This window comes from Rhinoraja longicauda, chromosome 3, assembly GCF_053455715.1.
Source record: "Rhinoraja longicauda isolate Sanriku21f chromosome 3, sRhiLon1.1, whole genome shotgun sequence".
Taxonomy (NCBI): Eukaryota; Metazoa; Chordata; class Chondrichthyes; order Rajiformes; family Arhynchobatidae; genus Rhinoraja; species Rhinoraja longicauda.
Genome location: NC_135955.1, coordinates 12,115,097 through 12,186,775, shown reverse-complemented (window position 1 = coordinate 12,186,775; position 71,679 = coordinate 12,115,097). Strand labels below are relative to the sequence as shown.

At 46.4% G+C, this 71,679-nt stretch overlaps 3 protein-coding genes across 3 annotated transcripts; all 3 read right to left on the bottom strand.

Annotated features, from left to right (window-relative positions):
- Nucleotides 1-3,134: 3,134 nt before the first annotated feature.
- LOC144611584 (sialic acid-binding Ig-like lectin 15) lies at nt 3,135-5,939 on the bottom strand. Its single transcript, XM_078430768.1, has 3 exons — nt 5,675-5,939; nt 4,225-4,575; nt 3,135-3,583 (listed from the first exon to the last, which is right to left on the bottom strand). The coding sequence occupies exons 1-3, from the start codon at nt 5,937-5,939 to the stop codon at nt 3,135-3,137; spliced, it is 1,065 nt and encodes a 354-aa protein (XP_078286894.1).
- Nucleotides 5,940-24,309: 18,370 nt separating this feature from the next.
- On the bottom strand, nt 24,310-31,358 carry LOC144611579 (sialic acid-binding Ig-like lectin 15). Its single transcript, XM_078430753.1, has 5 exons — nt 31,334-31,358; nt 30,895-31,245; nt 29,887-30,252; nt 25,850-25,942; nt 24,310-24,485 (listed from the first exon to the last, which is right to left on the bottom strand). Exons 1-5 carry the CDS (start codon nt 31,356-31,358, stop codon nt 24,310-24,312), a joined length of 1,011 nt encoding a protein of 336 aa, XP_078286879.1.
- Nucleotides 31,359-36,435: 5,077 nt separating this feature from the next.
- LOC144592323 (uncharacterized) lies at nt 36,436-50,817 on the bottom strand. The gene is made up of 6 exons (XM_078396850.1): nt 50,752-50,817; nt 43,028-43,099; nt 41,305-41,421; nt 41,029-41,106; nt 40,232-40,306; nt 36,436-36,759 (listed from the first exon to the last, which is right to left on the bottom strand). The coding sequence occupies exons 1-6, from the start codon at nt 50,780-50,782 to the stop codon at nt 36,698-36,700; spliced, it is 435 nt and encodes a 144-aa protein (XP_078252976.1). The 5' UTR covers nt 50,783-50,817; the 3' UTR covers nt 36,436-36,697.
- Nucleotides 50,818-71,679: the final 20,862 nt, after the last annotated feature.

The window sequence follows — 71,679 nt, the reverse complement described above, 5'->3', positions numbered from 1 at the left end:
TTACCCCACCAGCCTTCACATCCACGATAACATTCTATGACATTTCCACCAACTTCAACACGATGCCCACCCCAGGTCTTATCTTCATCTCGCCTCCCATTTCTGAATTGACAAGAGACCATTTGGCCCCTGCACCCAGGTGCACTCATCCCTCCACACTCACGTCTCCCTTTCCACTGCCACTTTCCCCTGAAACCGTAAAATGCACTGGACGCAATTGCCCCAAATGTCTCATCTTCTGCAACGTTTCCTGAAGATTGGCATGTGTCAAATGCAACAAATGGTGTTTGAGAGAAATAAACAAACTATACACCAGTTAGTCTCACACAATTAGCATTTATTTTGCTGGAATCTGTACATGTGATAACAGCACACTTTGAAAGTTTCAAGGGATTAGATGAGATCAATTCATATTATACTGAACATAGAACAGTACAGCTGAGGAACAGGCCCTTCGGCCCATCATGTCCCTACCAAAATTGATGGCAAGGTAAACTAATCTGCCTGCATGTGATCCACATTCCCCCCATCCCTGCATATCCACGTGCCTATCTAATTGCCTCTTAGATGCCCTGTTGTATCTGATTCCACAAAACCTGGCAGGGCATTCCAGGCCCCATCACTCTATGTAGAAAAAAACCTGTCCCTCGTATTAAAACTATACCCTCTAGTCTTAGTCATTTCTACCTGGGGAAAAGGTTTTGACTGTCCACCTGATCTCTGCCTCTCATAGCATTTCTATACTTCTATCAGATTTTCCCTCAATCTCCGAGTCTCCAGAGAAAACAATCCAAGTATGTCCAACCTCACCTAATAGCTCATACTTTCTAATCCAGGTAAACCTTCTCTGCACCCTCTCCAAAGAGCTTCCACATGCTTCCTGTACTGGGGCTATCAGAATTGCACACATTTTTATTTATTCAAGGTTTGACAACCCTGCTGGGAGTTTTTTTCTAAGCATGTAATTGGTAGGAAAATATGAGCGGGTGCAGTGTATTTGGATGTTCAGATCTTTAATCAAATACAATATTGAGGTATGTAGGTTAATTGGCTGGGTAAATGTAAAAATTGTCCCTAGTGGGTGTAGGATAGTGTTAATGTACGGGGATCGCTGGGCGGCACGGACTTGGTGGGCCGAAAAGGCCTGTTTCTGGCTGTATATATATGATATGATTGAGGTAGGTATGCAAAAATCAAGCACTGATATTGGGGGAATTAAATCTAATAGGAACCAGTGGGACGTAGAATGAGGGTGATGGTGTTAAGGTTTGTGGAAGACAGTTAGGAAAAGGCTTGCAGTCACATACCAATCAAACTTGCCGTTTCATTTTCCCCTAAAATTGGGTACGTGTACATGAAACACAAGAGACTTGCGTGCAGGTGTTGTAAGCAGTTGTAAAGACAAATGGAATGCTGTTTTTTATTGCACAAGATGAGTGTATAAAAGTAAGGATGTTTTAACGCAACATTACAGAGTACATTTCCTCCATCATACTAATTCAGCTAATGTTTTCCCCTCTCACTTAAACCATCTATATGTCTGTGCCGGCCCACTGTGCCTCATCACTTCCTAACCCACCTATCTTTGCATCATCAGATAGCGTCTCTGCAGGACCTTTGGTGCTTTCATCCATTGTTTGCTTTGGACACACTGTTCCTTTTATATACTTGCAGAAGCTTCTTGTATCTGTTTTATATTTACCAATTTTCTCCATTAATCGTGTTCTTGAAATTTTTTAAGATGTTTACTTCTGTCTTACAATTTCCCAATCCTCTTATAAATAATCTTCACAACATTACTGTAGACATTTACTTTCATTTTGAAACTACTTTAGCCAACTGCCATCTCACCATTGTATATGTCATTATTAAAGTTTAGCACACTGGCTTCAGACACAAGTGAACTGGGTACCAGATTCTTCAATGTAATCATCACTCTTTACCAGGAGATGTCATCTCGTGTCACAAGACGTGCCCAATCCTTGACTCCAACCACCAGTCCAATTTGGGTAAAGCCCATATTCCGGCTGTTCCGGTATTGGAAATTCTCCCTTGCAGAATTCACAAATCACCAGTGAAAAAATTGAGATGCACTTTTGGAATTAGTGTGAAAAAAATATGATGTGGTTTCAGCATACACGCAACGCTCCATAATGCAGGGAACACCTGTGATCTGTGAAGGAAAAGGGAATGTCTCTCCAGAGTGCAGAGGATACACAATGGGTCAGGCAGCATCTGTGCAGAGAGAAAGAGTTCATGCTTCTGATTGAATAGCTGTGACAATAAATAAAGATTGTTGGTGCAGAAAGAGTGAGATAGAGAGAGAGGGACAGCGATAAAAGAATGTCTTATGGGGCGAGGCCCGGGTTTCCATCGTAATAAGCGATTGACAAAGCTATCTGGGCATTTAGAAAGAGGACACAAAGGAACACGTAGAAGCTGCAAATACAAGCCAGAGCTACAGGAAATGGCCACAGACCAGGCCGTGCCCGCAGAGAGAAGAAAACGAGTTCATAATGCAGATGGATTATCTACAGCAGAGCTGACCAGCTTTGACACAAACAGAGAAAGTGAATAAACTGATATTGTTGATTGCAGAGTCTAGCCTGGAAAGCTACACCCATGCACAGTTCCGAGTAAATGGCGGAATGGCACGGAAGAACAGATCATGGAGTCGCAAAGGGAATGGTCCCCTCAGGATGCTGAAAGTGTAGGCAGGTGGAAGATGTATCTGTTGGTGTACCCGCACCGATGGTAACAGAAGAAAAAAAGGTTGATCCACTGAATGCAGAGACCAGTGGGTGGGAAATGAGGATCAGGGAAAATCTATTCTTGCTCTGCCCAGGGGAAGGAATTAGCAAAGATGTTCATGAAATAGATTCAAAGCTGCCAAGGCCTCTGTCGGCTAAGTTTGAGAATAAGCCATGGTTTAGGAAGAAGGAAGACAGCTAGGAGGCATGTGAAATTTGAGTTCTATGTGGATGCAGGAATCAGCAGCAATGCAGTTGCAAATGCATCGGACGCACTGCTGAGTCGGACTGACCCGAGGACAGCTCCACGTAACCCACAGACGCACGGTCATAGCTGTGGGATATAGCATCGCCTCGCCCCAAAGTTACATTGCCTGATTCACATCACCTGAACCTGACACTGCCACTGGGGGGCGCAGCATCGCTCCTGTTGACACCGGCATTGGAGCTCAGATGGTGACGTTCACCTCTCTTCAACCAGCAGAAAGTGAAGCCAATCATAAGAAAATAGACCGCGTAAATGGCAGCCCGAATGGCCAACGCTCTTAGTCCATGCTCGAATAGGTGGATCTCACGCATGTCTCTCTGGTGTTCATTCACAGCCACACACGTGTATTTCCCTGGCATCCTGGGGTGAAGCAGCTCTCCCACAGTCAGTAGTTTCTCTGGATCATGTGTGACCCTCATCTCACCACTGTTCACGGGCAGTGTGCTGTTCCCTGGGCCGATCCACGTGATGTTTGCAGGGGGCTTCCCTTCAGCCCTGCACACAAGGGTGTGTTCTCCAGTTCCATTGCCGCTCCCAACAAACAGCTCCAGGATGGTGGCTGGGACTTGGAGAAGGAAGAAATTCAATTAAAACTCATTGAATTAATCATTATTGATGCTGTGTGCGGATAGAGTCCATCTGAATGAGGATTGGAAGAAGACACGTAGGAGTCTGCAGTGAAATATTTGCAGATATGATAGTGTCTTGGAGAAGCACATGGATCTACGGGAAATGGAGGGATATGGATCATGTGTCGGCAGATGATATTAGTTTAACTTACCATTATGTTCTGCACAGACACTGTGGGCCAAAGTGCATGTTCCTGTGCTGCACTGTTCTATGCTCTAATATTCAGTGAGAGAACATACAGGATCCTGGAGTGGATGTGAATGAAAGAGACTGATGCAAATACCCCAGGACGGTCTGTGGATCTTTGCAACACAGACTCTGTCACAGATACAGGGCTGGATGTTCAGCAGGTGAATGTGGTTCTCAATCTCTGACCCTGCTGCAGGGAGCTCTGTGCATCCTGGCCGGAATCAGTACTGTCTTCCAACCACTAGGGGCGGTGCTGAGCGAGGGCAGCCCATAGCAAGGAATGGATTGGGCCGATCTCGGCTCCACCTGTCACTGATCTCATGTCCTCTTACAGTTGATCATGTGATTTTATCGTTCACAGCACAATACAGACAGATCTTTCCTTACCCACAACCTCCAGTTTCGTCTCATCCTGAGTCACCGTCTCCTGTGTGAAATTCCTGACCCAAACGTGACAGAAATAGTCACTGCTGTCGTTCAGTCTGAGCTCCTTCACTCTGATAGAGGCGTCTCCCTGGTCTAGTTTTCCCACCAGCTCATATCGACCTCCTCCCTTTATAGTGACATTGTAGGGAGGGTTCACAGAGTGATTAAAGACTGTGGACTCTTCCCGTGGACTCCCCTTCATCCAGCGGATCGTGATGGGGCTGGGATTCCTGATCGAGGGGCTGAAGGAGCAGGGCAGTGTGGCTGAATCACTTCTCTTCCCAATCACCAAGGATGTCTTCTTCTTTCCATCTTGTATAGAGAAAAGTTGTATTTAGCAATCTATTCCACATGGTTTATAAAAATACTTCATCCATGCCTGTGACTTTAATTCTCCATCCCACTCCCACTTTGATCTGCCTGTTTCAGACCTCCTGCACTGTTCTAACGAGGCCCAATCTCAAGCAACAGTACCTCATCTTCTGTCTGTACAACATGAAGTGCCTTTGTGTTAACATTTAAAACAACAATTTCAATAACTTGCTTACTGTTTGTATAAGAACTGGCCAGAACTGCCTCAGAAGTCAATATTACCTGACCCATACCACCATAATCATAGCCTGACGACAATATCACTGGAGATGCCACAAGACTCCCATCAACACCAACATTGGAGATGAGACAGTGACAATAGACAATAGACAATAGGTGCAGGAGGAGGCCATTCGGCCCTTCGAGCCAGCACCGCCATTCAATGTGATCATTGCTTAACTTCCTCAATCAGTACCACGTTCCTGCCTTCTCCCCATACCCCATGACTCCGCTATCCTTACGAGCTCTATCTAGCTCTCTCTTGAATGCATTCAGAGAATTGGCCTCCACTGCCTTCTGAGGCAGAGAATTCCACAGATTCACTCACACCCGAGTTACTCTCTCTCACCCCCTCCCCATTACCAGAACCAGAGGCTGACAATAATGTCACTGGTGGTCCCATGATTCTTCCATGAACACCAGCAATGGAGATTAGACATGATGTTCACCTATGTCCAACCACTAGAAAGTGAAGCCAATCACAAGAAAGTAGACCAGAAAAATGGCAGCTCCAATGATCAACCTGTCCATTCCCTCCGCACACACAGGTATCTCCCGATACATTATCACTCCCAACAGACAGCTCCAAGATGGTGCCTGAAGCCGAGAGAAGGATAAAAGTCAATTAAATTCACTGTTATTCATTCGCACATAGGGAGAAACTCCTTCCAGTAGCACCAGGAAGGGGTGAGGGGTTGTAAGTGACCCAGCAGGAGAATTGAGTGAAATATTCAGAGAGGGAACAGAACAAAGCTGATTCTTCTTACCGTTGTTCAATGTGATTTTATCATTTACTCCTCAACACTGACTGTTTCCTTACCCAAAACCTGTAGTCTCGTCTCATCCTGAGTCACCCAAATCAATTCCTTGCGAGGGGAATTCCAGGTTGTCCAAACATGACAGAAATAGTCGTTGGTGTCATTCAACACGAGTCCCCTCACTCTGATGGAGGCATCTCCCTTGTCTAGCTTTCCCACCAGCTCATATCGACCTCCTCTATTTACAATGTTAGTGCCGTGACCACTTATGGGGTAGGAACGGTTATGATTAAAGACAACGGACTCTTCCAATGGAGTCCCCTTCATCCAGAGGACAGTGATCACCCTGCGCTTGACGCTCGGGGGGCTGAAGGTGCAGGGCAGTGTGGCAGAACGTTCTCTCTTCCCGATCACCATGGATGCTCTGACATCACCTTGGGTAGAAAAAGATTTAAAACATGGACATTATTCATTGGTCGAATGCATTAACCACATTTTCTTTATCAATTTCTTCACCTGTGTCTGTGACCATGTTGATAGACACAAAATGCTGGAGTAACTTAGCGGATCAGGCAGCATCTCTGGAGAAAAGGAGTAGGTGATGTTTCAGGATGGAACCCTTCTTCAGACCTGAAGAAGAAACTAGTCAATTTCTGCATAGATGCTGCCTTGCACGTTGTGTTACTCCAGCATTTTGTGTCTATCCTCAGCATAAATCAGCATCTGCAGTTCATTCCTACACATCTGTGACCATGTTTCTCCATCCCACTCCCACTCTGACCCATCTGTCCCTGACCTTCCTGTGCTGCTCTGGAGCAGTGAAATGTAACTGTAAATATAACTTCACCTTCTTTATAAATAATATGCAGAATTCTCAAATCAAATAGAGTAATTGCAGGTGACCTGCTTGTATTTGTATATAACCTACAATGCTGCTAAATCACACCTACAACCCTGGAACATTGTGCTGTCAGTCCTGCCCCTCGCTCAACCAAAACTCTAATGGCCACAACATCATAGTTCCATGCACTAATCCAAACTTTACATTCATCTACCTTACACATAATACACATAGCATTGAAATAAACACACTTCAGTCCATCAGTTCCACTGTGTTCATTAACCTGGCCCTGCCAGCCCTTCTGATCAGTCTTAAGCTGAAGTCTACATCCCATTCAATACCTCCCCCTGCTCCAGTTCCCAACCTTCTGCCAAACTAGGTTAAACCCACCTGAGTAGCAGCAACACACCTTCCTACATGGATATTGTAGCCCCTCGAGTTGACTCTGCATTCAGACCTGATTAATTTTACAGCAATATTTGATTTAATTCTTGATGAAGGGGAAGTTCTGTTGACAATTTAAGTGGAGTTTAAGGTTAGGGTGGACAATATATTTAGCAGGAATGATAAGGGAGGTTCCAGTGGATGTAGAACACCACTACTACATTTTCTACTGCATGTTCTACTACATGTTCATTTTCCATTGAATTGTAAGAAGATTGCAAGTGGAATATGAAGAAGTGGAGAAAGTGTGTGAGATAAAAATTAACAGAGACACACACCGAGTGATAATACCTACACAGAAATGAGAGATAAGGTAGATTAAACAGAACAATGCTAAAGGGTGCCAAGGAACTGCTTACGAGACAGTTAAAAAAACCTAAATGTGACACATTGAGGGAATGGTTAGTGAAGTGTGAGGCGTGGGGCTCAATGACGAAAGCATGAGGTACAAGATTAGGACAGCTTCACTGCTATAAAACAGGAGAGATACAAATGATTGTCAGGTTGATGATCAGAACTGGGAAAAGTTACAACAAAACAAATGTCTTTTATGTTGCAGAGAAGCAGGAATCTATGATAGCTTAGGGACAGGATTGCCCTGGTGATCAGCTGTTGTGAAGTCACTTGATTGGTAAGTGAATAAGAGTAAATATAGGGGTGAAGGCTGTGTTGAACCTGTTCAACTGCAAGAGATTTGTTTCCAATTCCAGTCATCACTCTCCAGGATGTCAAGGATGAGAGAGGATGCATAAAAGTCTTACTTCACAGTCACCTCCAGGGTTAGACTGGAAAAGCTGATTCAATCTTCTTGGAAAGTCGAGACGAGATTCGATTGAAGTGGACACAGGAACAACTAGTTTCGAAGACAAGGAGACAGATTTAAATTGTCATGAACGTAAGCAAAAACGATGCAAAGTACATTTCATTAATCCAGGGCCCAGGCATTCACTGCCTGTGAGGTTGGTAGATTCAAAAAATGCTTCAGATAGAGAGACGATTCACTGCCGATACTGCTGTTGTTGAATGAATAAAAGATAATGATGAGTCAATGCACAGGAGGGAGATCAATGGTCTGGTTGAGTGCTGCCAAAACAATGATCTTGCTGTGAACTTTAGCCAAACCAAGGAGCTCATTGTTGACCTGGGGAAGGGAAAACCTAGATTCCATAAACCTGTTATCATTGGGGGCTTCAGGTTCCTGGACATGCACTTCACTGAGTTTTTCAGGGTCCAGTGCATTGATGTGATCACAAAGAAAGCTCATCAGCTCTTCCAATTCCTCAGATGTTTGAGGCACATCGCTGAATGCACTACAACTTCTACAGGACCATACTGACTGGTTACTTCACAGCCTCCTTTGGTAACCAGAATGCCCCAAAGCCAAGGAGGCTGCAGAAAAAACATTCCCCGGTCCATCATGGATTTCAACTTCCACAACATCAACAGGACTTACAGGTGTTGCCTCAAGAGTTCAGCCAATATCCCAGTTGCACAGAACACGACTTTGTATAAGGTTGCACTACTTACTTCAAATGTTATTCAAATGCTTGCACTATAATGGTCTGGTTTACCATGTATAACTGATACTTTAATGTATTAGTGTTTGTTGTATATTTATTATTATGTTGTATTAATGTGCCTGCAAAGTTGCAGCAATGTATAATTGTATTGTTCTAATCCCAGTGCATACGACTATTAAACACGCTTGACTGGAGTAATTTGGGGGATTGTATGGAAGGAATGGGGGAATGGGGCTGATGGATGTCGATGGACAGAGAGCTCTGGGGAATAGATAGATTTCCCAAGTACTTGTGGAAAGTTTCTTTCCTTCTGCTTATGATTCAAAAACCACTGGTCAGGGACTTGGAAAAAGCAGTCAGACATTCAGACCGAGGTCAAGAAATTCCCAGCAAGAATGTTTGTGAACCTTCTGAATTTTCCATCCCAGAGTTTAGTTTATTGTCACCTGTACCGAGGTACAGTGAAAAACTTTTATTGCATGCTAACCAGTCAACGAAAAGACTATACATGATTACAATCAATCAATCCACAGGGTGCAGAAGCTGTGGATAAAAAGTAGTTGAGTAAGTTCAAACCAAAGGTCCACAGTTTTTCTGCGTCTCATGGAGATCACTGTCTGGGGGATCTCTCAATGAATGAACAAGGCCCACAATTAGCCATGATTTAATGGATGAGAGAGAGTTGGTTTGAGCATCTGTGTGCCTGACTCCTCCCATTTCACGTAATAGTCTAAGCATTGTATTAAAAACCAGGGACCATCCCTGGCTGAACAAATGCTGTCTCTCCAATCTGCCAGGCTCACTTTTGATTCTGTGTTTCACCATTCTACACTTAATGCTGCCTCGGGAAAGTAACCAGTATTATCAAGGACCACTAAAACCCTGACATTCTCACACTCAGAAAATACAAAAAGTTGAAAGTAGGTATCACCAGATGGAAGAACAGCTTCTTACCTATTGCTGGAATCTTGAATGGGCTTCACACGGTTGAATGACCCGATCTTCCAATCTACCGCGTTAAACGCTTGCATTACTCTTTAGTTGCACTTTCACTCTAGCTGTCATTCTACATTCTCCACTTTGTTTATTTTCTCTTTTACAGTGCCTGATGCACACATCGAAGGTATGATTCTTCCAACCTCATCCCTTGCATTCTGTGTCCCCAATGTAATGAATACTTGTGTTCAGTCCGCCAAGGCCTGCTGGAGCTCCTGGTTACTAAGCTTTTTAACTCCTCTTTCTGTTCCCACACCGACCTGACAGTCGCTGGCTTTGTGGATTATCAGTGAGAGAGCACAAGCAAACTGGAAGAACAGCACCTCAGAGTCAGCTTGAGTAGCTTATAACCTAAACCGTATGAACACTGAACTCTCAAATTTCAAGTAATACCTCCCACCTTCCCCCCCCCCCCCACCCCCCACTACTGTGCACCCATTTCTCCCATCTCCCAGTCACACTGCTCCTTGTTTCTCCCTTGTTCATCTCGAATCCCATAATTCGTTCTGTCCCAAGTCTATCCCCAGCCCATCTCCCGCCTTTGTATTTTGTTTCCTTGTCTGACACCTTTTATGTCTCCTTTTCACCACTCGCCATTATCACTGTCTCCACCCATCTGATGAGCACCTCCTCCATGCCACCCCCCCCCTTCCCCCCACCTCTATCCACCTATCACTGGGCAACTGGAGGAAGACAGGCAAATTGTTTGTTTGCAGCACAATAATTCCTCACCTGATACTTTGATAGGCCCATGTGAACTTCCAATCTTTGCTTTTTCTCGTTCCGTGAGCTCAACACGGCAGTTGAAGTTCTTTCCTGTATCCTTCTTTTCCAGCTGATTAATGATTATGGAAGCATCATTCTTCCGAGGGTTCCCCATTGGTTTGTAGCGACCTCCTTCATTACTCAGGATCTTATTTCTATACTTGTCTCCTGATGGATAATTTGTGTATTTGAAAAACGGCAATTTGGCATTCTTCTCTCTCCAGATAATGCTGATGTTGCCTTTGTAACCATGGTGAGGGTAAATGAACTTGCAATACAGAACCATGGGCTTCCCCTCCCTCCCCATCACCAGGTCCGGTGTCTCCATGGTCCATTTACCGACAGTGTGGCCTGTGAAGACACAGAGATGTAACGTTAAGACTGAACTGAGGGCCACAGTCACTGTAGGAGGTTGCACCCACCCTGGATCCTTGCCCTTGTGGGAGGCATTTGATCTGTGATGTTGCCGTGCTGTGTGTCACCCTCACCACGTGGTGAGCACTGGGAAACGGGAAAGGTGGGACTGTGGCACCAGCAGTGGTTCCCCTCCTCCGTCCGGGCTGTGCCGGCTCTTCACTGGAGCCACATCTCTCTCTCACAGCTATAAGCTGATGACCAGGAGGGGCCTTGCATTTACATCACTTCCCTCACAGTCAGGGGGTGGTGGTCCACAGAGCTTCACAGGTTTGAAGTGTTGGTGGTGAAGTAGCGCTGGGAATGCAACAGGCAAGTAGTGCACAGAAAGATCCCACCAAGAAAGTACCCTACCACTGATCGAAGATGTACACAGCTGGCACAGTGGAGCAGCTAGTGGAGCTGCTAACTCACAACTCTATGGATTCAGAGTTTAATCCTGACCTCGGGTGCTGTGTGTAATTTGCACTTTCCACCGAAAACTGCATGGGTTTCTCTTTCTTAGGTTGTTTCCCACATCCCAAAATGCACATCATTAATTAGCAGACTACTCTAAGTTGCTTTCAGTGTATAGGTGAGTGGTACAAACTGGGGCTGGGGAGCCATTTATTGATTTTTGAGCTGAAATACTGCTCAATTCTTGTGATATTCTAGTTGCTGTGCTAATCCATGAGAATTCTGGTTACTGCTCCAATGCTCGGAACATTTTAATTACTGCACTAATTTTTGTGACTTTCTCATTTCTGCTCTAAATTCTAGGGACATTGGACCAGTTCTGCTTCAGGAAAGACCTCTCCAAGATCAATGGGTTGCACCTCAGCCACACTGGGACAATGTCGTAGCAGGGAGGTTTATTGGTGCACGAGGAAAAGTTTGAGCCAAACAGGCAAAGTAATGGACTAGTATCCATTAGTATCCATTACTAGTGTGTGGCAACAGAAAAGATAAATAAGGTGCACCAAGATTGTGAGTGGCAGATAGCACTAAAGTAGTAAACATGTGAGTGAGCCTGGTTATTCATAGGTAGAAATATCTATAGGGGAAAATGATGTTACGGAGATAACTACAATACAATACAATATATCTTTATTGTCATTGTACCCAGGGGTACAACGAGATTGGGAATGCGCCTCCCATACGATGCAATAATTTAAGTAATTAACAGCAACCCAACGAAACTAAACAATTGTAACAGTTTTTAGACAGGGTAAAGTGCAAGTTGATCTATGCGTTGTGGCCATCCGGCTCAGCAGGACCGGTTCATAGCAGCTATGGCCCTGGGGATGAAGCTGTTCCTGAGTCTGGAGGTGCGGGCGTAGAAGGCCTTGTATCGTCTGCCCGATGGAAGGAGTTCGAACAGACTGTTGCAGGGGTGTGAAGAGTCTTTGTGGATGCTGGTGGCTTTTCTGAGGCATCGTGTGTTGTAGATGCCCTCCAAGTCTGGTAGCTGTGTTCCGATGGCCCTCTGAGCTCTATGGACTACCCGCTGTAGAGCTTTCCTTTCTGCCTCCGTGCAGCTGAGGTACCACACAGGGATACCATGCGTTAGGATGCTCTCTATGGTGCAGCGGTAGAAGTCGGGGCAGGACCAGGCATTTAATGGTTCTGGCTACAAGATGATAATGGAGACGGGAGGGACATTTTAGATGGGGCGGTAATACTGATTGAGGAAAATTAGTATTGTTTTATTATTTTCATGTATACTGAGATAACCGACAAATTGTTTTGTGTGTTGTCCGGCTAAAGAGAGTAAAGAATATAGCATTACACATGCACAGGAAGTGTTGTTTAAAAATAATGATCGTGGCCACAACAAGGTATATTGGAAGATCGGGAATTCATTCCTAGCATATGAGATGTTATTTTGAGAAAGGTATTATCCCTTGTGCAGGTTTCCACTGTACCTCAGTACATGTGACAACAATAAACCAAAACCAATTTGATTAGAATCAGAATCAACAATGAGAGCAAAGACATTCAGAGCAACACAGGAAAACATTCGGCTGTTCAAGACTGGTCAACAGTCAATATGATTTTGGCTCTTAATCCCAAATCAATACAGAATTGAACTTTGTCCCCATTCCCCTTGATTTCTCCGGCCTGAGAAAATATTCAGCCCCTTGCTGAAGGCAAGAAGTGGCTTGGCTTGAACTACATTGAATTTGATAATTCTCTAGGTGCATTACTCTCAGAGAAGACATTTCGCATCATCTTAGCCTTCCTCACCTTTAAACTATGCCAAGGACACAGTGCCCCTCAGCCCCACTCACGGGCTAATATCTTCATCCAGAAACGTGGGGTCGACAACTAAACACATCCTCCCCAGCTGCTCTGACTCCAGCATTATAATCTGTTCTTTCTCAAACCAATCCTTTACTGTATTTTTAAAGTGTTTGTATTAAAGGTCTTCTCACATACACATATTCCCTTTCTGGAAGACTGCCTAACACATTAAGTACAGCATCAAGAGACTAACCCTGCTGCATTTTCAGGGACACACAAGTCTATCATATAATTAATCATTTCATTCACAGTGAAGCAGCCAGAAAACCAACTGCTGCCCCTTGTTAAAGGATACTTACGATCAGCGGAGACAGGCAGTGCAAAGGCACAAAGCAGAATGAACAGCATTCTCTTCCCTCGCTGAGCTTTCAAATGTCGTTCAGTCTTTCCACTGGCCGAGTAGAACCAAGACTCCTTGCTGTTTCCTGTAGTTTTCTGAATTTTACAGTTAACATTGAGTGTAAAAGGGCTCAGTTAACATTGATTGTAAAAGGGGTCAAGAGACTTTTCAAGAATCGTCAGACAGCTTCAAATGGAGATCCATTTTGAGACTTTGCATTTCAAAGTCCTTGTCTTTGCAGAATCTGAGTGGAACTGGCAGCAGCAACAAGGGCTTCACACTCTGGCTGCTGAACCATCTGTGGTGCATTGCAAAATACACCAGCAGCATTTCAAGTCCACACCGCACTTCACTTAAATCTTGATTAGAAAGAGTTTGCCGAATTCTGAGAAAGTAGACCAGGAACGAAGAAGCAAACCTGTACGTCTTTGGAGTGTGGGAGGAAACTGAAGATCTCGGGGAAAAACCACACGGTCACAAGGAGAACATACAAACTCCTTACAGACAGCACCCGTAGTCAGGATTGAACAAGGGGCCTCTGGTGCTGCAAGCACTGTAAGGCAGCATCTCTACTGCTGTGCCACCGTACCGCCCGCTTCATCTCAATCCATCACCGTATCCGTCCCTTTTCCCCTCCTTCCTTTGTTCATTCCGCTTCTAAAACACAGTTCCGTGTTTCAGCTCGGCTTCTCCCTGTTGCAGCCAGTTCCCACTGGAACAGGTCAGAAGATTCTCGAGTCACTGCCTTGACTTCCTGGGCCAGGCTGACATGATGACTGCTGAGATAATATTCAAGACTTTCATGTGTACGGCTCTCCGTGGCTTGATCCAGAATCCGATATGTGATTAAATGAAAGATGCAACATGGAAACAGGCCCTTCGGCTCACCGAGTTCATGCTGACCATCGATCATCAATTCACACAAGTTCTACGTTATCCCTCTTTCGTATCCACTCCCTACACAACGGAGGCAATTTACAGAGGACAATTCAACCCACAAACCCGCTTGTCTTTGGGATGTGGGAGGAAATCCACATGGTCGTAGAGAGAACGTGCAAACTCCTCACAGACAGAATCCGAGTTCAGGATTGAACCAGGTTCTCTCGTGCTGTGAAGCAGTAGCTCCACCAGATGCACCACTGTGCTGTCTTTCAAGAAGATATTTCTCATCCCTTTCCCCTGTTGAGAATAGAAGGAAGGAGAACAGTTTCATAAGTGGATTTGAGAATAGTGCAAGACAATGGAAGATCACCGATATTTTGATCAATGGTAGAGCAGGTTTGAGTCAGTAGTCTGGCTGTTAGTGTAACTCATAATTATTTTCTTATGTTTGTAATAGGAACGAAAAATTGGTGATGTGGAGAGATAAAGAACAATGAATGAACGATATGCAAAAAAGTAACGATGATAAAGCAACCAGGCCATTGTTAGCTGTTTGTGGGGTGAAAACGAGAAGCTACTGCAACTTGGGTGGGGGAGGGATAGAGAGAGAGGGAATGCCAGGGCTACCTGGAGTGAGAGAAATCAAATTCATACCACTGGGCTTTAAGCTACCCAAGCAAAATATGAGATGCTGTTCCTCCAATTTGCATTTAGCCTCACTCTGACAATGGAGGACACCGAGGACAGAAAGATATGTGTAGGAATGGGAAGGAGAATTAAAGTAACTGGCAACTGGGAAATCAGATAGGTTCAGGCTGGGTAAGCAAAGGTGTTCCATGAAACTTTCGCCCAGTCTCGCCGATGTATAAGAGTCCACATCTTGAACAACAAATACAGTAGATGAGGTTGAAGGAGGTGCAAGTGAACCTCTGCCTAACTTGAAAGGACGGTCGGGGTCCCTGGACAGAGTTGGAGGAGGAGGTAAAGGGACAGGTGTTACATCTTCTGCGGTTGCAGGGGAAGATATCTGGGGAGGGGGCAGTTTGGGTGGGAAGGGATGTGTTAACCAGGGAGCTGTGAAGGGAAGGTCTCTGCAGAAGGCGGAAATGAGTGGAGATAGGAAAATGTGGCTCATGGTGGGATCATGTTGGAGATGGCAGAAATTTCAGAGGATTACGTGTTGTCTAGGACGGCTAACATGACAAATCATGCAGGAACAAAATTCTGCAACATAGAGACCAAACACTGTGTGATGCTTGTTTTTGTTTTATTTTCTGTACTATGGAAGGAATGTTACACCTTTACTATGGAGAAACATTACACCGTTAATTGTATCGCAGTTTGGTTTGCGTACTGCTCTGGCCAAGTTTTCAAGAAATTCCAGAGTTGTGGATGAAGCCCAGTCCATCGCACAGACTACCTTTCTCACCATCGATTTCATCTGCACTTCACACTGCTTTGGGAAAGCAGTCAATATGTTCAAAGTCCAGTTTCACTCTGGTCATTCTCTTCCCTCTTCCATTGGGCATGAGATATAAAAGCTTGAAAGCATGGACCACCAGATTTGAAGAACAGCTTCTTCATTGCTGCCATCAGAACTAAATGGTCCTCCTATGATGTGAAGTCCCAATCTTCCAAACTACCTCAAATACAGACCTTGCACTTATTCTCCATAACTGTAACACTACAATGCCATAATACTATATTCAACACTCTGGTACTTTTGCCCTTTGCATTACATGTTACACTTGTGTATGGCTTGATTGTAATCGTGTATGGTATGATTTGATTGGACAGCCCCCTATTTCAGTACACACACAATAATACACTAATGTCAAAACCTAATACAATGACCAGAAATCAAACAATACTCCATTTTGACACCACCACCTTTTCTTTTGTCTAATGGAGTAGTCTGACTGTTTGTGACTCGTGACTACTTTCCATCATGAAGGGGTTTGAATTGCAGGATTTGGTTGATGTGCTTTGGGTGAAAGATTATATTAATCAATACTTGGAAGTGTTAGAATGTGAGTTGAACCTGAGTGAGAGTGGGAACAGCTCATTCTAACATATCTTGAACTTGATTTCTGCATTGTTTCAATTTCCCTTTTGAAATATTTTTTTCAGAATCTTTGCCCACCCCTAACTTCTCACAAGAAGGTGATGGTGAGAACCTTCTAGAACCACTGCAGTGAAGTTGCACCCACTGGGCTGTTGGCAAGTGAGTTGCAGGATACGGACCCAGTGAAGATGAAAGACAAAATAAATGGGAGTATCCACTCAGCCTCCCTTTCACTTTGATCATGGTCAATCTGCACCATGTCTCAAATCCTGTTCCATGGCAGTTCTCCATTCCCTGATCCTCTAAAGATTTATCAGTCTTCTCATTAAATATCTCTCATGGTCCAACCTCTGCAAAAGACGACTTCAGAAACTTGCAGATACTTCCAGATCAGGGTGGGGTGTGAATGATAAAATCTGCAGGTGATGTTCCCGTGCACCTGCTACCTTTGTCCTTCAAGGTGGAGGTCACAGGTATTGATGGAGCAGGGTGAACGAGTAACTGCACTATACTTTGGAGATGGGTACACACAGCAGCCAAGGCCCAACACTGGAGGAAATGGGTATTTTGTACACGGGTTGGCTGTTGACATCTCCCTCCCGTTTCTGGACCTCACCATCTCCATCACAGGAGAAAAACTAGTGACAGACATTTATTACAAGCCCACCGACTCGCACAGCTATCTGGACTACACTTCTTCCCACCCGGTCCCCTGCAAAAAGTCTATCCCCTACTCCCAATTCCTCCGTCTACGCCGCATCTGCGCCCGGGATGAGGTGTTTCACACTAGGGCTTCCGAGATGTCCTCGTTTTTCAGAAAACGGGGCTTCCCCTCCTCCATTATAGATGAGGCTCTCACTAGGGTCTCTTCTACATCCCGCAGCTCCGCTCTTGCTCCCCATCCCCACACTCGCAACAAGGACAGGATCCCCCTCGTTCTCACCTTCCACCCCACCAGCCAGCGGATCCAACATATTATCCACCAACATTTCCGTCACCTACAACAGGACCCCACCACTGGCCATATCTTCCCATCCCCTCCCCTCTCTGCGTTCCGCAGAGACCGTTCCCTCCGCAACTCCCTGGTCCACTCGTCCCTTCCTACCCAAACCACCCTAACCCCGGGCACTTTCCCTTGCAACCGCACGAGATGCAACACCTGTCCCTTTACCTCCCCCCTCAACTCCATCAAAGGACCCAAACATTTTTTCCAGGTGAGACAGAGGTTCACCTGCACCTCCTCCAACCTCATCTATTGCATCCGCTGCTCTAGATGTCAACTTATCTATATCGGCGAAACCAAGCGCAGGCTCGGCGATCGCTTCGCTGAACACCTGCGCTCGGTCCGCATTAACGCAACTGATCTCCCGGTGGCCCAGCACTTTAACTCCCCCTCCCATTCCCAGTCTGACCTCTCTGTCATGGGCCTCCTCCAGTGCCATAGTGAGGCCCGCCGGAAATTGGAGGAGCAGCACCTCATATTTCGCCTGGGCAGTTTGCGGCCCGGTGGTATGAACGTCGACTTCTCCAACTTCAGATAGCTCCTCTGTCCCTCCCTTCCCCTCCTCCTTCCCAGATCTCCCTCTATCTTCCTGTCTCCACCTATATCCTTCCTTTGTCCCGCCCCCGACATCAGTCTGAAGAAGGGTCTCGACCCGAAACGTCACCCATTCCTTCTCTCCCGAGATGCTGACTGACCTGCTGAGTTACTCCAGCATTTTGTGAATAAATCGATTTGTACCAGCATCTGCAGTTATTTTCTTATATTATAAGAGGTCCCAATCAAAGCAGCTGCTTTCTTCTTTTTAGTGTTGAGTTGTTGAACGCTGTGTTGTCGTCCAAGTAAATGAAAGTTCTTCATCACACTCCTGGCTTGTGCTGTGTAGATGGTGAGTGTCAGCAGGCGATAAGTTGACTCAGACTGACCTGCTCTAATAGGCCCAGTATTTGCATGGCAGTCTAATTAAATGATGGTACCTCCCCCGTCCCACCCTGCCCCCTGCCCGGCCCCCAGAAGATGATGCAGACCTCCTAACATTTGATTTTACAAATTCATAATTTTGATGTTCAAAATTCAGACTTTTACATGAAAATTCATAATATGGCGTGTAATGCAACTGTTCAGCACAAAAAAAGTATGCACGCCAAATGTGCTACATTCATGTGTGAAATGTAGCACATTTGCGTTGCGCTACATTCATGTGTGAAAAACAACTATTATTTCCAACAGTCAGTAGTTCATGGACTACATGTACAATGTCTGGCCTATCATGAGCATATTCTGCTATTTATAGAAAGGTTATTGAACAGAGATACTTTTTGCAACACAAAGACATTTGTTTTGTTTTGTTTTTCCTAGTTTGCTGTTTCCTTACCCATCCCAATTCTCTTGGTATTGAATAAAGGAACAATGGTCATAAAATGTATGACTAAGTTATGAAGAACGATTTGATATATGCGACTCGACTAAGCATACAAAAGTACTTGTTGAAGTAAATTTGCACATTAATTGATAATCAGCCCAAAAAGGTGGTAATTGGCTTTTCTGCTGAGTTTTATATTTTAACCACGTCTTAATTAATTAATATACTTATATATTCTTGTACTTAAATTTAATATTTACTCATTACAGTTCCACCACTGATTTTCTGGCACTCTTGGTTCCAGAGCTTTGCTGGTTAATACAGCCGGCCAAGGAAGTCAGCTTTGGGGATAGATGTGCTGGCTCCAGCTGGGCTAGAGTTCCAGAGCCTCGGCCGCAGGTGGCAAATTCAACCCACCGATCGGCCATGGAAGTTCCGATGATGTCGAGATTGGTTGCCTTGCCCAGCCTAGGTGCCACATTTTCAGGGAGACTTCCAGGGTGGGAGAATTTCTCGCGGAACCCCTAGCGACCTCTAGTGGCTGAATTGACAAATTGGCCATGGCAGTCCCGATGAGGTCGAGATTGGCTGCCTTTTTACACTTACAAAGTCAATTAACCTACATACCTGTACGTCTTTGGAGCGAAGAAGGAAACTGAAGATCTCGGAGGAAACCCACGCAGGTCACGGGGAGATCATACAAACTCCAGCACCCGTAGTCGGGTTATCGAACCCGGGTCTCCAGAGCTGCATTCACTGTAAGGCAGCAACTCTAACGCTGTGCCACCTTGCCGCCCTTGCCTGAATGTTATCCACATTTTGCTCTGTGCAGGCATGGGCTGTATTATTTGCCGAGGAATTACACATTGTGAAATCAATGATCATTTCCATGCGTGACCTGATGATGGAAAGAGGGTTAATGATAAAGCAACTTGATTGAGCCTAAGATATGGCAATATCTCAAGAATCACCACAACCTGGTTCGACATTTGAAGGTGAGTTCTCTGCAGTATGCCTCGCCAAGCATAGCCGAGGAGTCCTCCACCGCTGCTCCAACATGATAAGCCATGTCTGGTCCACGTACTCGGCCTCTTGGAGCGGCGCCCGGACCAGCCAAGCCACAGATAGCTGCAGGGCATCCAAAGGCCCACAACCTAGTCGAGCCCGTGCACTCCCTCCCGCAGCCAGTCTGCTTACCGGCCCTCCAGGAGGGTTCCAGTGGGTCCTCGAGCCAAGGCAATCGAGCCAGGCCTTCCGGGCGTGTTCCAGTATACAACGAGGGTTGCCATCCGTGAAAGGGCAAGTCCCCGGACTCCAGCGGGTGAGTTGGGCCTCCAGAGCGGTTTCCGTCCCCGGAGTGGGCCTTCAACGGGTGAGTGAGGCCCACCGGGCCGGTGAGTCCTCAGTCTACGGGCCGCGGCTCCCTGGGGTACTCCCCTCCGCTGGGCGGCAACTCGGGATATTCTCCCACTCCCTCTTCCCAGTAACTTCAAGTTTGATTCATCTGCAAGTTATTATTATATATCAAGAATTTAAAATGCATTTTACTTTTCGAAGATGCTTCCTTGGTAAAGACAATTTGAGAAAATTCTTATTTGATACCACAGCCACGTTTTTTGCTTCCACAGGAACTTGGTTTCCAAAGAGCTCCACTTCTCCTCTCAACCTTTCTCCCAGTCACAGTTTTGTGGAATATTTCTGGATTTGGGTGTAATCCCAATCTTTCAAACTATATCAAATGCAGACCTTTCAGTACACACAACAATAATAAACTAATGCCGTTACCTGACGCAACGACCAGAAATAGATATAGAGATAAAACGCGGAAACAGGCCCTTCTGCCCACCGGCTCCACGCCAACCAGCGATCCCCGAATATTAACACTATCCCCCACATACACGGGACATTTTTTACATTTACCAAGCCAATTAACCTACAGACCTGTACGTCTTTGGAGTGTGGGAGGAAACCGAAGATCCTGGAGTAAACCCAAGCAGGTCACAGGGAGAACGTACAAACTCCATACAGACAGCACCCGTAGTCGGGATCGAACCCGGGTCTCCGGCGCTGCATTCGCTGTAAAGGGCCTGTCCCACTTAGGCAAATTTTTAGGCGACTGCCGGCGACTGTCAAAGACAAGCTAAGACAACCTACCACATAGACGACGGCAAGCTGACGACAATCGGCGACTCAGTCTTCGCTACCTAGGACGTCCACTATGACAGGGACCACTGCAAGCAAGACAACCAACGAAAACCTGCACTTATGTGGAGGTGTCACAAGCACAACTCACACATAAACAAACCGACAGCAAGGTCCGACCAGTGACATTTCTAGGTATATTTTGCATTCGTGTGAAGTGTACGTATAAAATAACGATTTTGGCATGCAGTTATCCATCTTTCATAGGAATATATTGTTTTTGAATAAAGTTGTTTTTGGTGATTATTAAAAAAATAGGTGTCGAAATTTATTGAATTTGTAAGTACTTTATCATGACATCTCATTCAAAGATTCTAGTCGCATTCATTTTGACCATTAAAATCAAACGCTGACACACGCGCTGCGCTATGACAACACTTTTCATTCATTTATTTAGATCAATGAGGCAAACATATATGCAGGTATTTCACTACATTTATTAAAGGCCAAAGCTCACACAAAGTCAGACACTACTAACACAAATATAAACTGAGTTTTACTGCTATGCTGTTTGTATGGGGTATGCACACCTGACCATTTCAAACGTCACTGTCGCAGAGAAATTTCATACCGGACGATTTCTCAGCGACGCGCCGAGATCCACTACCATTCTTTGATGACTACTCAGGATCATGCCAGCAACACACCGGTGAACTGTCGGCGACAGCCTAGTCACTGGCAGTCGTCTTAAAATCACCTAAGTGGGACAGGCCCTTAAGGCAGCAACTCTACCGCTGCGCGACCATGCTGCCCTTGCCTGAATGTTATCCACATTTTGCTCTGTGCAGGCATGGGCTGCATTATTTGGCGAGGAATTACACATTGTGAAATCATGATCATTTCCATGCGTGACCTGATGATGGAAAGAGGGTTATTGATATAGCAACTTAAAGTGATTGAGCTTAAGATATGGCAATACCTCAAAAATCACCACAACCTGGTTGGAATGCAAAGGAGAGTCCTCTGCAATGTGCAATCCTTTGTATGGTATTTCCACGCCATTAAAATGCCACACAACATGACGATTAATCCGACATTCCCACATTCCATGAACTCCAGGCACATACGGACACACCTCTGTCCCCTCCTCTCACACCTATAATTAATGACTTTCCCTCATTGCACCATGAACCCATTTAGCTGGTGTATCAGAGAATCACAGTCCAGATTGAACAGCTTCAGTTTCTCCAGTCAATCCACATAACTGAACTTTCTCATCTCGAGAGGCATTTTAGATATATTGCTTTGCTCTACGTCCGATCTGTCATAAAATATTGGCCGGCAGACATTTATGGAAGGTTCATCAAGATTCCCTTATTCTGAAAAATAAGTCTGAAGAAGGGTCTCGACCCGAAACGTCACCCATTCCTTCTCTCCAGAGATGCTGCCTGTCCCGCTGTTACTCCAGCTTTTTGTATCTATCTCCCTTATTCTTGTCCCCTTTGCAGATGCATATGTAGCCCAGAAGCACATATGTTTAAAAAAAACTCTTGCTCAGACTGAGCGGCCACTTTCAAGGAACCATGTACAAGACTACCAAACGTAATTTCCTTTGTACTACTAGACAATGGTGTCCACTCGTTCAAATTTCAGCCTTCAAATGTATAATTGTTCAATATTAAATTCCACTTGGTGCCTGCTCATCCTTTCTAACCCTGCATTTATCAGTTTGGATACAATTATTATTATCCTCACTCTTTGCGGTACTTTAGTAGAGTTGCGGTAGAGTTGCTGCCTTACAGCGAATGCAGCGCCGGAGACTCAGGTTCGATCCTGACTACGGGCGCCGTCTGTACGGAGTTTGTACGTTCTCCCCGTGACCTGCGTGGGTTTTCTCCGAGACCTTCCGTTTCCTCCCACACTCCAAAGACGTGCAGGTATGTAGGTTAATTGGCTGGGCAAATGTAAAAATTGCCCCTAGTGGGTGTAGGATTGTGTTAGTGTGCGGGAATTGCTGGGCGGCGTGGACCTGGTGGGTCGAAGGGCCTGTTTCTGCGCTGTATCTCTAAATCTAAATCTAAAAAAAAATTTTTTGTCACATGCACCCAAGTACAGTGAAATTCATTTATGTACACAGTTCAGTACAAGTATCACTATACATAATCACTTAGATACGTACGCCATGTCTGGTCCATGTGCTCGGTCTCTTGGAGCGGTGCTTGGACCCAGGTAGATGCAGGGCATCCAAAGGCCCACACTCCCTCCAGTCCGTGCTCTCCCTCCCGCAGCCGGTCTGCTTACTGGTCCTCCAGGAGGGTTCTAGTGGGTCCTCGATCTGAGGCAATTGAGCCAGGCCTTCCGGGCGGGTTCCAGTCTACGCCAAGTGTTGCAGTTCCACCATCCGCGAAGGGCAAGTCCCCGGACTTTGGCAGGCAAATTGGGCCTACCGAGCGGTTTCCATCCCCGGCGTGGTCCTTCAGCGGGTGAGTCAGGCCCACCGGGCAGGGGAGTCCTCAGTCTACGGGCCGCGGCTCCCTGGGGTACTCCCACCGCCATGCAGCACCTCGGGAAATTATCCCCCACCACGTGCTCGTTCTTCCCTGCAACTTCAAGTTTAGTTCTTCTGTATGTTATTATTATATATTAAGAATTTCAAATGCATTTTCCTTTTCAAAGATGCTTCCATGGTAAAGACAATTTGAGAAGATTCTTATTTGATACCACAGCCACGCTTTCTGCTTCCACTGCTACTTGGTCTCCAATGAGCTCCACTTCTCCTCTCAACCTTTCTCCCAGTCACATTTTTGTGGAATATTTCCAGATTTCCTTTCGTTGGTTTTGATGTTCTGAATGGCATTTAATTCATGGGGCTCTTTTTAAATCTTCTTTCCCTCCGACTCACCTACTTCCAGCCAATACTCGCTCTCACTGCTTCTGGCTGCTGCTTCTCTCCAACCTTCACGGAAAACACTTAAACCGGGCTTTTGGCACTCTTTTTAAATCTCATTCTCGTTGCTTCTGGCTGCTTTTGCTATTCTATTTTGTCAAATTTTTAATTGAATCTTTTTTGTTTGTTATATTATCTGTTGAGTGCAGTGTTTGCAAACCTGTTATGCTACAAGTAAGAATGTAATTGTTCTTTTTCGGTACATATGACAATAAAACATTCTTAATCCTCTTGAATTGTCCATAAGGCGATGAATCTGGGGGAAATTCAATGGGAATGCACAAGGAACAGGATCAGTCAACATGGCTCACAGAGTGCTGGAGGAACTCAACGGGTCAGGCAGCATCTCTGGACAACATGGATAGCTGTTGGTTTGGGTCAAAACCCTTCTTCTGAAAACTGCAGTTTCTTCTTCTGAGTTGTCTCAATCCAAAAAGGACGCATATCCCTGTTCTCCAGAGATGCTGCCTGGATCTTTGGATACAATCCGAAGTCTCCCACTCCTGACCCACCTGGAACTGTAGATCGACGTTCCAGACCCGCAGCTCTGGGTCAATCAAATGGTTCCTGGCGTTGCGGACGAGTCTGACAAACTGTATGCACATCTTGAGGGAGCTTCGACGTTGTATCGCCGGCCATTTTGTGCAGTTCTTTACTTAGCAGCTCGGCCATCTTAGCACACTGCAGCACATTCTTCAATGAGGCGTCCGATTCCTTGAGAACCGCCTGCTGGATGAATGAGTGCCTGCAGCCCATGACCATACGGCGATGCATCGGCGGCCAGCGAGATCGGCTAAAAATGGGTCATAGTGGACCAAACGCATCTTCTGGGCGAGCATCTCCGTCAACCTGGTGAATGCATGGTCACACTCTGTGTACAGACAGAGATAACCATCCCTTTGTCCTGTGCAGCGCCACCTACTGCAAGGAGTGAGAGGAGGAGAGATCCTGAGGGAGAGGAAGAGATCCAAAGGGATAAGGAGAGATCCAGAGGGATAGGGAGTGATCCGGAGAAAACATACCCTGCTGGTCTGACCGTGTGGTGTGATGGAAGCTGAGTGTCCGTGGAAGTTTCTAGAATGCGAGTGAATCCACCCACCGCATCCCCTTCCCCTTCGTGGGCAAACTGCATGTAAGTAGGATCTGTACTGGAGGGCATTAGATGGTCAGAATGGACGTAATGGGCCTAGTGCCAGTTCCTGTGCTCTGTGTATTCCATGTCTATGAATTATTCAACAATTTCTGTTGGCAGTTTGATATTTGTACAATCTTCTCCACTCCAGTCTAAGCCCTTTCCTGAATGTTTCCCCAACAGAGAGAAATATCAGGAATCAGTGGCTGAACCTTGCACCTCTGCTCACAGCGCTCCCTTTTTTAATATCCACACCCTGGTCTTCTGCCCTTCCTCAACTTTACTCCCATTTGATTTACAGTCTTCTGTGTTGCTCTTTGTCGTTATTTGTCAAGGAGTCATGTTATTTTTCTGTCCTGGTACAAAAGGGCTGCCTTTTCGTCTGATTCTTTTGGTGAATCGTATTCCATAAAATCGTCCTGTAAAAGTCTGCAAAAGTTGGGGTGTGAATAGGGAAAAGGTAGAGATACAAAGTTTTATTGAGCAGCATGGGGGTAATTGTGAAATGTTCACAGTTCCATCAGCGCTTGTTCACACATTTCTCCCATAGATCAGATCCACCCTTGTTCTTGACATACCATCTGATAGATCTATTCCATTCACCCTTGATTTGTCCACGGGACAGCTCTTTGAACGCCTCTTCGTATAGTGACCCATGAACAGCCAGCAGACAGAGGTCTCCCATCCCATAACACATCTCATCACTTTCCACAAAAACCACCAACCTGACAATTCCTCAAACTCATGCTGCTTGTTTCTATCTCAGATCTCCTGGAGTGGAAAGCCTCTTCTTGAGATGATTTCAAGATGAAGGTATCAAAAAATGCTGGAGTAACTCAGCAGGTCAGGCAGCATCTCTGGAGAGAAGGAATGGGTGACGTTTCAGGTCGAGATACTTGTTCAGACTGGATTTCAAGATGGGTGATATCCACTCTAGGAGATCTGGGATGTCCTCCTTTTAGAGGAAACGTGGTTGCCCCCCACACTCCACAACACCGTACAGTTGTGGATGATAAACCTGTGTCTCCTTCATTCGTACAGCTCCTCCCCTTCCCCAGGCGGAACACATTTAGAGTTCCCCTGGCCCTTATCTTTTACCCCACCAGCCTCCACATCCACGATAACATTCTGTGACATTTCCACCAACTTCAACACAATGCCCACCCCAGGTCTTATCTTCATCTCGCCTCCCATTTCTGAATTGACAAGAGACCATTTGGCCCCTGCACCCAGGTGCGCTCATCCCTCCACAATCACGTCTCCCTTTCCACTGCCACTTTCCCCTGTAACCGTAAAATGCACTGGACGCAATTGCCCCAAATGTCTCATCTTCTGCAACGTTTCCTGAAGGTTGGCATGTGTCAAATGCAACAAATGGTGCTTGAGAGAAATAAACAAACTACACACCAGTTAGCCTCACACAATTAGCATTTATTTTGGTGGAATCTGTACATGTGATAACAGCACACTTTGAAAGTTTCAAGGGATTAGATAAAATCAATTCATATTATACTGAACATAGAACAGTACAGCCCAGGAGCAGGCCCTTCGGCCCATCATGTCCCTACCAAAATTGATGGCAAGGTAAACTAATCTGCCTGCATGTGATCCACATTCCCCCCTTCCCTGCATATCCACGTGCCTATCTAATTGCCCCTTAGATGCCCTGTTGTATCTGATTCCACAAAACCTGGCAGGGCATTCCAGGCCCCATCACTCTATGTAGAAAAAAACCTGCCCCTCGTATTAAAACTATACCCTCTAGTCTTAGCCATTTCTACCTGGGGAAAAGTTTTGACTGTCCACCTGATCTCTGCCTCTCATAGCTCTTCTATCAGATTTTCCCTCAATCTCCGAGTCTCCAAAGAAAACAATCCAAGTATGTCCAACCTCACCTCATAGCTCATACTTTCTAATCCAGGTAAATCTTCTCTGCACCCTCTCCAAAGAGCTTCCACATGCTTCCTGTACTGGGGCTATCAGAATTGCACACATTTTTATTTATTCAAGGTTTGACAACCCTGCTGGGAGTTTTTTTCTAAGCATGTAATTGGTAGGAAAATATGAGCGGGTGCAGTGTATTTGGATGTTCAGAAGATCTTTAATCAAATACCACATTCATGTAGGTATGCAAAAATCAAGCACTGATATTGGGGGAATGAAATCTAATTGGAACCAGTGGGCCGTAGAATGACGGTAATGGTGTTAAGATGTGTGGAAGACAGTTAGGAAAAGGCTTGCAGTCACATACTTGCCGTTTCATTTCCCCCTAAAATTGGGTACGTGTACATGAAACACAAGAGACTTGCGTGCAGGTATTGTAAGCAGTTGTAAAGACAAATGGAATGCTGTTTGTTATTGCACAAGATGAGTGTATAAAAGTAAGGATGTTTTAATGCAACATTACAGAGTACATTTCCCCCATCATACTAATTCAGCTAATGTTTTCCCCTCTCACTTAAACCATCTATATGTCTGTGCCGGCCCACTGTGCCTCATCACTTCCTAACCCACCTATCTTTGCATCATCAGATAGCGTCTCTGCAGGACCTTTGGTGCTTTCATCCATTGTTTGCTTTGGACACACTGTTCCTTTTATATACTTGCAGAAGCTCCTTGTATCTGTTTTATATTTACCAATTTTCTCCATTAATCCTGTTCTTATAATTTTTTAAGATGTTTACTTCTGTCTTACAATTTCCCAATCCTCTTATAAATAATCTTCACAACATTACTGTAGACATTTACTTTCATTTTGAAACTACTTTAGCCAACTGCCATCTCACTATTGTATATGTCATTATTAAAGTTTAGCACACTGGCTTCAGACACAAGTGAACTGGGTACCAGATTCTTCAATGTAATCATCACTCTTTACCAGGAGATGTCATCTCGTGTCACAAGACGTGCCCAATCCTTGAACCCAACCACCAGTCCAATTTGGGTAAAGCCCATATTCCGGCTGTTCCGTTATTGGAAATTCTCCCTTGCAGAATTCACAAATCACCAGTGAAAAAATTGAGATGAAGAATAAAATATGCACTTTTGGAATTAGTGTGAAAAAAATATTATATGGTTTCAGCATACACGCAACGCTCCATAATGCAGGGGACACCTGTGATCTGTGAAGGAAAAGGGAATGTCTCTCCAGAGTGCAGAGGATACTCAATGGGTCAGGCGGCATCTGTGCAGAGAGAAAGAGTTCATGCTTCTGATTGAATAGCTGTGACAATAAATAAAGATTGTTGGTGCAGAAAGAAACATAGAAACATAGAAAATAGGTGCAGGAGTAGGCCATTCGGCCCTTCGAGCCTGCACCGCCATTCAATATGATCATGGCTGATCATACAGCTCAGTAGCCTGTACCTGCCTTCTCTCCATACCCCCTGATCCCTTTAGCAAAAAGGGCCACATCTAACTCCCTCTTAAATATAGCCAATGAACTGGCCTCAACTACCTTCTGTGGCAGAGAATTCCACAGACTCACCACTCTCTGTGTGAAGAAATGTTTTCTCATCTCGGTCCTAAAAGACTTCCCCCTTATCCTTAAGCTGTGACCCCTGGTTCTGGACTCCCCCAACATCGGGAACAATCTTCCCGCATCTAGCCTCTCCAACCCCTTAAGAATTTTATATGTTTCTATAAGATCCCCCCTCAGTCTTCTAAATTCCAGCGAGTACAAGCCCAGTCTATCCAGTCTTTCCTCATATGAAAGTCCCGCCATCCCAGGGATCAATCTGGTGAACCTTCTCTGTACTCCCTCTAAGGCAAGAACGTCTTTCCTCAGGTTAGGAGACCAAAACTGCACACAATACTCCAGGTGCGGTCTCACCAAGGACCTGTACAACTGCAGCAGAACCTCCCTGCTCCTAAACTCAAATCCTCTTGCTATGAATGCCAACATACCATTCGCTTTCTTCACTGCCTGCTGCACCTGCATGCTTGCTTTCAATGACTGGTGCTCCATGACACCCAGGTCACGTTGCATCTCCCCTTCTCCCAATCGGTCACCATTCAGGTAATACTCTGCTTTCCTGTTCTTGCCGCCAAAGTGGATAACCTCACATTTATCCACATTATATTGCATCTGCCATGCATTTGCCCACTCGCCTAATCTATCCAATTCACTCTGCAGCCTCCTAGCATCCTCTTCGCAGCTAACACTGCCACCCAGCTTCGTGTCATCCGCAAACTTAGAGATGTTGCATTCAATTCCCTCATCCAAATCATTAAGAGTGAGATAGAGAGAGAGGGACAGCGATAAAAGAATGTCTTATGGGGCGAGGCCGGGTTTCCATCGTAATAAGCGATTGACAAAGCTATCTGGGCATTTAGAAAGAGAACACAAAGGAACACGTAGAAGCTGCAAATGCAAGCCAGAGATACAGGAAATGGCCACAGACCAGGCCGTGCCCGCAGAGAGAAGAAAACGAGTTCATAATGCAGATGGATTATCTACAGCAGAGCTGACCAGCTTTGACACAAACAGAGAAAGTGAGTAAACTGATATTGTTGATTGCAGAGTCTAGCCTGGAACACCTCACCCATGCACAGTTCCGAGTAAATGGCGGAATGGCACGGAAGAGCAGATCATGGAGTCGCAAAGGGAATGGTCCCCTCAGGATGCTGAAAGTGTAGGCAGGTGGAAGATGTGTCTGTTGGTGTACCCGCACCGATGGTAACAGAAGAAAAAAAGGTTGATCCACTGAATGCAGAGACCAGTGGGTGGGAAATGAGGATCAGGGAAAATCTATTCTTGCTCTGCCCAGGGGAAGGAATTAGCAAAGATGTTCATGAAATAGATTCAAAGCTCCAAGGCCTCTGTCAGCTAAGTTTGAGAATAAGCCATGGTTTAGGAAGAAGGAAGACAGCTAGGAGGCATGTGAAATTTGAGTTCTATGTGGATGCAGGAATCAGCAGCAATGCAGTTGCAAATGCATTGGACGCACTGCTGAGTCGGACTGACCCGAGGACAGCTCCACGTAACCCACAGACGCACGGTCATAGCTGTGGGATATAGCATCGCCTCGCCCCAAAGTTACATTGCCTGATTCACATCACCTGAACCTGAAACTGCCACTGGGGGGAGCAGCATCGCTCCTGTTGACACCGGCATTGGAGCTCAGATGGTGACGTTCACCTCTCTTCAACCAGCAGAAAGTGAAGCCAATCATAAGAAAATAGACCGCATAAATGGCAGCCCAAATGGCCAACGCTCTTAGTCCATCCTCGAATAGGTGGATCTCACGCATGTCTCTCTGGTGTTCATTCACAGCCACACACGTGTATTTCCCTGGCATCCTGGGGTGAAGCAGCTCTCCCACAGTCAGTAGTTTCTCTGGATCATGTGTGACCCTCATCTCACTACTGTTCACGGGCAGTGTGCTGTTCCCTGGGCCGATCCACATGATGTTTGCAGGGGGCTTCCTTTCAGCCCTGCACACAAGGGTTTTTTCTCCAGTTACATTGCCGCTCCCAACAAACAGCTCCAGGGTGGTGGCTGGGACTTGGAGAAGGAAGAAATTCAATTTAAACTCATTGAATTAATCATTATTGATGCTGTGTGCGGATAGAGTCCATCTGAATGAGGATTGGAAGAAGACACGTAGGAGTCTGCAGTGAAATATTTGCAGATATGATAGTGTCTTTGAGAAGCACATGGATCTACGGGAAATGGAGGGATATGGATCATGTGTCGGCAGATAATATTAGTTTAACTTACCATTATGTTCTGCACAGACACTGTGGGCCAAAGGGGCTGTCCCTGTGCTGCACTGTTCTATGCTCTAATATTCAGTGAGAGAACATACAGGATCCTGGAGTGGATGTGAATGAAAGAGACTGATGCAAATACCCCAGGACGGTCTGTGGATCTTTGCAACACAGACCCTGTCACAGATACAGGGTCTGGAGGTTCAGCAGGTGAATGTGGTTCTGAATCTCTGACCCTGCTGCAGGGAGCTCTGTGCATCCTGGCCGGAATCAGTACTGTCTTCCAACCACTAGGGGCGGTGCTGAGCGAGGGCAGCCCAGAGCAAGGAATGGATTGGGCCGATCTCGGCTCCACCTGTCACTGATCTCATGTCCTCTTACAGTTGATCATGTGATTTTGTCGTTCACAGCACAATACAGACAGATCTTTCCTTACCCACAACCTCCAGTTTGGTCTCATCCTGAGTCACCGTCTCCTGTGTGGAATTCCTGACCCAAACGTGACAGAAATAGTCACTGCTGTCGTTCAGTCTGAGCTCCTTCACTCTGATAGAGGCTTCTCCCTGGTCTAGTTTTCCCACCAGCTCATATCGACCTCCTCCCTTTATAGGGACATTGTAGGGAGGGTTCACAGAGTGATTAAAGACTGTGGACTCTTCCCGTGGACTCCCCTTCATCCAGCGGATCGTGATGGGGCTGGGATTCCTGATCGAGGGACTGAAGGGGCAGGGCAGTGTGGCAGTGCCATTCTCCCTCCCAATCACCATGGATGCTCTGACATTATTACCTTGCGTAGAGAAGAGTTTTAAAGTGTGAATATGATTTAGAAATTGAATACAATAACCACACAGTCTTTATCAATAGTTCATCCATACTTGTGACTTGGATTCTCCATCCCATTCCCACTCTGATCTAGCTGTTCCTGTCCTCCTGCACTATTCTAATAAGGGCCAATCTCAAGTAAAGACACCTCAGCTTCAGTCTGAACACGATGGAGCCTTCAAGGCTCCCAGTGAGCCTTGACCTTGAAGACCGGGAACCGGAGAGGAGGATGGAATGAATGAATGAATGAATGAATGAATGAATGAATGAATGAATGAATGAATAGGTTTATTGGCCAAGTATGTGCATATACAAGCAATGTGCCATGGTGCTTTGCTCACAAATGACAACACAAAAATACAGTTAACAATTAAGAAGAAAGCATAAACCCATCAAAACATTAAGGATACAACATTACGGTCTAAACATGTGGGTGAAAATAAACCAGAGCAAAAACGAGACTACATACTTTGGTTATTGAGTAGAACTACTAGTGGAAAAAAGCTGTTTTTATGTCTGGCTGTGGCTGCTTGGACAGTCCGGTGTTGCCTTACAGAGGGAAGTGCTTCAAAGATTTTGTGGCCAGTGTGAGAGGGGTCAGAGATGATCTTGCCCGCTCGCTTCCTGGCCCTTGCAGTGTATAGTTCATCAATGGGGGGAAGGTTGCAGCCCACAACCTTCTCAGCTGTGCGAACGATCCGTTGCAGTGTCCGGATGTCGTGCTTGGTGGCTGAGCCAAACCAGACCATGATGGAGAAGGTGAGGACAGACTCAATGATAGCAGTATAGAATTGGACAACTCAAAAATACAGTGGCAGATTGTGTTTCCTTAGTTGTCGCAGGAAGTACATCCTCTGTTGGGCCTTTTTGACTGTGGAGTCGATGGTGGTCCCCCCATTTAAGGTTCCTGGAGATGATGGTTCCAAGGAACTTAAATGACTCCACAGATGTGACTGTGGTGTTGTTGATAGTGAGTGGGGGGATGGGAGAGGGAGCTCTTCGAAAGTCTACAATTAGTTCCACTGTCTTAAGAGCATTGAGCTCGAGGTTGTTACGATGGCACCAGGACGCCAGCTGTGTCACTTCCCATCTGTAGGCAGATTCCTCCCCATCCTGGATCAGTCCAATCAGGGTTGTGTCGTCCGCAAACCTGAGGAGCTTGACAGAGGAGTCTATGGAGGTGCAGTCGTTGGTGTAGAGAGAGTAAAGGAGGGAGAATAAAGGCACGGTTAACTGAATCAGGAGGGCTGGGGGCTGGAGTCTTATGGTCTGCACCCTAAGCTCATCTGTGGGAGGCACGGCTCATAGGATCATATGTGATAGGTGTAGAATTAGACCATTCAGCCCATCAAGTCTACTCCGCCATTCAATCATGGCTGATCTATCTTTCCTAATCCCATTCTCCTGTCTTCTCATAACCTCTGACAACTGTACTAATCAGGAATTATGTACTAGGGGGGGTTGTGCTTATTTATGAAAACTAATATTCTTGCTGATATGTATGCAAAAATGTATTTCACTGTACTTGGTACATGTGATAATAAAGAAACCATTGAACCGAAAATAGACACAAAATGCTGGAGTAGTTCAGCGGGCAGGCAGCATCTCTGGATAGAATGAATGGGTGATGTTTCGGGTTGAGACCCTTCTTCAGAAGAACTGAGACAGTATCGCAGATGCTGTCAGTTCTGATACAAACAGCGAGCAAGTCATCAGAAATTGTTCCATTTAAGTTGACCCAATGAACCATTGAGTCAACATTGAATACAACAATTTCTGGTAAATTTCTCGCTGTTTGTATCAGAAGTTCTGCAGCAGGTTATTCATCTGCGATACTGACTCCTTTCTCCTCTCTCCACTGACACTGCCTCATCTGCTGGGTGTTTCTTGCATCTCTGACGTGCATTTTGCAGCTCTAGTTTATATCTTTGTTCGTGTTCTCTGTCACCAATTTCCTTCCTTAATTTACCAACTAGATAATTTCATCAACAGCAAACCTAGACTCACCCTTTCAGAGATATTACCTATTTCCGATCCACCCTCTATCCACCCTCCTATTTCCGATACAACCTCTGAAACTTCAGCTAACTTATTGAAATTGCAATAATCGTTGAGAGAATAACTGATCAATATTCCATTTTTGCTTATCTTCAGTAGAACTGGTTAGTTCTGATAAAAGAGAGAAAAAGTATCATCCAGAATTCTTGAATTCAATGGAGTCTGGAATGAAGATGTGAGCCCTGTTCTTCAAATTGCATTGACTGGTTATAAGGAAGTCACAAAAAATAGTCAGAGGGGGAATTGCAATGAGGATTAAAATTACAAGCAACAGAAAGCTCAGGATTAACCATGCAGATTGAATAAAAGGTTTTCCCTCGTTTCCCCACCCATCAACTGCATTTACTCCTTGGGGAAGCAGCCAACATAATCAAGGATCACTCACACCCGAGTTACTCTCTCTCACCCCCTCCCCATTACCAGAACCAGAGGCTGACAATAATGTCACTGGTTGTCCCATGATTCTTCCATGAACACCAGCAATGGAGATTAGACATGATGTTCACCTATGTCCAACCACTAGAAAGTGAAGCCAATCACAAGAAAGTAGACCAGAAAAATGGCAGCTCCAATGATCAACCTGTCCATTCCCTCCGCACACACAGGTATCTCCCGATACATTATCACTCCCAACAGACAGCTCCAAGATGGTCATCCATTCCTTCTCTCCAGAGATGCTGTCTGTCCCGCTGAGTTACTCCAGCATTTTGTGTCTATCTTCGATTTCGACCAGCATCTACAGTTCCTTCCTACGCAAGCTGAGATTAGTTTAGCTTGACATCATGTTTAGCACAGCCTTTTCTGTGCTGTACTGCTGTATGTACTATATATCAAACAGCACTGAAACAGGCTCTTAGGCCCATTGAGCTGTGTCAATTATCAAACATGAATTTAGACCAATCCTATGTGATTCTTCCCATCTTCCCATTGACCTCTATCTCCCTGCCCTGCAATTCTATCCCTGACCTACACACCAGGGATAATTTACAGCAGCCAATACACCCACCAACCCACACATCAGTGGGACGTGGGAAGAAAGAGGAAACCAATATGGTCACAGGGAAAACATGCAAACTTCACATTGCTAGGACTGGAGGTTAGAGTCAAACGCTGGCAGCAGCTCGACTCCATCATTGTGCTGCCCTCAATCAAAGAGGGAATTGAGAAGAAAATGTTTTCCCCAGAGAGTGGCCGGGATGTGGAACTGGTTCCTAAAGGGAAAATCTGAGGGGAACAGCAGAGATGTGTTCAAGGTATTCAAGATGTGTTCAACGCGAGACTGAACAGCACCCGGTGCGGCCGCGGGGCCTTCTATCGCCTGGTGCGGCTCGGCCGCGGGGCCTTCCATCGCCCGGTGCGGCGCGGCAACGGGACTGAACAGCGCCCGGTGCGGCCGCGGGGCCTTATATCGCCCGGTGCGGCTCGGCCGCGGGGCCTTCCATCGCCCGGTGCGGCGCGGCCACGGGACTGAACAGCGCCCGGTGCGGCTGCGGGGTCTTCTATCGCCCGGTGCGGCTCAGTCGCGGGGCCTTCCATCGCCCGGTGCGGCGCGGCCGAGGGACTGAACAGCGCCCGGTGCGGCTCGGCCGCGTGGACTTTCCATCTCCTTGCGGGGGCTGTGCGGGTCGGTCGCCTCGGTAGGGGTCGAGTTGTCTGTACGTGGGAGGGGCATGGGGGAAGAGAGAGGGGAAGTTTTTGGCCTCCATCACAGTGAGGGGGTGTTTGGAGTCACTGTGATGGATGTTTGTGTTGGGGTTGTGTCTTGTGTTTTTGTACTGCTGGCTAAGTAATCTCGTTCTGAACGAATGACAAATAAAGCTATTTTGGATTTTTGGATTTTGGAAGGTAAAATGCTGGAGGGAGAGGATGAAAATAGTGATCAGTCGTGATCTAAAGGGGAGTGAGGTTGGGCAAAGGAGAGACAATCTGGGCCAAATGGCCCATTCTGTGCTGTGCATTCTCAATTTCAAAGCTGGAATATATTTGGTGATGTAGAAAAATTGGAAATTGATAGGTGATTAAGGAAATCAATAGATAATGAATTAGTACAGGAACATGCTGCAGGGAAGGGATCATTATTACATTGAGTAGATCAGCAGCCACAAGAGACTGAATGGCCTACTCATCCTAATTAAGACTTAATCTTTCTTCTATCATCCCAGACATCCATGACAAGCTTGAAAGTCTGATGAGAACATTTACAAGGCTGTTGCCAGGACCTTAGGGCCTGAGCTATAGGGAGAAATTGGGCAGCATTGGACTTTATTCCTCAGAGCACAAGAGGATGAGGGGGGGATCATATAAAGATGTATAAGATGATAATGGAATAAACAGGGTAAATGCCGAGTCTTTTATCCGGAATTGGAGAATCATGAACCAGGGAATATGTTTAAGGTGAGAGGAGAAAGATTTAATGGGAACCTGAGAGACAACATTTCACACAGAGGGTGGTAAGTATATGGAACGAGCTGCCTGGGGTGGTGATTGAGGCAGAAACTATCACAACCTTTAAAGGGCATTTGACAGGTACATGGATAGGGAAAGTTGAGAATGACATGGGCTAAACACAGGCCGATGGGACTAGCATCGATGGGGCATCTAGTTGGACTGAAGAACCTGTTTCTGTGCTGTATGAACCAATGTTAAGTTTCCAAGATCAGTAGGAAGACTGGAGAGAGGTAAAAGGTCTGTAAAAAGAATGACTAATTGAAGTATTATGTGAAGGGAATAGTTCTTAGTCACACTGTGAGCCAGCAGTTGTTTCACATCCCTATTTGCCCTTGAATTGAATGGCTTGCTGAAGCATTTTCCCAAGTATGTATAAGAATCACCCTTCCTTTGACAATTCCTCCACCCTACACCTCCACACAGACCTGCCGAGTTCCTCCAACAGATTGTTTGTTGTTCTGCGATCCACCCTTGCAGTGGGGCTGAACAGATGGAAAAACAGCTGATGTCCTTCCCCAAAAAGCAGATGTGTGCAATCTCACAACAAGATGATAGTTTCATGTTCTGAAGATGAGCAGGGGAAACGTTTCCCCAAATACCCGGGGTCCAACATTAATTTTTCAATTATCCATTCATTACTATGCTTCAGAAGATTTTTGCTGTGCTTTGACTCCCTATCTTACGATAGTGACTGAACTTCGGAAGCAGCTCACTGGCAATGAATTGCTCTGGTCCGTCCTGGCACTATAACAGATGAGGATCTCAAATGCACAGAAGCCTCCGAAGTTTCACAGACATCCTCTACAGTGGGGCTCCCCAGTCCCGAGTCTCAAGCGTTCCAATTCAACTCATGATCTGTGACTTCAACGTTATCCGAAATTACCAGGGAGGTTTGTCATGCGCAGGAGGTTTTATTTTCCACTTGCATCCTCGAGCTGTTCTTTTGGAGATACAACCGTTGCGTAAATGCAGCCTGAAGGATAAACAATTTCCATGTTATGATTTTATGCTGTTATTGTAAGATTCTGCTGCTTTGATTCAAACCATAGTTATACAGCACGAAAACAGGCCCTTCGGCCCAACTTTCCAATGCCAACCAAGTTGCCCCATCTACTCTAATCCCACCTGCTTGTGCTTGGCCTCCAACCCTCTAAACCTTTCCAATCTATGTACCTGTCCAAATGTCTTTTAAATGTTGTCATAGTATCTGCCTCAACTGCCTCGTCTGGCAGCTCGTTCCATATACCCACCACCCTCTGTGTGAAAAAGTTGCCTCTCAGGTTCCTATTAAATCTTTCCCTTTGCATCTTAAACTTGTCCTCTAGCATTTGATTGCCCTACTCTTGGAACAGATAGGTATGCAATTAACCTATCTATTCCCCTCGTGAGAGGAAAACTTCTAATCTCTCAACCTCAGACCCTATCCAGAACTGGAGCCCTCTCTGCAAATTCAGTCAGCCTTCCCCCACAGACCCCACATCCCCTCTCCACTCTCCCCAGCCATTTTCCAATGTTCAATAGATTCAGGATCAGTTCCTGTGGATTGGAGGATAGCTAATGTTATCCCACTTTTCAAGAAAGGAGCGAGAGAGAAAACGGGGAATTATAGACCAGTTAGCTTGACATCGGTGGTGGGGAAGATGCTGGAGTCAATTATTAAAGAGGCAATAATGGCGCATTTGGACAGCAATAAAAAGATTGGTCCAAGTCAGCATGGATTTATGAAGGGGAAATCCTGCTTGACTAATCTTCTGGAATTTTTTGAGGATGTGCCAAGTAAAATGGATGAAGCAGAGCCAGTGGATGTAGTGTATCTAGACATTCAGAAAGCCTTTGATAAGGTCCCACATGGGAGATTGGTGAGCAAAATTAGAGCACACGGTATTGGGGGTAGGGTATTGACATGGTTAGAGAAAGCAAATGGCATGTTGGCCTTGATAACGAGAGGATTTGAGTACAGGAGCAAAGAGGTCCTTCTGCAGTTGTACAGGGCCCTGGTGAGACCACATCTGGAGTATTGTGTGTAGTTTTGGTCTCCTAATTTGAGGAAGAACGTCCTTGCTATTGAGGCAGTGCAGCGTAGGTTCACGAGGTTAATCGCTGGGATGGAGGGACTGTCATATGAGGAAAGATTGGAAAGACTGGACTTGTATTCACTGGAGTTTAAAAAGATGAGAGGGGATCTTATAGAGACATATAAAATTATAAAAGGACTGGACAAGCTCGATGCAGGAAAAATGTTCCCAATGTTGGGGGAGTCCAGAACCAGGAGACACAGTCTAAGAATAAAGAGGAAGCCATTTAAAACTGAGGTGAGAAGAAGATTTTTCACCCTGAGAGTTGTGAATTTGTGGAATTCTCTGCCACAGAAGGCAGTGGAGGCCAATTCACTGGATGAATTTAAAAGAGAGTTAGATGTAGGCTAGTGGAATCAAGGGCTATGGGGAGAAAGCAAGCAACAGTTACTGATTGTGGATAATCAGCCATGATCACAATGAATGGCGGTGCTGGCTGGAAGGGCCAAATGGCCTCCTTGTGCACATATTTTCTTTGTTTCTATGTCTTTCACTCAACTGCTGGTTGGACAGGTAAGATAAACCGATGACATGGTCGTCCTGTAGATTTGGGCTCCTTGTTTTCTGTTCCTTCCCACATCTACAATTGTGCCTGGCTTTCCCTGGACCTGCTCCCTCAATATTAGATAATGGCTTGAATTCAACCCAGCTTGAGTAAGGCCAGGCCCTCTCACCCATCAGAGAACCAGCTTGTCAGAGAGTCTCTGCTCTTTATTGCAGGTGCTCTTAGTCCTCTCATTGCCAGAGGGAACTTGCCCCATTTCCAAGATCTTTGCTCCCTTACTGACCCCTTCCCCCCAATCATCCATCCAACCCCCTGAGACTGGGATCATCAGCTGTTTATAGAGTCTGGCTCATACAATACGGAAACAGGCCCTTCGGCCCAACTTGTCCCTACCTTCCAAGATGCTCATCTACACTAACCCCACTTGCCCAAATTTAGCCCATATGCCTCTAAACCTTTCCTTTCCATGTACCTGACCAAATGTCTTTTAAATGTTGTCATAGTACCTTCCTCAACTGCCCTCCCCTGGCAGCTCTGACCATATACCCACCACCCTCAGTGTGAAAACGTTGCCCCTCTTTTTCCTATTATATCTTTTAGCTCTCACGTTAAACCTAAATCCTCTGGTTCTTGAGTTAAACCTATGTCCTCTGGTTGACAGCAGACTACACAGAGTCAAGCTACTGTCTGAGGAATGTAAGGAATGGGGGAGGAAGTCGGCCACTCAAGACTGTTCTGCTATTCAACGTGATTGATGAAGGATATTGAGGCAATAGTCAAGCAAAAGGGACATATGTCAGATATAGGCAGCTGGGAATCAAGCAAGCCTCTCAAGTATAAGGGATGGTGGTTTACAATTTAGAAGGAAATAATCAGGAGGATAAAAAGAGGACATGAGATTGATATGGCAGATAAGATACCGGAAAACTCAGAGAAATTCTCAAAGTATATTAAGAGCAAAAGGCTAACTAAAGAGAATAGGATCAACATGGTCATCCACGAGAGATGGATGTGGTTTTAAATGAACATTTCTCATCTGTATTTATCGTGGAGAAGGTCATGGAAGTCAAGGAATTAAGAGTAATGAATTGCAATACATTGGAACATATCTACATTACAAAAGAGGTGTTGGCAGTCTTAAGACATATTAGGGTAAATAAATGCCCAAGGCCTGATCAAGTGTATCCTAGGATATTGTGGGAAGCTAGGGAAGGAATTTCAGGTGCTCTGGCAGAGGCGTTTGCATCATCTTTAACCACATGTGTGGTACCAGAAGACTGGAGGGTGGCTAATGTTGTGCCCCTATTTAAGAAGGTCTGCAAGTACAAGACAGGGAACTACAGACCGGTGAGCCTGTGGTGGTGAGGGAATTACCAGAGGGGATTTTGAGGGTCAGGATGTACCCGGATTTGGAAAGGTAACGACTGATGAGCGATAGTTAGCATGGTTTTGTGTGAGGAATTTGTGTGTGACTCATGAAATTAAGTGAGCTTTTGACGAGGTGACGAGTCTATTGACGAGGGAAGAGCTGGTACACATTGCCTGCATGGACGCTAACAAGGTCTTTGCCAAGTTCTCACGTGGCTTGCTAGTCTGGAAGATTAAATCACATGAGGTCCAGGGTGAATGAGCCAATTGGATATAAATTTGGCTTGGTGGAAGGTGGTGGTGATGGGTTATTATTCACACCAGAGGCCTGTGACTAGTGGTGTATCACAGGGATCGGTGCTGGGTCCACTCAGTATGAAATGGGTTTGCTGTGTTCCCAAGGGATGTCCAGTATGAAATAGGTGTACTTTGTTCCCAAGGGGTGTCCACGCAGATGTGTGTATTTTGTCGCTCACCGTGTGTTCCGTGTGCCTTACCAGTCTCCTCCTCTTTGCAGGGAGGTCTTTGAATGTGCACATTGCTGTAGAGACTATTCTGAGAATCCGTGGGATCTGAAAAGAACACAGATTGTTATTGCACTCCAGCATCTCTCCCCCACTGTATTCTATCACTCAAACCACCCACTCCCATTTAAAAGACATTGGGACATGGACATGGATTGGAAAGGTTTATAGGGATAAGGGCCAAATGCAGGCAGGTGGGACTAGTGTGGATGGGGCATTTTCATCGGCTTGAGCAAGTTGGACCATAGACCTGTCTCCGTGCTGTGTGACTCTGCGAGTTCCCACCTCTGATAATCACCTTCTCTTGCCTGTTTCGATTGCCCCTCCTGTAGTGGTCCATCTTTTGCCAAGACTGTTCTTCACCCCTCATTATGACACTTGGCAAGCCCCGAGAGAACCCCTCGCTGCTTCTGAGGATACAGAACTGTACTGCAGAACAGACAGCATTGTGCTTCCAGGTCTGATGCTTGGCCGTCCGATGGTGGGAAGCGGAAGATAAACAACACCAGGATCCCTAGTAACTATGTCCTGGGTCTTTGTTACTGCTTCCGCTATGTCTGGCCTTTGCAGCACCCTCCCTGAATGTTGGATATGGAGAGCTCTGTACCGCAGGCTTGATGGGAGGCCAGTGGGTATTGTCAGTGCGAGTGGATGTTTCTAGTCAGTACATCAAGGGTATGCCTTCCAGCCCATCATGGACACTATTTTGCATGAGGCGTCCATGTCACTACTGTTGTATCACAGCTCACCGTGTGCTTACTGTTCCTTACCCATCTCTGCTCCTACTTGGGAACGTCTTTGAACGTGAACAATGCTGTAAATGAGGGGATCTGGAGAGTCACGAGGATCTGGAAAGAACACAAATTTACTGCACAACTTCATCGTCTTGCTTTCTTAACCTCACAATCCCAGCCCCTAAACTACTATCTACCTCTTTGGTGACTGTCCTTGATCGGACTTTGCTGGCTTTACTTTCACTAAACGCTATTCCCTTATCATGTATCTAGAAACTGTAAATTCCAAATGATAACCATCACTGCACTCACCAACATTCCTGTCCAATTCTCCTGGTGTTGGAACTGCCTGAGTGTCTGCCCTGTTTCTTGGCCATGTGTTTAAATGAACAACACTGTAAACAGGGTCCCCTTCAGGCTCCTGTGAACCTGTCAAAGGCACAAAAAAAGCAAAGCATATTTTAATGAAGAAATTAGAGCTCCAAAACTGTCCACCCATCCCCTCCCACAGCGTCAAAACTGTAGATAAAATGGAAGGGAATCACAAAATGTACAGCTTTCCAATCCTATCCTCAGGGGTGTTGGAGGCTTTCATAGATGAGGTTCTTTGTGCAAACCTAACAATAAACGGATCATGTATTGTTACTTTGGAAAGAACAGGATCAATTCCGAATTACATTGGCCATTCAAGACCAAAGCTGGTGTATTAGATATAACATTGGTCTCCTTACCCAAAAAGGCAATACACAGGCAGTTCCGCTATACCACGCACTCTGCATTCTTACGCAACATCTTATTATAGAAAATTACATTATGAAAAGAATTGTGCCAATGAGAAAAAGGTGGTTAGAGGCTCGGGATTGTGAGACTTGCAATTACAAAGTTATTTCTCCCACTGGTTTTTCAAAAATAAAGATCTTTTCTATCACTCCGTTTAGTTTTGTAGCTGCGATCTACAAATACTGATGGCTCAATGTTACATTTAATAGAGTATCACTGCTCAAATGTCAATTGAAATGACTGCTTGGCCACCCATGATTTGTATTCATCAGAGACAGTGGTAACTGATTACTGCAGGGAAGTTACATGAACATGTTTTTTCCCCCCAGGGTGTTTTTATCCAAGATAGCTTTTTTTCTGCTTCCCAATTTCCAAACTAACTTTTAACTGGATCTCTACTTCCTGATAGAGATTACTTTATAACCAATTCAGGCTGTATAATAGCATTACCTAATTCAGTAATCGTGTTGTAGCCAATTTGCGATTTCAAAACTTATGTTGAGCAGAACTACCTATACTTTCTTTGCAGGTTGTGCAGCAAAAGTTCATGAGGCTCGTTTCTGGGATTGCAAAGAGATTAAATAGGTTGGACCTTCAATCTTTAGAGTTAAGGACAGGTGTCCAATACAAAATACTTCCAGTAGGTTCGACAGATCAGATTAATTAAAGGGCTGCACGGTGGCGCAGCGGTAGAGTTGCTGCCTTACAGCGAATGCAGTGCCGGAGACTCAGGTTCGATCCTGACTACGGGCGCCATCTGTACGGAGTTTGTACGTTCTCCCTGTGAGCTGCTGGGGTGTTTTCTGAGGTCTTCGGTTTCCTCCCACACTCCAAAGACATACAGGTATGTAGGTTAATTGGCTGGGCAAATGTAAAAATTGTCCCTACGGTGTAGGATAGTGTTAATGTGCGGGGATCGCTGGGCGGCATGGACACGGTAGGCCGAAGGGCCTGTTTCCGTGCTGTATCTCTAAATCTAAATCTAATTCCCATGACTGAGGAATCTGGAATCTTAGTGCGAGCCCTGGGCCTTGAGGCAAGTCTTTTAAGTATTAATAATCCACTTGAACACACAACCCGATCTGCTCTGAGAGGGATTGTCTTTGCTGATCTAATTAGGAAGCTATGGGAGGGAGGGAGGGAGAGTAGGTGGTAGAGACAATTGAAAGGCCAGTTATTAAATGTGGATTTGAGCTCAGCTTTTCCAAAGAATGTCCTCGATGTGAAAGGAAGTTTGGGCAGATTCCGCCATTACCTGGCTCTGGTCCTTGTGGTTCCCGACCATTGGCCACGCAGGCATCAACACCACACCCACGCTGCTGTGAGCCTGTCAAAGACACAGGAAAGTATTCTGTGAGAATCCCCTCTCGATACCTCTCCCACTCTGCTCCTTAAACACACCTCTACTATCAGGTCTAACGCATCTGGGCCTCCTAATTCCCTGCTCGAGTTAGAAACATAGAAACATAGAAAATATGTGCAGGAAGAGGCTATTTGGCCCTTCGAGCCAGCACCGCCATTCATTGTGATCATGGGTGATCATCTACAATCAGTAACCTGTGCCTGCCTTCTCCCCATATCCCTTGATTCCACGAGCCCCTAGAGCTCTATCTAAATCTCTCATAAATTCATCCAGTGAATTGGCCTCCACTGCCCTCTGTGGCAGAGAATTCCACAAATTCACAACTCTCTGGGTGAATAAGTTTCTTCTCACCTCAGTTTTAAATGGCCTCCCCTTTATTCTTAGACTGTAACCCCTGGTTCTGGACTCCCCCAACATTGGGAACATTTTTCCTGCATCTAGCTTGTCTAGTCCTTTTATAATTTTATACGTCTCAATAGATCCCCTCTCATCCTTCTAAACTCCAGTGAATACAAGCCTAGTCTTTCCAATCTTTCCTCATATGACAGTCCCTCCATCCCAGGGATTAACCTCGTGAACCTACACTGCACTGTCTCAATAGCAAGGATGTCCTTCCTCAAATTAGGAGACCAAAACTGCACACAATACTCCAGATGTTGTCTCACCAGTGCCCTATACAACTGCAAAGAAGGACTTCTTTGCTCCTGTACTCAAATCCTCTCGTTATCAAGGCCAACATGCCATTAGCTTTCATCACTGCCTGCTGTACCTGCATGCTTACTTTCAGCGACTGGTGTACAAGGACACCAAGGTCTCGTTGCACTTCCCTTTACCTAATCTGACACCATTGAGATAATAATCTGCCTCCTTGTTTTTGCCACCAGTGGATAACCTCACATTTATCTACATTATACAGCATCTGTCATGCATCTGCCCACTCACTCAACCTGTCTAAGTCACCCTGCAACCTCCTAACATCCTCTTCGCAGTTCACACTGCCACCCAGCTTTGTGTCATCCACAAACTTGCTAGTATTACTTCTAATTCCATCATCCAAATCATTAATATATATTGTAAATAGTTGCGGCCCCAGCACCGAGACTCCACTCTCCACTGCCTGCCATTCTGAAAGTTCTTTCCTTTCATAATCTTCTTAAAGGCCCTGTCCAATTTCAGTTCCTTAAACTTTGCATATGCTTCCTTTTCCTTCGAGTCTAAATTTACAACCTCTCATCATTAAATCACTCTGACCTACTGATGCAAACTTCCCCAAAAGGCAGCTGCTCCCTAGCTACTTGCTCCAGTAAAAGAACAAAGTGCTAGAGAAGTTCAGAGGGCCACACAGGCTCTGTGGAGAGAAATAGATCGATGATGTTTTGGGTCGGGATCCTTCATCAGATTGATAGAGGGGAGAAAGCTGGCGAGTAGAGTTGAAGGGGAACGGGTGTGGCAAAAACTGACAAATGTTGGTAGATTCAGGTGAAGAGGGTTGAGTGGCAGATGGGTGGAGTTTGTAACAAAGGATTGAGATAAAATGAAGACAAAGCTGTGTAGATGTGGAATCAGATAAGGAAGGAAGAAGACTGTCTAATATAAAACCAAAGGGAAGGATGTCGTTAGGCCTCCTTGTGCCCCAGTTTTGAACACTATTCAGTGCCTATCCTGCCCTACCTAGGGATGTTCTGTTGTATTAATCATGCCACATGCTTGCTCAGTAGAATAACAAAAAGTTTGGCATTTCTCCAACAACACTAGCCAATTTCTACAAATGCACCATTGAAAGAAAGACAAAGTGCTGGAGTAATTTAGCAAGTCAGGCAGCATCCCTGGAGAACATGGATAGGTGACGCTTCGGGTCGGGACCCTTCTTCAGACTGATCGGGATACTGTCAGGATGCTTCACAGTTTGGAAACCGCTCCCCAAGAGCGTAAGAAATTTCAGAGAGTTGTGGATGTAGTCGAGTCCATCACACAGACCACACTTCCCACTATTGACTCCATCTACACTTCACGCTGCCTTAGGCAAGCAGTCAACATAATCAAGGATCTTTTTCACCTCAGTCATCCCCTCTTCTCCCCTCTCCCGTTGGGCAGAAGATATATCAGCTTGAAAACACAATCCACCAGATTCAGGAACAGCTTCTTCCCCACTGTTGTCATACTGCTGAATGGTCCTCCCACAAACTATGGTGTGGTCCCCATCTTCCAACTTGCTTTTTATCTGAACTTTTTCTGGAGCTGTAACACCGTAATGAAGTAATTACGGATGGCACAGTGGCACAGCAGTAGAGTTGCTGCTTTACTGTGCCAGAGACCCGAGTTCCATCCTGACTACGGGTGCTGTCTGTATGGAGTTTGTACTTTCTCCCTGTAACCGCTTGGGTTTTCTCCGAATGCTCTGGCTTCCTCCCACACACGATAGACATAAGTATTGTGATGTCTTGAGAGGTCGGGAGCTTTTCTCTTGAAGGTTGGGAGGCGTGGGTGCCGGAAATGAAGACACAAACGTTCTTGGCCGAGAACACATCTTGGTTACGGTCAACCAGCTCCATGCACTCTTGATGTTGCTGGGGTGACAGCTCTGGGCCCACCTTTATGTCATCTCTTGGTGGTGCTCCTGACTCTTTTGGGTGTAAACAACTTAATAGAACCTCTGCCGGGTGCCATTTTTTCAACAGGTTCACGTGGTAAGTCTGTTCTGGTTTTCTCCTTCCCGGTTGCTTTACCTTGTAGTTTACCTCCCCCACCTTTTCAATGATTTCGTATGGCCCCTGCCAAGTGGCTAAAAATTTACACTCAACAGTGGGCACCAGAACCAGGACCCGGTCGCCTGGCTGGAACTCACAGGGCTGTGCAGGGCAGTTGTAGGATGCTTGCTGTTCCCTTTGAGCTTTTTCCATATGTTCTCTGACAATAGGATAGATGGTAGCCACCCTGTCTTTCATGGCCTCCACATGCTCAATAACAGGGTGAGGACAAGGCTGTTTCTCCCATGATTCTTTAGCTAGGTCAAGAAGCCCCCTGGGTTTGTGACAGTATAGGAGCTCAAAGGGTGAGAAGCCTGTAGAAGCTTGGGGCACCTCCCTAACTACAAACATCAGGTACGGAAGGAGCTGGTCCCAGTTGCACCCATCTCTTTCAATTGACTTCCTTAGCATGGCTTTAAGGGTCTTGTTGAACCTCTCTACCAGACCGTCAGTTTGAGGGTGGTATACTGATGTTCTGAGGTGCTTGATCCTTAGGAGGGAGCACAGGCCCTTGGTGACACGAGACATGAAAGGGGTCCCCTGGTCTGTTAATATTTCTTTTGGAATCCCTACTCTACGGCACAGGAGGAACAGTTCCTTTGAGATATGCTGGGCTGTAGCCTTTCTAAGGGGTACAGCCTCGGGATAACGGGTAACATAGTCTACCAGGACCAGAATATACTGATGCCCCCGAGCACTTTTGGGTAGGGGGCCCACAATATCTAACCCAATCCTTTCAAAGGGGACTTCAATGATTGGTAGTGGGATAAGGGGATTCCTAAATGAGGGCCGGGGGGGGCAGTGAGCTGGCATTCTGGACAACTACGGCAATAATTTTCAACTTCTTTGTGGATGCCTGGCCAAAAGAACCTCTGCAGAACTCTGTCTTTTGTTTTTTCCACTCCTAGATGTGCCCCGAGCAAGTGTGTATGGGCCAGTTGTAACACTGTGAGACCAAAAGCTTTTGGCACTAACAACTGCTCTGTTACCTCATCTTGCCCTTTTTTCATCTGGTACAGAAGCCCATTCTTTATAGAAAAATGAGGATAAGTTAAACCACTTCCCAGCCCCTGGTCCACACCCTCTAGTACTCTAACATTTTTTAAAGCATTTATCAATGTAGGATCTTTGAGCTGAGCAGTACCATACTGGCCTGAAAGCGGGGGTGGTCTGTCTGCTACCCGGTTGGAATCCTTACTTGATGATGGCCAATTGTTTCCTTGCGGCCCCTCCCCTTCCGCCGGCCCCGTATCACTGGATGATGCTACCGCACCCAGGAGAGCATTTACTGGAGTAGAAGTAGGCGTTAAACTAGCACTGGACCTATTCTTAGGACTGCTTCTCTTATGCTTGTTCTTACCTCTGGGCAGTGATGTCTCCCTAGATCGTCTCTCTTGTATTTCCCTCCAGAGTCTGTGGAACAGGGGGCAGTCTCATCCTATTAAGAGTGGGACTGGCAGGGCATCCAAAACCCCTGCGTTGACTTCACACATACCTTGGGTTGTGACTAGCTTCAAACTACTAGTAGGATACTCACGAGTGTCACCATGGACGCAGGAGACGGGTCGGGTCTTTTCCTGCAGCAAGTCTGTTTCATCTATTAAAGATTTGTGAACTAGTGTGAAATTACTCCCCGAGTCCAGCAAAGCTTCCACATCTTGGTTATTTAGCTTCACAGGGCACATAAAAGCTGGGTGTTCAGCACCCTCCATCAAGGCAGCATAAAGGTTTGTGGGTTGGCTGCCAGAGGAGTCTGCAGTGGGCATCAATTCATCCACTTTGTCACATTGCCATGAAATATGACCCATTTCCCCACATCTGTAGCATCTTCTGGTGTCTCTGTCCAGGATTTTTCTCCTTTGTTCAGCCTGATATAATCCCTGTACATTAACCTGTCTGGTTGGGTTGCCCTGTATGGGTTTTTGGGGCTGTGGCCGAGGATTTGCTTGACGTCCTTGAACGACAGGTTGCGCTTTTTTCCCCATACAGAGCATTTCATTAGTAGCCTGAAACTGTTCGACTGCATCCACTAAGGCACTTAGCTGCAACAGGAGCACTGTGGCCGATAACCCTTTTTGCCTCATAGGGCAGAGCACGTAAATATCGATCCACAACAATGGCTTCCACAATGGCTACTGCAGAGTTTTTATCAGGATCAAGCCACTTCTTTGTAATCCGAATAAGTTCATGCATCTGAGTCCAGGGGGGGTTGGTCATTCCTAAAACCCCAATTATGGAAACGCTGAGCCATTCCAAACTTTGTAAGTCCTATTCTGCTCAATATTTCCTGCTTCAAGATGTCATAGTTATTCGCTATTGTACTGTCCAAGTCTTGAAAAGCTTTCTGTGATTCCCCGGCTAGGAACGGGGCTAGGATACCAACCCACTGGACTTTAGGCCACTTTTCACTGGTTGCAGTAGTCTCGAATGCATGGAGATAGGCCTCTGGATCATCGGTGGGTCCCATTTTAGGAATAAAATCACTGGCACGGACCCTCGGGTTGGTGGTTGATGACTGGATCCTCTGTAAACTGAGTACCTCTTCTTTCAACATATTGGCTTTTCTTTGTTCCTCCAAAAGAGCCCGGCTCGTCTCTATTTGGAGCTGGTTACTCTGAGCCAGCATCTTCAACATTTCCTCCATGTTGTTCTCATTAGTTCTCAATTGTGCCAAGCGGATAGTCAAATCACTGATGGACATTCGTACTCACCCACCCCTCCTTATCTGGCATTCTCCACCATTGTGATGTCTTGAGAGGTCGGGAGCTTTTCTCTTGAAGGTTGGGAGGTGTGGGTGCCGGAAATGAAGACACAAACGTTCTTGTTTTCAAACTTAAATTCCATATATTTAGTCTTTTCCAAAAACAGGTAAACTTAATTGTTTGCAGACAGGTACACAAAACCAAAACAGGTAGTTAAATCAAAACTATAGCTTGCTGCCTTCTTACCAAATATAACTCAAACACTGCTTCTCTCCCTCTCTGCTCCAGTCATTCTCTCCCTCTCTGCTCCAGTCATTCTCTCCCTCTCTGCTCCAGTCATTCTCTCCCTCTCTGCTCCAGTCATTGTGCCTCTCTGCTCCAGTCATTCTCTCCCTCTCTGCTCCAGTCATTGTCCCTCTCTGCTCCAGTCATTGTCCCTCTCTGCTCCAGTCATTGTCCCTCTCTGCTCCAGTCATTGTCCCTCTCTGCTCCAGTCATTCTCTCCCTCTCTGCTCCAGTCACTGTCCCTCTCTGCTCCAGTCATTGTCCCTCTCTGCTCCAGTCATTGTCCCTCTCTGCTCCAGTCATTGTCCCTCTCTGCTCCAGTCATTGTCCCTCTCTGCTCCAGTCATTGTCCCTCTCTGCTCCAGTCATTGTCCCTCTCTGCTCCAGTCATTGTCCCTCTCTGCTCCAGTCATTGTCCCTCTCTGCTCCAGTCATTGTCCCTCTCTGCTCCAGTCATTGTCCCTCTCTGCTCCAGTCATTGTCCCTCTCTGCTCCAGTCATTGTCCCTCTCTGCTCCAGTCATTGTCCCTCTCTGCTCCAGTCATTGTCTCTCTCTCTTTAAATATACTGCCTCCCTTCCCTTTTAGCTCTCTCACTGAGGCAATCAGCTCATCTGGTTCAGCTGGGCAGCAATCAGTATCAGCAGCAATCAGTGTCAGCAGGGCAGGCAGCCCTGCTGACTATGGGTTTTGTAGTCTTTTGCTGGCAGCCATGATGGTTTGTAGTTCTTGTTGCATCCACTGGGAGGAAATGTATCTCCCCTCTATAACTCTACCTCTCATGATATCACAGTATTAATGATACGTGGTGATCGCTGGTCGGCGCAGACATGGTGGGCCAAAGGACCTGTTTCCACGCTGTATCTCTAAAGTCTAAAACACAATATTATGTACTCCCGTACTTTTCTCTTTACACTACCTGTTGTACTTGTATATGGATTGATTGTACTCATGTATTGTATGATTAGATTTGACCAAATAACATCCAAACAAAGATTTTCACTGTATCACAGTAGGTGACTATAATAATAAATTAATACATGAATGCAAGCTTTTGTTGCTGTTGTACAAATCTAAGGACCTAATCAAGAACCTATCAATCTCCGCTTTAAAATTTCCAATGACTTGACCTCCATTGTTGCCTGTGGCATTGAATTCCACAGATTCATCACCCTCTGGCTAAAAAAAAAATCTTCCTCATCTCCATTCTAAAGGTTCATCCTTTTATTCTGAGGCTGTGCCCTCTGGTCCTGGACTCTCTCACTGCTGGTAACTCCACGTCCACATGTCCGTTTGAAAGTATAGAGTCCAAGGACCTATACATTTACACCTGAGTTCATATCTTCTTGCATTAAAGGCCAACATTACATTCGTTTTCCGAAATCCACACGTTTGGACATAAAGTGAATCAGCTGTGAACATCAGTATTCCCCAATCCGTCACCACTGTAGCAGCACTGAAGTTTGCCAGCTTTTTTTACTGAAGTGGGTTATGTCACATTTTAACCCATGCTCTCTAGTTTTTGATATATCAACCCTGGGAAAAAAGACTATCTACTCTTTCTATGTGTCTCATAATTTGACATTCTTTGATCAGTTCGCCCGTCAGCATCAGATGTTCCAAAGAAAAACAATCCAACCTCTCCTTATAGCTAAGATCGTCTAATCCAGGCAGTATTCTGTAACCCTCTGCTGCACCCTCTCCAAAGCGTCCACATCCTTCCTGAAATGTGGTGACCAGAACTGGACATAATACTCCAAATGGGGCCTAACCAGGGATGACTGTCCTCCTGTTCGCATTTCCGGCCTACAAAATTTGAAAATGCCACCATTCCCAAGAACACCCAAAACAGCCCACAGTGCAGTTGTTATTGGCAAACTTACCTTTTTTCAAAGACCTGAGAACAAATACCATCACAAGGAGGGCAATAGCCAATATGGACAATCCAAAGCAGAGGAACTGCATTAACCATTTCCCATCGTCGAATAGGTGGATCTCACGCGTGTCTCTCTGGTGTTCATTCACAGCCACACACGTGTATTTCCCTGGCATCCTGGGGTGAAGCAGCTCTCCCACAGTCAATAGTTTCTCTGGATCATGTGTGACCCTCATCTCACGACTGTTCAAGTGCAGTGTGCTGTTCCCTGGGCCGATCCACGTGATGTTTGCAGGGGGCTTCCCTTCAGCCCTGCACACAAGGGTCTTTTCTCCAGTTACATTGCCACTCCCAACAAGCAGATTCAGGATGGTGGCTGGGACTTGGAGAAGGAAGAAATTCAATTAAAACTCATTGAATTAATCATTATTGATGCTGTGTGAGGATAGAGTCCATCTGAATGAGGATTGGAAGAAGACACCTAGGAGTCTGCAGTGAAATATTTGCAGATATGATAGTGTCTTTGAGAAGCACGTGGATCTACGGGAAATGGAGGGATATGGATCATGTGTCGGCAGATGATATTAGTTTAACTTACCATTATGTTCTGCACAGACACTGTGGGCCAAAGGGGCTGTTCCTGTGCTGCACTGTTCTATGCTCTAATATTCAGTGAGAGAACATACAGGATCCTGGAGTCGATGTGAATGAAAGAGACTGATGCAAATACCCCAGGACGGTCTGTGGATCTTTGCAACACAGACCCTGTCACAGATACAGGGTCTGGAGGTTCAGCAGGTGAATGTGGTTCTGAATCTCTGACCCTGCTGCAGGGAGCTCTGTGCATCCTGGCCGGAAACAGTAATGTCTTCCAACCACTAGGGGCGGTGCTGTGCGAGGGCAGCCCAGAGCAAGGAATGGATTGGGCCGATCTCGGCTCCACCTGTCACTGATCTCATGTCCTCTTACAGTTGATCATGTGATTTTATCGTTCACAGCACAATACAGACAGATCTTTCCTTACCCACAACCTCCAGTTTCGTCTCATCCTGAGTCACCGTCTCCTGTGTGGAATTCCTGACCCAAACGTGACAGAAATAGTCACTGCTGTCGTTCAGTCTGAGCTCCTTCACACTGATAGAGGCGTCTCCCTGGTCTAGTTTTCCCACCAGCTCATATCGACCTCCTCCCTTTATAGGGACATTGTAGGGAGGGTTCACAGAGTGATTAAAGACTGTGGACTCTTCCCGTGGACTCCCCTTCATCCAGCGGATCGTGATGGGGCTGGGATTCTTGTTCAAGGGGCTGAAGGAGCAGGGCAGTGTGGCTGAATCACTTCTCTTCCCAATCACCATGGATGTCTTGTTCTTTCCATCTTGTATAGAGAAAAGTTGTATTTAGCAATCTATTCCACATGGTTTATAAAAATACTTCATCCATGCCTGTGACTTTAATTCTCCATCCCACTCCCACTCTGATCTGCCTGTTTCAGACCTCCTGCACTGTTCTAACGAGGCCCAATCTCATGCAACAGTACCTCATCTTCTGTCTGTACAACATGAAGCCTTTGTGTTAACATTTAAAACAACAATTTCAATAACTTGCTTACTGTTTGTATAAGAACTGGCCAGAACTGCCTCAGAAGTCAATATTACCTGACCCATACCACCATAATCATAGCCTGACGACAATATTACTGGAGATGCCACAAGACTCCCATCAACACCAACATTGGAGGTGAGACAGTGACGTTCAAACATGTGAAAGTGACAATAGACAATAGGTGCAGGAGGAGGCCATTCGGCCCTTCGAGCCAGCACCGCCATTCAATGTGATCATGGCTGAACTTTCTCAATCAGTACCCCGTTCCTGCCTTCTCCCCATACCCCCTGACTCCGCTATCCTTAAAAGTATCTATCTCTCTTGAATGCATTCGGAGAATTGGCATCCACTGCCTTGTGAGGCAGAGAATTCCACAGATTCACAACTCTCTGACTGAAAAGGTTTTTCCTCATCTCAGTTCTAAATGGCCTACCCCCTTCTCATGTGACGTTCAAACATGAGAAAGTGAAGACAATCACAAGAGTGCAGTCCACATAAGTGGCAGCTTAAATATCAAACCCGCACATGGGCTGTGGTGTGCTTATTTAAAATGCAAGAGTATCATGAGGAAGGCAGATGAAAGATACTGCAGTTTTTTATCTAATACTGATACAGGCAGAGAAATGGCAGATGGAGTTTGATCCAAACATATGTGAAGTGTTGCATTTGGGAGATTGATTGCAAGTGGAAGGTATACAAGGGTAAGACCCTTCAAACCACTGATGTACAGAAAAATATTGGGTTCCAAATCCATAACTCCATAACTGAAAATGGCAACACAAGTGAAAAAGGTGTACAGTATGCTTGCTTTCATTGGTCAAGGTACGGAATACAAGATGTGTAGGAAGGAACTGCAGATGCTGGTTAAACCGAAGATGGACACAAAAAGCTGGAGTAACTCAGCGGAACAGGCAGCATCTCTGGAGAGAAAGAAAGGGTCTCGTTTTGGGTCGAGAAGAAGGGACTTTTTGCGTTTATCTTCTGAATACAAGAGTCAGGAAGTCATGTTCGCAGCTCTCTCCAACTTTAGTTACGACACTGAGATTATTGCATCCAGTTTTATGTACAGTTCTCACCCATTATAAGGATGTGGAGACTTTGGAAAGGTTTCAGAAGAGGTTTACCAGAATGCTGCCTAGATTAGAGGTTATTAGTTATAAGAAAAGGTCGGACATACTTGAACTATTTTCTCTGGACTGTTGAAAGTTTATAAAAATGTGAAAGACATGGATAGGGGAGAGAGTCAGAACCTTTTACCTGTGGTGGAAATGTCAACGAATAGACAGCATTGTACTAAGGATAGAGGGGAAAAGATGAAAGGAGATACGTGGGGAAAGTTATTGTTTACACAGAGGGTGGTGGGTGCCAGGAAAATACTGCTAGGGGTGGAGGCTGAGGCAGCTACGATAGTTTTTTAGAGGCTTTTTGAAATGCAGGTAATGGAAGAAACGTATCACCTGTCGGTAGACAAGATTAACGCAGTATCACGTTCAGTACAGACATTGTGGGCCAGAGGGCCTGTTCCTGTGCTGTTCTACACTGTCAGTGGGAGCTCATTCCTCTTAAGGTTGTTCAATATGTTATTATCGTTTACAGCATAACATACGTTTCCTTACCCACAACCTGCAGTTTCAACTCATCCTGAGTCACAGTCGTCAACGCTGAATTCCTGACAGAAACGTGACAATAATAATCACTGGCGTCACCCTGTCTGAGTCCCCTCACTCTGATGGAGGCGTCTCCCTGCTCCAGGTTTCCCATCAGCTCATATCGACCTCCTTTATTTACATTTCCAGGAATGCGCTGGGCTGCGGGGCGGTGAGGAGTGTGACGAAAGACAAAAGACCAATTTGGTGGATTCCCCTTCATCCAGCTGATAGTGATGGAGCTGGGATTCCTGATCGAGGGACTGAAGGAGCAGGGCAGTGTGGCAGTGCCATTCTTCCTCCCAATCACCATGGATGCTCTGACATTATCACCTTGCATAGAGAAGAGTTTTAAAGTGTGAATATGATTTAGAAATTGAATACAATAACCACAGTCTTTATCAATAGTTCATCCATACTTGTGACTTGGATTCTCCATCCCATTCCCACTCTGATCTAGCTGTTCCTGACCTCCTGCACTATTCTAATAAGGGCCAATCTCAAGTAAAGACACCTCAGCTCCAGTCTGGACAAGATGGAGCCTTCAAGGCTCCCAGTGAGCCTTGACCTTGAAGACCGGGAACCGGAGAGGAGGATGTAATGAATGAATGAATGAATGAATGAATGAATGAATAGGTTTATTGGCCAAGTATGTGCATATACAAGCAATGTGCCATGGTGCTCTGCTCACAAATGACAACACAAACATACAGTTAACAATTAAGAAGAAAGCATAAACCCATCAAAACAATAAGGATACAACATTAGGGTCTAAACATGTGGGTGAAAATAAACCAGAGCAAAAAAGAGGCTACATACTTTGGTTATTGAGTAGAACTACTAGTGGAAAAAAGCTGTTTTTATGTCTGGCTGTGGCTGCTTGGACAGTCCGGAGTTGCCTTACAGAGGGAAGTGCTTCAAAGAGTTTGTGGCCAGGGTGAAAGGGGTCAGAGATGATCTTGCCCGCTCACTTCCTGGCCCTTGCAGTGTATAGTTCATCAATGAGGGGAAGGTTGCAGCCAACAACCTTCTCAGCTGTGCGAACGATCCGTTGGAGCCTCCGGATGTTGTGCTTGTTGGCTGAGCCAAACCAGACCATGATGGAGAAGGTGAGGACGGACTCAATGATAGCAGTATAGAATTGGACCATCATTGCCTGTGGCAGATTGTGTTTCCTTAGTTGCCGCAGGAAGTACATCCTCTGTTGGGCCTTTTTGACTGTGGAGTCGATGGTGGCCCCCCATTTAAGGTTCCTGGAGATGATGGTTCCAAGGAACTTAAATGACTCCACAGATGTGACTGTGGTGTTGTTGATGGTGAGTGGGGGAAGGGAAAGGGAGCTCTTCGAAAGTCTACAATTAGTTCAACTGTCTTAAGAGTATTGAGCTCCAGGTTGTTACGATGGCACCAGGACGCCAGCTGTGTCATTTCCCCTCTGTAGGCAGATTCCTCCCCATCCTGGATCAGTCCAATCAGGGTAGTGTCATCCGCAAACCTGAGGAGCTTGACAGAGGAGTCTATGGAGGTGCAGTCATTGGTGTAGAGAGAGTAAAGGAGGGAGAATAAAGGCACGGTTACTGAATCAGGAGGGCTGGGGGCTGGAGTCTTATGGTCTGCACCCTAAGCTCATCTGTGGGAGGCACGGTTCATAGGATCATAAGTGATAGGTGTAGAATTAGACCATTCAGCCCATCAAGTCTACTCCGCCATTCAATCATGGTTGATCTATCTTTCCTAATCCCATTCTCCTGTCTTCTCATAACCTCTGACAACTGTACTAATCAGGAATCTATTTACCTCTGCCTTAAATATATCCACTGACTTTGCCTCCACAGCCTTCTGTGGCAAAGAATTCCACAGATTCACCACCCTCCGAGCAAAGAAATTCCTCATCTCCTTCCTAAAAGAGCGTCCTTTAATTCTGAGGCTAAACCCTCTCGCCCTAGTCTCTCCCACTAGTGGATACATCCTCTCCACATCCACTCTATCCAAAGCCTTCACTATTCTGTCTGTTTCAATACGGTCCCCCCTCATTCCACTGAACTCCAGTGAATATGGGCCCATGCTGTCAAAGGTTCATCTGATGTTAACCTACTCATTCCTGGGATGATTCTTGTAAACCTCCTCTGGTCCCTCTCCAGGGCCAACACATCCTTCCTCAGATATGGTGCCCAAAATTGCTCACAATGTTCCAAATGCGGCCTGACCAGCGCCTGAAAGAGAGTCAGCATTACAACCCTGCTTTTGTATATAAACCCTCTTGAAACAAATGCTAGCATTGCGTTTGCTTTCTTTACAACTGATTCGACTTGCAGATTAACTTTTTGGGAATCCTGCACCAGCATTCCCAAGTCTCTTTGCACCTCCGATTTCTGGATTCTCACCCCATTTAGAAAATAATCAAGGCTTTTATTCCTATTACCAAAATGCATGACTCCACACTTTTCTACAATATATTCCATCTGCCACTTCTCTGCCCACTCTCCCAACCTACACAAGTTCTTCTGCAGAGTCCCTGCTTTCTCTGCACTACCTGCCCCTCCACCTATTTTTGTATCATCCACAAACTTGGCCACAAAGCCTTCAATCCAAATCATTAATATACAACATGAAGAGCAGTGGCTCCAGTACCGAGCCCTGCAGAATTCTGCTAGTCACTGGCAGCCAAACAGAAAAGGCCTGGTTAACCGACTCAGGAGGGGTAGGGGGTTTTAACTTCTGCGCCCTAAACTCATCTGTGGGAGGTGCCCCCCCACCTCCCCCCCAAACCGCCCCTGGGGAAGAAGGGCTGAAGAGGGAGGGCTGTGCAAGGTGAGGGACAATGGTTCTCAAGTCAAGTCAAGTGAAGTCAAGTCAAATTTATTTATGAAAGCACATTTAAAAACAACCCACGTTGACCAAAGTGCTGTACATCAGAGCAGGCACTAAAAACACAATAAGAACAGACATCACAGCACAAGGGGGGGCTTTTGGAAGGCGTAAAGAACTTAAGGCACAGACATCATTAGAGGAATACAGAAGGTGTAGGGCGGTTCTTAAAAAAGAAATTAGGAGAGCAAAAAGGGGCCATGAGATAGCACTAGCGGGCAAAATAAAAGAAAATCCCAAAGTGTTCTATAAGTATATCAAGGGTAAGAGGATAACGAGGGAAAGAGTGTGGCCCATCAGGGACCATAGTGGAAAGCTGTGTGTGGAGCCAGAGGATGTAGGAGATGTTTTAAATGATTTTTTTGCATCTGTTTTTACGAGGGAGGAGGGCGATGCGGACTTAGAAATGGAGCAGGAGGGTTGTGATGTTCTTGAGCATATTGCTATTGACAGGGAGGCGGTGCTGGAGGCTCTGGCAGGCTTAAAAGTGGATAAGTCTCCGGGCCCTGACGAGATGTATCCCAGGATGCTGAGAGAGGCAAGGGAGGAGATTGCGGGGGCTCTGGCACACATTTTCAGAGCCTCTCTTACAACAGGGGATGTACCGGAGGACTGGACGATAGCTAATGTGGTGCCATTATTTAAAAAGGGCAGTAGGGATAAACCTGGGAACTACAGGCCGGTGAGTCTGACATCGGTGGTGGGGAAGCTGCTAGAAAAGATTCTGAGGGACAGAATCAGTCTTCACTTGGAGGATCAAGGGTTAATTAAGGATAGTCAACATGGCTTTGTTAAGGGAAGGTCGTGTCTGACTAACTTGATTGAATTTTTTGAAGGGGTGACCAAGGAGGTAGATGGGGGTAGTGCAGTGGATGTGGTATACATGGATTTCAGTAAGGCTTTTGACAAGGTCCCACACAGGAGACTAGTCAAGAAGGTAAGAGCCCATGGGATCCAGGGCACCTTGGCAAAATGGATAAAAAACTGGCTTAGTGACAGAAGGCAGAGGGTGATGGTAGAAGGGTGCTTCTGTGACTGGAGGCCGGTGTCCAGTGGGGTGCCGCAGGGATCGGTGTTGGGTCCCTTACTGTTTGTAATCTACATAAATGATCTGGATGTCAACGTACAGGGCATGACCAGCAAGTTTGCAGATGACACAAAGGTAGGGGGTGTGGTGAATAGCGAAGAAGGGATCTGCAAGCTGCAGGAAGATATAGATGAGATGGTCAGATGGGTGGAGCAGTGGCAGATGGAATTTAATCCTGAAAAGTGCGAGGTGATGCACTTTGGCAGAAATAACTTGGAGAGGGAGTACACCATGAATGGAAGGACCCTAGGGAAGACAGGGGTACAGAGGGACCTTGGAGTACAGGTACACAAGTCCTTGAAGGCAGCAGGACAGGTGGATAGGGTGGTTAAAAAGGCATATGGGTTACTGGCCTTCATTAGCCGGGGCATCGAATATAAAAGTACGGGGGTAATGATGGAATTGTACAGAACACTGGTGAGGCCACAGCTGGAGTATTGTGTACAGTTCTGGTCACCACATTATAGAAAGCATGTGATAGCTTTGGAGAGGGTGCAGAGGAGATTCACCAGGATGCTGCCAGGGATGAAGGGCCTCGGCTATGAGGAGAGACTGGGCAGACTGGGGTTGTTTTCCCTGGAGCAGAGAAGGCTGAGAGGAGACATGATCGAGGTGTACAAGATCATGAGGGGCATGGATAAGGTAGATGGCGGGGAACTTTTTCCACTGGTGGAAGGTTCAACAACGAGGGGACATAGATACAGGGTAAGGGGAGGGAGGTTTCGAGGGGATGTGAGAAAGAACTTTTTCACCCAGAGGGTGGTTGGAGTCTGGAACTCACTGCCTGGGGTGGTGGTGGAGGCGGGAACACTCACAACGTTTAAGAGGCATTTGGATGGGCACTTGAAATGCTACAACATTCAGGGCTACGGTCCAAATGCGGGTAAATGGGATTAAAATTAGACTGTGTTTGGTAACGGGCGGCGCGGACACGATGGGCCGAAGGGCCTCTTTCTGTGCTGTAGGACTCTATGACTCTATGACACACGGGCACAAAATAAACAGTTCAAATGGAGCACAAAACAAAAATCAACCTCAACAGAAGGCTTCAAAACGCCAAAGAATAAAAGTATGTTTTGAGCCTGGACTTAAAAGAGCCAATGGAGGGGGCAGATCTGATGGGAGGGGGATGCTGTTCCACAGTCCAGGAGCTGCAACCACAAAAGTGCGGTCCAAACGTTCTCAGGACAACTGGAATGGAGGCGACGGCTGCAATGGGCCTCTCTGGCCACTGCAACTAGGACTGTAAAATGGTGCAAAATGGCAACTGTTGCACAGACTCAGTGGGCACTTCTGTACATTATGTACTGGCCGGGGAGATTGTGCTTATTTATGAAAACTGATATTCTTGCTGATATGTATGCAAAAAAGTATTTCACTGTACTTGGTACATGTGATAATAAAGAAACCATTGAACCGAAAATAGACACAAAATGCTGGAGTAGTTCAGCGGGCAGGCAGCATCTCTGGATAGAATGAATGGGTGATGTTTCGGGTTGAGACCCTTCTTCAGAAGAACTGAGACAGTATCGCAGATGCTGTAGAACTCGCCAGTTCTGATACAAACAGCGAGCAAGTCACCAGAAATTGTTCCATTCAAGTTGACCCAATGAACCATTGAGTCAACATTGAATACAACAATTTCTGGTAAATTTCTCGCTGTTTGTATCAGAAGTTCTGCAGCAGGTTATTCATCTGCGATACTGACTCCTTTCTCCTCTCTCCACTGACACTGCCTCATCTGCTGGGTGTTTCTTGCACCTCTGACGTGCAATTTGCAGCTCTAGATTATATCTTTGTTCGTGTTCTCTGTCACCAATTTCCTTCCTTAATTTACCAACTAGATAATTTCATCAACAGCAAACCTCGACTCACCCTTTCAGAGATATTTCCTATTTCCGATCCACCCCTCTATACAACCTCTGAATCTTCACCTAACTTATTGAAATTGCAATAAGCGTTGAGAGAACAAATCGTTGAGAGATGAAGGGTCTCGACCCGAAACGTCACCCATTCCTCAGTCTGAAGAAGGGTCTCGACCCGAAACGTCACCCATTCCTTCTCTCCTGAGATGCTGCCTGACCTGCTGAGTTACTCCAGCATTTTGTGAATAAATATTGAGAGAATAAATGATCAATATTCCATTTTTGCTTATCTTCAGTAGAACTGGTTAGTTCTGATAAAAGAGAGAAAAAGTATCATTCAGAATTCATGAATTCAATTGAGTCTGGAATGAAGCTGTGAGCCCTGTTCTTCAAATTGCATTAGACTGGTTATAAGGAAGTCACAAAAAATAGTCAGAGGGGGAATTGCAATGAGGATTCAAATTACAAGCAACAGAAAGCTCAGGATTAACCATGCAGATTGAATAAAAGGTTTCCCCTCGTTCCCCCACCCATCAACTGCATTTACTCCTTGGGGAAGCAGCCAACATAATCAAGGATCACTCACACCCGAGTTACTCTCTCTCACCCCCTCCCCATTACCAGAACCAGAGGCTGACAATAATGTTACTGGTGGTCCCATGATTCTTCCATGAACACCAGCAATGGAGATTAGACATGATGTTCACCTATGTCCAACCACTAGAAAGTGAAGCCAATCACAAGAAAGTAGACCAGAAAAATGGCAGCTCCAAAGATCAACCTGTCCATTCCCTCCGCACACACAGGTATCTCCAGATACATTATCACTCCCAACAGACAGCTCCAAGATGGTGCCTGAAGCCGAGAGAGGGATTAAAGTCAATTAAATTCACTGTTATTCATTCGCACATAGGGAGAAACTCCATCCAGTAGCACCAGGAAGGGGTGAGGGGTTGTAAGTGACCCAGCAGGAGAATTGAGTGAAATATTCAGAGAGGAAACAGAACAAAGCTGATTCTTCTTACCGTTGTTCAATGTGATTTTATCATTTACTCCTCAACACTGACTGTTTCCTTACCCAAAACCTGTAGTCTCGTCTCATCCTGAGTCACCCAAATCAATCCCGTGCGAGGGGAATTCCAGGTCCAAACATGACAGAAATAGTCGTTGGTGTCATTCAACGTGAGTCCCCTCACTCTGATGGAAGCTTCTCCTTCGTCAAGCTTTCCCACCAGCTCATATCGACCTCCTCTATTTACAATGTTAGTGCCGTGACCACTTGTGGAGTAGGAACGTGTATGATTAAAGACAACGGACTCTTCCAATGGAGTCCCCTTCATCCAGAGGACAGTGATCACCCTGCGCTTGACGCTCGGGGGGCTGAAGGTGCAGGGCAGTGTGGCAGAACGTTCTCTCTTCCCGATCACCATGGATGCTCTGACATCATCTTGGATAGAGAAAGATTTAAAATATGGACATTATTCATTGGTCGAATGCATTAACCACATTTTCTTTATCAATACATCATCTGTGTCTGTGACCATATTGATAGACACAAAATGCTGGAGTAACTTATCGGATCAGGCAGCATCTCTGGAGAAAAGGAGTAGGTGATGTTTCAGAATGGAACCCTTCTTCAGACCTGAAGAAGAATCTATTCCATTTCTCCATAGATGCTGCCTACGTTGTGTTACTCCAGCATTTTGTGTCTATCCTCAGTATAAATCAGCATCTACAGTTCATTCCTACACATCTGCGACCATGTTTCTCCATCCCACTCCCACTCTGACCCATCTGTCCCTGACCCTCCTGCGCTGCTCTAGAACGGTGAAATGTAACTGTAAATGTAACTTCAACTTCTTTATAAATAATATGCAGAATTCTCAAATCAACTTGAATAAGTTGATTGCTGGGGTTCCGCAGGGAACAGTGCTAGCTCCATTCTTGTTCCCCCTGTACACTGTGGACTTCAAGCACAGCTCTGCAGACTCCTATCTATAGAGGTTCTCTGACGACTCTGCCATCGTCGGCCTCATCACGGGCCATGAGGACAGGACGTACAGAGAACTGATCAAGGAGTTTGTAGACTGGTGCCAGCGGAACTGCCTCCGGATCAACGCGGGGAAAACCAGGGAGATGGTGGGAGATTTCCGCAGACGCAGCCAGGTGCCCCCGACACCGGTGAACATCCAGGGAATGGACATCGAGAGGGTGGCCTCTTATAAGTACCTGGGTGTCCACCTCAACAATAAACTGGACTGGACTGGACTGAAAACACCGATGCTCTATACAGAAAGGGCCAGAGCAGACTTTATCTGCTAAGGAGACTTTGGTCCTTTGGAATGCAGGGAGCACTCCTAAGGACCTTCTACAACACAGTGGATGCATCGGCCATCTTCTATGGAGTGGTCTGCTGGAGCAGCAGCATCTCAGCGGTGGAAGGGAAGAGAAGAGATTCAACAAGCTGGTCAGGAAGGCCAGCTCTGTCCTAGGTTGCCCCCTCGACAGTGCAGGTGGTGGGAGAGAGGATGATGATGGCAAAGATAAGATCGCTGCTGGACAACGACTCCCACCCCATGCAGGACACTGTCACTGCACTGAGTAGCTCCTTCAGTGACAGACTCCTTCACTCCAAGTGCATGAAGAAGAGATATAGGAGGTCCTTCCTTCCCGCTGCTGTGAGACTGCACAACCAGCACTGCTCCCAACAGATGAGTCAACAATAACAGCTAAGAACACATGGAAAACTGATGACAATTTATGTATCTTTTATTTATAATGAATGCTCTCTTGCTATCCACTTTGCTGCTGTAACACTGTAAATTTCCCCGGTGTGGAACGAATAAAGGAATACATTATTATTATTATTATTATAAAGTAATTGCAGGTGACCTGCTTGTATTTGTATATAACCTACAATGCTGCTAAATCACACCTAAAACCCTGGAACATTGTGCTGTCAGTCCTGCCCCTCGCTCAACCAAAACTCTAATGGCCACAACATCATAGTTCCATGCACTAATCCAAACTTTACATTCATCTACCTTACACATAATACACATAGCATTGAAATAAACACACTTCAGTCCATCAGTTCCACTGTGTTCATTAACCTGGCCCTGCCAGCCCTTCTGATCAGTCTTAAGCTGAAGTCTACATCCCATTCAATACCTCCCCCTGCTCCAGTTCCCAACCTTCTGCCAAACTAGGTTAAACCCACCTGAGTAGCAGCAACACACCTTCCTACATGGATATTGTAGCCCCTCGAGTTGACTCTGCATTCAGACCTGATTAATTTTACAGCAATTTTTGATTTAATCCTTGATGAAGGGGAAGTTCTGTTGACAATTTAAGTGGAGTTTAGGGTTAGGGTGGACAATATATCTAGCAGGAATGATAAGGGAGGTTCCAGTGGATGTAGTACACCTCTACTACATTTTCTACTGCATGTTCTACTACATGTTCATTTTCCATTGAATTGTAAGAAGATTGCAAGTGGAATATGAAGAAGTGGAGAAGGTGTGTGAGATAAAAATTAACAGAGACACACACCGAGTGATAATACCTACACAGAAATGAGAGATAAGATAGATTAAACAGAACAATGCTAAAGGGTGCCAAGGAACTCCTTACGAGACAGTTAAAAAACCCTAAATGTGACACATTGAGGGAATGGTTAGTGAAGTGTGAGACGTGGGGCTCAATGACGAAAGCATGAAGTACAGGATTAGCACAGCTTCACTGCTATAAAACAGGAGAGATACAAATGATTGTCAGGTTGAGGATCAGAACTGGGAAAAGTTACAACAAAACAAATGTCTTTTATGTTGCAGAGAAGCAGGAAGGTGGAGGAATCTATGATAGCTTTGGGACAGGATTGCCCTGGTGATCAGCTGTTGTGAAGTCACTTGATTGGTAAGTGAATATGAGTAAATATAGGGGTGAAGGCTGTGTTGAACCTGTTCAACTGCAAGAGATTTGTTTCCATTTCCAGTCATCACTCTCCAGGATGTCAAGGATGAGAGAGGATGCATAAAAGTCTTACTTCACAGTCACCTCCAGGGTTAGACTGGTAAAGCTGATTCAGTTTTCTTTGAAAGTCGAGACTAGATTCGATTGAAGTGGACACAGTAACAACTAGTTTCGAAGACAAGGAGACAGATTTAAATTGTCATGAACGTAAGCAAAAACGATACAAAGTACATTTCATTAATCCAGGGCCCAGGCATTCACTGCCTGTGAGGTTGGTAGATTCAAAAAATGCTTCAGATAGAGAGATGATTCACTGCCGATACTGCTGTTGTTGAATGAATAAATGATAATGATGAGTCAATGTACAGGAGGGAGATCAATTATCTGGTTGAGTGCTGCCAAAACAATGATCTTGCTGTGAACTTTAGACAAACCAAGGAGCTCATTGTTGACCTGGGGAAGGGAAAACCTAGATTCCATAAACCTGTTATCATCGGGGGCACGACAGTGGTGAGAGTAAACAGCTTCAAGCTCCTGGACATGCACTTCACTGAGTTTTTCAGGGCCCAGTGCATTGATGCGATCGATCACAAAGAAAGCTCATCAGCTCTTCCAATTCCTCAGATGTTTGAGGCACTTCGCTGAATACACTCCAACTTCTACAGGACCATACTGACTGGCTACTTCACAGCCTCCTTTGGTAACCAGAATGCCCCAAAGCCAAGGAGGCTGCAGAAAAAACATTCCCCGGTCCATCATGGATTTCAACTTCCACAACATCAACAGGACTTACAGGTGTTGCCTCAAGAGTTCAGCCAATATCCCAGTTGCACAGAACACGACTTTGTATAAGGTTGCACTACTTACTTCAAATGTTATTCAAATGCTTGCACTATAATGGTCTGGTTTACCATGTATAACTGATAATTTACTGTCTTGGTGTTTGTTGTATATTTATTATTATGTTGTATTAATGTGCCTGCAAAGTTGCAGCAATGAATAATTGTATTGTTCTAATCCCAGTGCATACGACTATCAACTTATTTACATTGGCGAAACCAAGCTTGCAGCCCAGTGGTATAAACATCGTAACTTATAAACCAAACATATTGGTAACTTTGGTGGCCGAGCACTTCAACTCCCCCTCCTATTCCCAGTCTGACCTTTCTGTCATGGGCCTCCTCCAGTGCCATAGTGAGGCCCACCGGAAATTGGAGGAACAGCACCTCATATTTCGCCTGGGCAGCTTGCAGCCCAGTGGTATGAACATCGACTTCTCCAACTTTAGATAGTTCCTCTGTCCCTCTCTTCCCCTCCTCCTTCCCAGATCTTCCGTTATCTTCCTGTCTCCACCTATATCCTTCCTTTGTCCCGCCCCCCCTGACATCAGTGTGAAGAAGGGTCTCGACCCGAAACGTCACCCATTCCTTCTCTCCCGAGATGCTGCCTGACTTGCTGAGTTACTCCAGCATTTTGTGAATAAATACCGACTATTAAACACGCTTGACTGGAGTAATTTGGGGGATTGTATGGAAGGAATGGGGGAATGGGGCTGATGGATGTCGATGGACAGAGAGCTCTGGGGAATAGATAGATTTCCCAAGTACTTGTAGAAAGATTCTTTCCTTCTGCTTATGATTCAAAAACCACTGGTCAGGGACTTGCAAAAAGCAGTCAGACATTCAGACCGAGGACAAGAAATTCCCAGCAAGAATGTTTGTGAACCTTCTGAATTTTTCATCCCAGAGTTTAGTTTATTGTCACCTGTACCGAGGTACAGTGAAAAACTTTTATTGCATGCTAACCAGTTATCGAAAAGACTATACATGATTACAATCAAGCAATCCACAGGGTGCAGAAGCTGTGGATAAAAAGTAGTTGAGTAAGTTCAAACCAAAGGTCCACAGTTTCTCTGCGTCTCATGGAGATCACTGTCTGGGGGATCTCTCAATGAATGAACAAGGACCACAATTAGCCATGATTTAATGGATGAGAGAGAGTTGGTTTGAGCATCTGTGTGCCTGACTCCTCCCATTTCACGTAATAGTCTAAGCATTGTTTTAAAAACCAGGGACCATCCCTGCCTGAACAAATGCTGTCTCTCCAATCTGCCAGGGTCACTTTTGATTCTCTGTTTCACCATTCTACACATAATGCTGCCTCGGGAAAGTAACCAGCATTATCAAGGACCACTAATAGCCTGACATTCTCGCACCCAGAAGATACAAAAAGTTGAAAGTAGGTATCACCAGATGGAAGAACAGCTTCTTACCTATTGCTGGAATCTTGAATGGGCTTCACACGGTTGAATTACCCGATCTTCCAATCTACCACGTTAAACGCTTGCATTACTCTTTAGTTGCACTTTCACTCTAGCTGTCAATCTACATTCTCCACTTTGTTTATTTTCTCTTTCACAGTGCCTGATGCACACATCGAAGGTATGATTCTTCCAACCTCATCCCTTGCATTCTGTGTCCCCAATGTAATGAATACTTGTGTTCAGTCCGCCAAGGCCTGCTGGAGCTCCTGGTTACTAAGCTTTTTAACTCCTCTTTCTGTTCCCACACCGACCTGACAGTCGCTGGCTTTGTGGATTATCAGTGAGAGAGCACACGCAAACTGGAAGAACAGCACCTCAGAGTCAGCTTGAGTAGCTTATAACCTAAACCGTATGAACACTGAACTCAAAAAATTTAAAGTAGTGCCTCCCACCACCCCCCCCCACCCCCCACCCCCCACTACTGTGCACACATTTCTCCCATCTCCCAGTCACACTGCTCCTTGTTTCTCCCTTGTTCATCTCGCATCCTCAAATCCCATAATTCCTTCTATCCCAAGTCTATCCCCAGCCCATCTCCCGCCTTTATATTTTGTTTCCTTGTCTGACACCTTTTATGTCTCCTTTTCACCACTCGCCATTATCACTGTCTCCACCCATCTGATAAACACCTCCTCCATGCCCCCCTTCCCCCCCAACTCTATCCCCCTATCACTGGGCAACTGGAGGAAGACAGGCAAATTGTTTGTTTGCAGCACAATAATTCCTCACCTGATAATTTGATAGGCCCATGTGGCCTTCCAAACATTGCTTTTTCTCGTTCCGTGAGCTCAACACGACAGTTGAAGTTCTTTCCTGTATCCTTCTTTTCCAGCTGATTAATGATTATGGAAGCATTGTTCTTCCGAGGGTTCCCCATTGGTTTGTAGCGAACTCCTTCATTACTCAGGATCTCATTTCTATACTTGTCTCCTGATGGATAATTTGTGTATTTGAAAAACGGCAATTTGGCATTCTTCTCTCTCCAGATAATGCTGATGTTGCCTTTGTAATCATGGCGAGGGTGAATGAACTTGCAATACAGAACCATGGGATTCCCCTCCCTCCCCATCACCTGGTCCGGTGTCTCCATGGTCCAATCATTGGCAGTGTGGCCTGTGAAGACACAGAGATGTAACGTTAAGACTGAACTGAGGGCCACAGTCACTGTAGGAGGTTGCACCCCCCCTGGGTCCTTGCCCTTGTGGAAGACATTTGATCTGTGATGTTGCCGTGCTGTGTGTCACCCTCACCACGTGGTGAGCACTGGGAAACGGGAAAGGTGGGACTGTGGCACCAGCAGTGGTTCCCCTCCTCCGTCCGGGCTGTGCCGGCTCTTCACTGGAGCCACATCTCTCTCTCACAGCTATAAGCTGATGACCAGGAGGGGCCTTGTATTTACATCACTTCCCTCACAGTCAGGGGGTGGTGGTCCACAGAGCTTCACAGGTTTGAAGTGTTGGTGGTGAAGTAGCGCTGGGAATGCAACAGGCAAGTAGTGCACAGAAAGATCCCACCAAGAAAGTACCCTACCACTGATCGAAGATGTACACAGCTGGCACAGTGGAGCAGCTAGTGGAGCTGCTAACACACAACTCTATGGATTCAGAGTTTAATCCTGACCTCTTTTTTTTTTTTTAATATATAAAAGTTTTATTCCAAAGAAAAACATACAAACATACTAAGCAAAATGTGATCAAACAATAGCCGCCTGTATCGGCAGTTTACAAATTAAACAATTATCACATTAAAATCCCGCCATCTCTGTCAACAATACATTCAACCCCCCGCGGCGACCAGCGTTCCCGGAAGGCCTCCTCCTCGCCGCAGAAGCGACAGGCGGCAGACGAGACCGTGAACCGGCTCAAGTACCTGTTACAGGCTATAGCCTTATGCAACACTCTCCACCCCAGGTCCCCGATGTAAAGTGGGAGGACCCCCTTATACAGAGACCTCCACTGGGGACCGCTCCCGCCGTCAGGTGGTAACACGGACCGCCAGGGCGTGTCCGGACGGAAGACGAGAGCGAGGAAGTGGAGAGTGTGCAGGAGCAGCCTGTACAAGATGCGCCTCCGCATCACGGAACGGCACGCTGGGCATCTGGGAAAGGCGGCTCATATTGCGTGGGGCCGGCTCTCGGGAAGGGACACGGGCCGTCGGTCCGATGAGCAATTCCGACGGAGCGGGGGTAAGCCCGGTCGGAATCGCTCCACGCACACGCCTCTCCTCGACACCCACCGTGACAGGGTGAGGACCGGCCCCCCTCACAACCACAGCACCCCCCTCCCCCTGAGGAGCAGCGCCCTGGCTGAAGGTGACCAAATTCCTGGCTCTCAGGAGATCACGGTAAAAAACAGGCAACTCCCGCCTAGCGCGCTGACTCATGCCCGCTACCGGGAGCCGTGATCCCTCCTGGAGGCAGCGCTCCGGCAGAAAAAGTACATGGCCAGCGAGTGCCATCTGGGAGGGCACTCGGAGTACACGTACCTCTGCAGGGTCCTGAGTCAGAGAGCTGCCACCTGAGTGCGGACGCAGACCAGCGCCTGACCGCCCTCCTCCAACGGGAGACTCAGAACACCAGCAGAGACCCAGTGGTTCCTCTCATCCCAGAAGAAGTTAACTAACCTCCTCTGTATCATGGCGATGAAACGAGAGGACGGGACCAGAGTGGCCAGCCGGTACCACAGCAGAGAGGCCACCAGCTGGTTTATGACCAAAGCCCTACCCCGATATGATAACACACCAAGGAGGCCTGACCAGCGCCCCACACGGGCGACGACCTTCGCCTCCAGCTCCTGCCAATTCGCCTGCCAAGCCCCCTCAGTGGGACTCAGGTGGATCCCCAGATAGAGGAGGTGCGTGGTGCTCCACGCAAAAACTGCCATCTCCTCCGGCAGGGAGTCCACCTGCCACTGACCCACCAAGAGCCCAGCACACTTCCCCCAGTTGATCCTGGCGGAGGATGCGGCTGAGAACACCCGCTGGCACTCACGCATCCTCCGCAGGTCAACCGGGTCAGTGAACATTAGTAGCACATCGTCGGCGTAGGCCGAGAGAACCACCTCCACCCCCGGCCCCGGCAAAGCCAAACCTGCCAGCCGCCTCCGTAGGAGACACAGGAATGGCTCCACACAGAGGGAATAAAGCTGGCCGGACATGGGGCATCCCTGACAAACCCCCCTCCCAAAGTGAATGGGAGCCAACAAAGAGCCATTGACCTTGACCAGGCACTCTGCAGCAACGTATAGGAGCCGGACCCGGGCCACAAAATGGGGTCCGAATCCAAACGCCCGCAGAGTCCCGAGAAGGTAGTCGTGTCCCACCCGGTCAAACGCTTTCTCCTGGTCAAGGGAGAGAAAGGCAACTCACTGACCAGCCCTCTGGCACAGATGGATCAGGTCCCGGACCAGATGGATATTGTCCTGGATGGACCGGCCCGGGACTGTGTAGGACTGGTCAGGGTGGATCACATGGGACAGCACAGGCCCCAGGCGATTGGCCAATGCCCGTGCAAAGACTTTGTAATCCGTACTGAGAAGAGAGACAGGGCGCCAGTTCTTCAAGAGGCGGAGATCGCCCTTCTTGGGCAGCAGGACGACGACTGCCCTGCGCCACGAGAAGGGCATCTCCCCGGTCGCCAGGCTCTCCCCCAACACCTTCACATAGTCGCCCCCCAAGACACCCCAGAAGACTCGAAGAAACTCCACAGTCATCCCATCCAGCCCCGGAGACTTGCCCCTCCTGAGCTGGTGCAGGGCACCAGTCAACTCCTCCAGAGTTAGGGGATCATCGAGGCGCTCAGCCACCTTTTTGCACACTACGGGTAAGCCCTCCCACAGCACCCCTTGTGCCTCCCCACTAGATGTACCCTCGGAGAACAGAGTGTCATAGAACGACCAAACTGAGGCACCGATCCTCTCCGGATCCGTGATGGAGGAGCCATCGTCCGCAAGCAACTCGACAAACTGCCTGCGGGCACCTCGGCACTTCTCCAGGGAGAAGAAAAAGGGGGAGGCGCGGTCCAGATCGTGCAACATCTGGACTCGCGACCTCACATACGCGCCCCGGGACCTCCTCAGCTGCAAGTCCCTCAGTGCCCCTTTCTTCTTCTGGTAATCCTCCCACTCACACGAGTCCCCCTCCGTCTGACCCAGGCGAGACTCCGAGTCGAGCAACTCTCTCTCAAGCCGTCCGATCTCGGAGTCCCGCCCTTTGGTCGACCCCCTCGTGTAGTCCTGGCAAAACAGACGGACGTAAGCCTTCCCTACATCCCACCACTGCCTTAGGGAAAGGAAACGCCCCTGCCTTTCCCTCCACTCCGCCCAGAACTGCTTGAATGAATCCCGGAACCGGCGCTCCTCCAGCAGCCGGTTGTTGAAGTGCCAGTATGCAGACCCTGCCCGTGCGCGCGTCGGGATAAAGTCCACTCGCACCAGGCAGTGGTCCGAGCACGGCTCCAACCGCATGGAGGCTGCCGAGACACAGGACACATAGGCCTTAGACACGTATACACGGTCAATACGGGAACCACCCCCCCTTAAACCTGTATGAGAAGGCACCGGAGTTGGGATGGAAATTCCTCCAAGCATCTAGTAGCTCAAAAGAATCCACCAACTCACTTAATGTCTATACCGCTGCCGGATCGCGCTGAATGCCAGAGCGATCTCTCGCCTCAAGGGTACAATTAAAATCACCCCCCAGGAAAACACACTCCCCCCGATCGATGGTGTTCAACAGCGCAGTCACTTCTTGTGTTAACCGCGTCTGCATAGCACCGCTCTTGGGGGCGTACACATTAATAAAATGTAACAGCACGCCATCCAGGCGCACGGCCAGATACAACAACCGGCCTGGTACAATGTCCTGCACCTTGACGATCTCCGGCTGGAAAGATGGGGCCAACAGGAAGGCCACTCCACTCGAAATGGAGGTGAGATGGCTCATGTAGACCCCCCCTTCCCACTCCAGGAGCCAGGTGGGCTCGTCACTAGCCACAGTGTGTGTTTCCTGCAGGAAGCTCACCGCGTACCTCCCGTCCCTCAGCACCGAGAGATGGTGAAACCTACGGAGAGACCCCCTGCCCCCATTAATATTCAGGCTGGCTATAGTGAGCTTCATTTTGAATGCGCACGAGAACTTTTACCAGCCCCCCGTGATGGAATGGAGCCTCCCCGAGCCCTCTGCCCTTTCTTTAGGGACTTAAAAAGCTCTTGGAGCTGGCGCCGCTCATTTTTCAATACACCTGCCTCGTTCTGCTCCTCCTGAAGGATGGCATAAATGGACTGCAAGGGTACCGTCAGGTCCGACCAGCGGTTGACAGCCAGATCTGCCTTATTCCTCTTCCCTCTGCTGTCCTTCAGAAAGTTCTGGAGTTCCCAGATATCAACAAGCCGACACACGGGGCTGCGGGTGGGACAGTCCATCAACTCACTGTCGCTGGACTCCACGTCCCCCTCCTCCTCCCACTCAATGTCTGAGCCCGAGTCTGGATAGTTCTGACTCCCAGCCGCCTCGCTCACCCCTCCCTGTGAGGTGGGCGGGTTGGCCACATCACCCGGTCCCTCCTCCATCACCA

Bases quoted from the DNA above. Each gene is read 5' to 3' on its own strand.
- LOC144611584 (XM_078430768.1), bottom strand. From the start codon at position 5,939: ATGAAGGGGACTCCATTGGAAGAGTCCGTTGTCTTTAATCATAACCGT. The intron at 4,576-5,674 runs GTAAGGAAACAG...TCTCTATACAAG, and splicing joins GACGAGACTACAGGTTTTGG to ATGGAAAGAAGAAGACATCC. The intron at 3,584-4,224 runs GTAAGGAAAGAT...TCCTTCTCCAAG, and splicing joins GACGAAACTGGAGGTTGTGG to TCCCAGCCACCATCCTGGAG.
- LOC144611579 (XM_078430753.1), bottom strand. From the start codon at position 31,358: ATGGGATGGAGAATCCAAGTCACAA. The intron at 25,943-29,886 runs GTGAACGTCACC...TTGTCAATTCAG, and splicing joins TTTCTGCTGGTTGAAGAGAG to AAATGGGAGGCGAGATGAAG. The intron at 24,486-25,849 runs GTGGGGTAAAAG...GTCTGTACACAG, and splicing joins TATCGTGGATGTGGAGGCTG to AGTGTGACCATGCATTCACC.
- LOC144592323 (XM_078396850.1), bottom strand. From the start codon at position 50,782: ATGGTATTTGTTCTCAGGTCTTTGAAAAAAG. The intron at 41,422-43,027 runs GTAATGGCGGAA...TGCCTTTGACAG, and splicing joins ACCACAAGGACCAGAGCCAG to GTTCACAGGAGCCTGAAGGG. The intron at 40,307-41,028 runs GTAAGGAACAGT...TGTTCTTTTCAG, and splicing joins CCAAGTAGGAGCAGAGATGG to ATCCCACGGATTCTCAGAAT.